Raw genomic sequence first — 71256 nt, 5'->3', positions numbered from 1 at the left:
CAACATGCATCTTTTTTCTTTATCTTTTTTCTTTTTCCCTGCCTGTCTAAAAAAAGCCTCAGTCTTTGTCTTCACCCACTCCCACCAGTGTTCACGTGAATCGTAAAAGTCTTGAAGGGTCTGCCATTGGCTATACTGCTCCCTGTATTGTCCAACTATCTCCCTGTCCTCTAACAGGGAGCAGTTGAGCTTCCACAGACCACTTCCTACAGTCACACCAGAAGAGAGTGTCAGGGTGCATGACAGCATTGCGTGATCAGAAAAGAAAACAGGGGTCAATCTAGCATCAGTTGGTGGGCAGTCCCGTGTAAAAACATAGTCAATGCGAGAGGCTTTGGTGCCATCACCACTAAACCAGGTGAAGCCCTCCTCTCTAGGATGCATGGATTTAAAACAGTCTCGTAGCTTAAAATCCTTGCAGATGTCTTGCAGTAAAACCGATGTCTTATCTACTTTAAAATCTTCCCCTGCTCCCCGTCTATCTGTTCTGGATAAAACACAATTAAAATCCCCTCCTACCACTAAAGGAACCCTACCTAGCATGTGGGACTGCAGTTCTTCTAAAAGGTCATACCTGTCATTTTTGTCGTTAAAACCGTATACGTTGAGTAGGTTAAAATCCTGCCCCATGTATGTCAAGTGTGCTAAAAGTGCCCGTCCGTCTCTCACCACAGTGCTGCCCCTCACCACTACCAAGGGGTTTTTGATTAAAATGGCCACTCCGTCGGATTTATTATGGTTTGAGCCACTCCACATGGATTGACCGAGTGGCCATTTCTCCTCCCATTTCCTGTAATTTGTTAAAAAGGGCAGATTGCACTCCTGTAATAAAAACACATCTGACATAAAGGAATTGAGGTAGGATAAAACAGTCTGGGCTCTAACTCCCGACCTCACACTTCTCACATTGATGGTGGAAATGTTAAGGGTCATGAGTATGATTGTTAAAAACAACAGGTATGACATTTAAGAAATAAATAATTAAAAGACTACTGTTAAAACTCCCAGACTTTCAGTACTGTAAAAGGATCTCATTTCACTATCCCCATGCAATCGGGGGGTGAGGCCTGAGACTCTTTCCTCCGGAAAGCAATGTCGGCACGCTTTTCCAATGGAGTTGACTGTAATGCTATATTAAGAAAAGAGCACTGATTGGGTGAACTGGAAGGGAAGGCTCTGAGCTGCTCCACAGGGGAACTGTGTGAGTCAAGCTCAGCCCTTCCCTTCTTCTCTGAAGCTGCATCAGCCTCAGAGCTGGACAGTTCGGATGCAGTTCTCTTGAGGTTGGGCTGGGTATTGGGGAGGGAGGTGTCACTGGACTCTCCTTCCTCCTGTTCCTCCCCGACTGTAACGAGGCTATTGGTTGAGTCGGTGCCTGTTGAGTCATCCTGTCCAGCTCCACCTGCTGCCTGGCTTCCTCCATCTCCCTCAGCAGCACCTTCTGCTGGGTTGAAGCCAGGCCCCTCCCCTTGTCCCGCCTCACCAGGCTCCTCTCCTCCAACCACAGATTTTGGCGGGAGATTTGAATTCCCCAGCCCCTCCTCTTCAATTAGCACTTCAACAGTTTCATTTCGGCCATTTTCCTTTGGTACTTTTTCTTTTTCAATTTCCGTTTCTTGTTTTCTTTGTGCTTTCAGTTTGTTGGCAAATGACATTGGGCAATCTCTGAAGAGGTGGTTTGTCTCTCCACAGAGATTGCACTTTCTGCCATTGGGACATTCTTCAAAGGAGTGCCCAATTTCTCTGCATTTACCGCAAACAATGTTTTGGCAAGCCTCTGCCAGGTGTCCATGCTCACCACACTTGCGGCAGAGCTTGGGCATGCCCTGGTAGTGGATGTAGCCCCTGTTCTCACCAAGGACTACCATGGATGGGAGATGCCTCAGGCCCTGGTACCCCTGGGGGTCCTGCCATTGTTGAATGGGGACCCTCCAGGCACAGTTCCAGATGCCATCTTCATCCCTCACCTTGGTAGCCTGGCCCTTCACAGTGCAGTATCTACCCAGCCACATACAAATATCTTCAGCATTCACCATTTCATTGAACATCCTGACAATAACCACTTTCAGAGAGTTGTCTGTCAGTTTCTCCACGTTGAATGCTGAAAACTGGGTCTTAACCTTGTCAAAGCGTTGCCAAAAATCTTTTAACACTGCAGCAGTAACAAAACTAACATCAAAACCTTTATTAAAGGGAAGAGAGAGGACACAATTCAGTTGCTGTGGGGAAAACCCAAGGGCCTTTTGGATAAGCTTCCTGGAGAAGTCCAATCTGGACATCTCCAGGAGCTTTCCATCTCTTTCTTTGAACGTGAATCGCACACTGTGGTGCCTCCGCATGCCGGCACGGGCAGCCGACATGGCTGGAGACACCACACTTCAAATATAGATAAAATACAATAAGTTAAATAAATAGACAAAAAAAGGCTGTAAAAAACACCTAAAACCAGACAAGAATAAGACAACTAAAAGTAAAAGTACTAAAAGCTTACTTACTCTGCCTGGTTCTCAAATGTCTCCAACAAACCACTGTGCAAATATGCAAAATTTACAGACAAAAAACACAAATGTGCAAAAAGGCAAGGAACAATGTCTCCCGAAATGCAAAGGACTATTTCCACAGTAAGGAAATAATCCCGCTTGCAGGGAGTGATCACTGTCTTAGCCAAAAGGCCGAGAAGCGATGAGCCCCAGTCGTCTGCTGCCTGAGCCCACCTCCTGGCACGCTTCACACTTGTCGCGGTGTGCCTCTCGCACTGCGCAGTGGAGTGGCTTGTGCTTAGCGGCTCCTCCCAAGCGCTCCCTGGCTCAGCCCCGAGTCCGGTGAAGGACGGCTGTATTGCTTTTCACACATGCACGAGGCTCAGCCAAACGGCAAAGCCTGCCAAAAATATCTTCAACTCATTGGTGTTCCTCTCCACGGAAGTCTTTAGTAAAAGGCGAAAGACTTGTGCGTTATGAAGAGAAACCCGAGTAAGTACGGCTCCGCTCCTCGACAGCAGCCGAGGCAGCTGTGGTCCCAGGCACTGCTCTCATGGTGAGCCTCACCAAAGTCCCTGGCCACGCCCGCCCCCACATTATCCCAGGCTCGACTCGACCGGTTTGTGGAGAGAGAAAAGCCTGCTCGTTGGGCGCAGGCCACCAAACGGCACAAACACGCGGCCGCTTCCAGACTCTCTGTTTCAGTTGAGGACGGCGGAGGGAAAATGCAGGGCACACTCAGCAGGTTTTGGGCAACGGTCACGACGAGGCAGTTTTGCCTCCTTTTCTGACTACGCAAAGCGCAGCTCTCGCTGCGGTTTGTCAGCCTTCTTTCTTGCTGCCCATTCTCTGCCGTGATTTCAACTTGTCAAGGCCTTTTGGTCTGCAACACTGATTGATTTTCCACAAGGCAGGAGAGGGGTGCACCGTTCCCGGCGGCGCTGCAATACCGGGTCGATGCGTGGAGTGAACGGAGCAAGCCCCTGTTTCAGCTCCCGAGGCTAAAAATCCATTTAATATGTTGTCCCCATATAGAGGACATATCAGATATTAAACTGATAAGAACAGATACTACACTTGATCTTAGCCAAAAAGCCGAGAAGCGATGAGCCCCAGTCGTCTGCTGCCTGAGCCCACCTCCTGGCACGCTTCACACTTGTCGCGGTGTGCCTCTCGCACTGCGCAGTGGAGTGGCTTGTGCTTAGCGGCTCCTCCCAAGCGCTCCCTGGCTCAGCCCCGAGTCCGGTGAAGGACGGCTGTATTGCTTTTCACACATGCACGAGGCTCAGCCAAACGGCAAAGCCTGCCAAAAATATCTTCAACTCATTGGTGTTCCTCTCCACGGAAGTCTTTAGTAAAAGGCGAAAGACTTGTGCGTTATGAAGAGAAACCCGAGTAAGTACGGCTCCGCTCCTCGACAGCAGCCGAGGCAGCTGTGGTCCCAGGCACTGCTCTCATGGTGAGCCTCACCAAAGTCCCTGGCCACGCCCGCCCCCACATTATCCCAGGCTCGACTCGACCGGTTTGTGGAGAGAGAAAAGCCTGCTCGTTGGGCGCAGGCCACCAAACGGCACAAACACGCGGCCGCTTCCAGACTCTCTGTTTCAGTTGAGGACGGCGGAGGGAAAATGCAGGGCACACTCAGCAGGTTTTGGGCAACGGTCACGACGAGGCAGTTTTGCCTCCTTTTCTGACTACGCAAAGCGCAGCTCTCGCTGCGGTTTGTCAGCCTTCTTTCTTGCTGCCCATTCTCTGCCGTGATTTCAACTTGTCAAGGCCTTTTGGTCTGCAACACTGATTGATTTTCCACAAGGCAGGAGAGGGGTGCACCGTTCCCGGCGGCGCTGCAATACCGGGTCGATGCGTGGAGTGAACGGAGCAAGCCCCTGTTTCAGCTCCCGAGGCTAAAAATCCATTTAATATGTTGTCCCCATATAGAGGACATATCAGATATTAAACTGATAAGAACAGATACTACACTTGATCTTAGCCAAAAGGCCGAGAAGCGATGAGCCCCAGTCGTCTGCTGCCTGAGCCCACCTCCTGGCACGCTTCACACTTGTCGCGGTGTGCCTCTCGCACTGCGCAGTGGAGTGGCTTGTGCTTAGCGGCTCCTCCCAAGCGCTCCCTGGCTCAGCCCCGAGTCCGGTGAAGGACGGCTGTATTGCTTTTCACACATGCACGAGGCTCAGCCAAACGGCAAAGCCTGCCAAAAATATCTTCAACTCATTGGTGTTCCTCTCCACGGAAGTCTTTAGTAAAAGGCGAAAGACTTGTGCGTTATGAAGAGAAACCCGAGTAAGTACGGCTCCGCTCCTCGACAGCAGCCGAGGCAGCTGTGGTCCCAGGCACTGCTCTCATGGTGAGCCTCACCAAAGTCCCTGGCCACGCCCGCCCCCACATTATCCCAGGCTCGACTCGACCGGTTTGTGGAGAGAGAAAAGCCTGCTCGTTGGGCGCAGGCCACCAAACGGCACAAACACGCGGCCGCTTCCAGACTCTCTGTTTCAGTTGAGGACGGCGGAGGGAAAATGCAGGGCACACTCAGCAGGTTTTGGGCAACGGTCACGACGAGGCAGTTTTGCCTCCTTTTCTGACTACGCAAAGCGCAGCTCTCGCTGCGGGTTGTCAGCCTTCTTTCTTGCTGCCCATTCTCTGCCGTGATTTCAACTTGTCAAGGCCTTTTGGTCTGCAACACTGATTGATTTTCCACAAGGCAGGAGAGGGGTGCACCGTTCCCGGCGGCGCTGCAATACCGGGTCGATGCGTGGAGTGAACGGAGCAAGCCCCTGTTTCAGCTCCCGAGGCTAAAAATCCATTTAATATGTTGTCCCCATATAGAGGACATATCAGATATTAAACTGATAAGAACAGATACTACACTTGATCTTAGCCAAAAGGCCGAGAAGCGATGAGCCCCAGTCGTCTGCTGCCTGAGCCCACCTCCTGGCACGCTTCACACTTGTCGCGGTGTGCCACTTGCACTGCGCAGTGGAGTGGCTTGTGCTTAGCGGCTCCTCCCAAGCGCTCCCTGGCTCAGCCCCGAGTCCGGTGAAGGACGGCTGTATTGCTTTTCACACATGCACGAGGCTCAGCCAAACGGCAAAGCCTGCCAAAAATATCTTCAACTCATTGGTGTTCCTCTCCACGGAAGTCTTTAGTAAAAGGCGAAAGACTTGTGCGTTATGAAGAGAAACCCGAGTAAGTACGGCTCCGCTCCTCGACAGCAGCCGAGGCAGCTGTGGTCCCAGGCACTGCTCTCATGGTGAGCCTCACCAAAGTCCCTGGCCACGCCCGCCCCCACATTATCCCAGGCTCGACTCGACCGGTTTGTGGAGAGAGAAAAGCCTGCTCGTTGGGCGCAGGCCACCAAACGGCACAAACACGCGGCCGCTTCCAGACTCTCTGTTTCAGTTGAGGACGGCGGAGGGAAAATGCAGGGCACACTCAGCAGGTTTTGGGCAACGGTCACGACGAGGCAGTTTTGCCTCCTTTTCTGACTACGCAAAGCGCAGCTCTCGCTGCGGTTTGTCAGCCTTCTTTCTTGCTGCCCATTCTCTGCCGTGATTTCAACTTGTCAAGGCCTTTTGGTCTGCAACACTGATTGATTTTCCACAAGGCAGGAGAGGGGTGCACCGTTCCCGGCGGCGCTGCAATACCGGGTCGATGCGTGGAGTGAACGGAGCAAGCCCCTGTTTCAGCTCCCGAGGCTAAAAATCCATTTAATATGTTGTCCCCATATAGAGGACATATCAGATATTAAACTGATAAGAACAGATACTACACTTGATCTTAGCCAAAAGGCCGAGAAGCGATGAGCCCCAGTCGTCTGCTGCCTGAGCCCACCTCCTGGCACGCTTCACACTTGTCGCGGTGTGCCTCTCGCACTGCGCAGTGGAGTGGCTTGTGCTTAGCGGCTCCTCCCAAGCGCTCCCTGGCTCAGCCCCGAGTCCGGTGAAGGACGGCTGTATTGCTTTTCACACATGCACGAGGCTCAGCCAAACGGCAAAGCCTGCCAAAAATATCTTCAACTCATTGGTGTTCCTCTCCACGGAAGTCTTTAGTAAAAGGCGAAAGACTTGTGCGTTATGAAGAGAAACCCGAGTAAGTACGGCTCCGCTCCTCGACAGCAGCCGAGGCAGCTGTGGTCCCAGGCACTGCTCTCATGGTGAGCCTCACCAAAGTCCCTGGCCACGCCCGCCCCCACATTATCCCAGGCTCGACTCGACCGGTTTGTGGAGAGAGAAAAGCCTGCTCGTTGGGCGCAGGCCACCAAACGGCACAAACACGCGGCCGCTTCCAGACTCTCTGTGTCAGTTGAGGACGGCGGAGGGAAAATGCAGGGCACACTCAGCAGGTTTTGGGCAACGGTCACGACGAGGCAGTTTTGCCTCCTTTTCTGACTACGCAAAGCGCAGCTCTCGCTGCGGTTTGTCAGCCTTCTTTCTTGCTGCCCATTCTCTGCCGTGATTTCAACTTGTCAAGGCCTTTCGGTCTGCAACACTGATTGATTTTCCACAAGGCAGGAGAGGGGTGCACCGTTCCCGGCGGCGCTGCAATACCGGGTCGATGCGTGGAGTGAACGGAGCAAGCCCCTGTTTCAGCTCCCGAGGCTAAAAATCCATTTAATATGTTGTCCCCATATAGAGGACATATCAGATATTAAACTGATAAGAACAGATACTACACTTGATCTTAGCCAAAAGGCCGAGAAGCGATGAGCCCCAGTCGTCTGCTGCCTGAGCCCACCTCCTGGCACGCTTCACACTTGTCGCGGTGTGCCACTTGCACTGCGCAGTGGAGTGGCTTGTGCTTAGCGGCTCCTCCCAAGCGCTCCCTGGCTCAGCCCCGAGTCCGGTGAAGGACGGCTGTATTGCTTTTCACACATGCACGAGGCTCAGCCAAACGGCAAAGCCTGCCAAAAATATCTTCAACTCATTGGTGTTCCTCTCCACGGAAGTCTTTAGTAAAAGGCGAAAGACTTGTGCGTTATGAAGAGAAACCCGAGTAAGTACGGCTCCGCTCCTCGACAGCAGCCGAGGCAGCTGTGGTCCCAGGCACTGCTCTCATGGTGAGCCTCACCAAAGTCCCTGGCCACGCCCGCCCCCACATTATCCCAGGCTCGACTCGACCGGTTTGTGGAGAGAGAAAAGCCTGCTCGTTGGGCGCAGGCCACCAAACGGCACAAACACGCGGCCGCTTCCAGACTCTCTGTTTCAGTTGAGGACGGCGGAGGGAAAATGCAGGGCACACTCAGCAGGTTTTGGGCAACGGTCACGACGAGGCAGTTTTGCCTCCTTTTCTGACTACGCAAAGCGCAGCTCTCGCTGCGGTTTGTCAGCCTTCTTTCTTGCTGCCCATTCTCTGCCGTGATTTCAACTTGTCAAGGCCTTTCGGTCTGCAACACTGATTGATTTTCCACAAGGCAGGAGAGGGGTGCACCGTTCCCGGCGGCGCTGCAATACCGGGTCGATGCGTGGAGTGAACGGAGCAAGCCCCTGTTTCAGCTCCCGAGGCTAAAAATCCATTTAATATGTTGTCCCCATATAGAGGACATATCAGATATTAAACTGATAAGAACAGATACTACACTTGATCTTAGCCAAAAGGCCGAGAAGCGATGAGCCCCAGTCGTCTGCTGCCTGAGCCCACCTCCTGGCACGCTTCACACTTGTCGCGGTGTGCCACTCGCACTGCGCAGTGGAGTGGCTTGTGCTTAGCGGCTCCTCCCAAGCGCTCCCTGGCTCAGCCCCGAGTCCGGTGAAGGACGGCTGTATTGCTTTTCACACATGCACGAGGCTCAGCCAAACGGCAAAGCCTGCCAAAAATATCTTCAACTCATTGGTGTTCCTCTCCACGGAAGTCTTTAGTAAAAGGCGAAAGACTTGTGCGCTATGAAGAGAAACCCGAGTAAGTACGGCTCCGCTCCTCGACAGCAGCCGAGGCAGCTGTGGTCCCAGGCACTGCTCTCATGGTGAGCCTCACCAAAGTCCCTGGCCACGCCCGCCCCCACATTATCCCAGGCTCGACTCGACCGGTTTGTGGAGAGAGAAAAGCCTGCTCGTTGGGCGCAGGCCACCAAACGGCACAAACACGCGGCCGCTTCCAGACTCTCTGTTTCAGTTGAGGACGGCGGAGGGAAAATGCAGGGCACACTCAGCAGGTTTTGGGCAACGGTCACGACGAGGCAGTTTTGCCTCCTTTTCTGACTACGCAAAGCGCAGCTCTCGCTGCGGGTTGTCAGCCTTCTTTCTTGCTGCCCATTCTCTGCCGTGATTTCAACTTGTCAAGGCCTTTTGGTCTGCAACACTGATTGATTTTCCACAAGGCAGGAGAGGGGTGCACCGTTCCCGGCGGCGCTGCAATACCGGGTCGATGCGTGGAGTGAACGGAGCAAGCCCCTGTTTCAGCTCCCGAGGCTAAAAATCCATTTAATATGTTGTCCCCATATAAAGGACATATCAGATATTAAACTGATAAGAACAGATACTACACTTGATCTTAGCCAAAAGGCCGAGAAGCGATGAGCCCCAGTCGTCTGCTGCCTGAGCCCACCTCCTGGCACGCTTCACACTTGTCGCGGTGTGCCACTCGCACTGCGCAGTGGAGTGGCTTGTGCTTAGCGGCTCCTCCCAAGCGCTCCCTGGCTCAGCCCCGAGTCCGGTGAAGGACGGCTGTATTGCTTTTCACACATGCACGAGGCTCAGCCAAACGGCAAAGCCTGCCAAAAATATCTTCAACTCATTGGTGTTCCTCTCCACGGAAGTCTTTAGTAAAAGGCGAAAGACTTGTGCGCTATGAAGAGAAACCCGAGTAAGTACGGCTCCGCTCCTCGACAGCAGCCGAGGCAGCTGTGGTCCCAGGCACTGCTCTCATGGTGAGCCTCACCAAAGTCCCTGGCCACGCCCGCCCCCACATTATCCCAGGCTCGACTCGACCGGTTTGTGGAGAGAGAAAAGCCTGCTCGTTGGGCGCAGGCCACCAAACGGCACAAACACGCGGCCGCTTCCAGACTCTCTGTTTCAGTTGAGGACGGCGGAGGGAAAATGCAGGGCACACTCAGCAGGTTTTGGGCAACGGTCACGACGAGGCAGTTTTGCCTCCTTTTCTGACTACGCAAAGCGCAGCTCTCGCTGCGGGTTGTCAGCCTTCTTTCTTGCTGCCCATTCTCTGCCGTGATTTCAACTTGTCAAGGCCTTTTGGTCTGCAACACTGATTGATTTTCCACAAGGCAGGAGAGGGGTGCACCGTTCCCGGCGGCGCTGCAATACCGGGTCGATGCGTGGAGTGAACGGAGCAAGCCCCTGTTTCAGCTCCCGAGGCTAAAAATCCATTTAATATGTTGTCCCCATATAGAGGACATATCAGATATTAAACTGATAAGAACAGATACTACACTTGATCTTAGCCAAAAGGCCGAGAAGCGATGAGCCCCAGTCGTCTGCTGCCTGAGCCCACCTCCTGGCACGCTTCACACTTGTCGCGGTGTGCCACTCGCACTGCGCAGTGGAGTGGCTTGTGCTTAGCGGCTCCTCCCAAGCGCTCCCTGGCTCAGCCCCGAGTCCGGTGAAGGACGGCTGTATTGCTTTTCACACATGCACGAGGCTCAGCCAAACGGCAAAGCCTGCCAAAAATATCTTCAACTCATTGGTGTTCCTCTCCACGGAAGTCTTTAGTAAAAGGCGAAAGACTTGTGCGCTATGAAGAGAAACCCGAGTAAGTACGGCTCCGCTCCTCGACAGCAGCCGAGGCAGCTGTGGTCCCAGGCACTGCTCTCATGGTGAGCCTCACCAAAGTCCCTGGCCACGCCCGCCCCCACATTATCCCAGGCTCGACTCGACCGGTTTGTGGAGAGAGAAAAGCCTGCTCGTTGGGCGCAGGCCACCAAACGGCACAAACACGCGGCCGCTTCCAGACTCTCTGTGTCAGTTGAGGACGGCGGAGGGAAAATGCAGGGCACACTCAGCAGGTTTTGGGCAACGGTCACGACGAGGCAGTTTTGCCTCCTTTTCTGACTACGCAAAGCGCAGCTCTCGCTGCGGGTTGTCAGCCTTCTTTCTTGCTGCCCATTCTCTGCCGTGATTTCAACTTGTCAAGGCCTTTTGGTCTGCAACACTGATTGATTTTCCACAAGGCAGGAGAGGGGTGCACCGTTCCCGGCGGCGCTGCAATACCGGGTCGATGCGTGGAGTGAACGGAGCAAGCCCCTGTTTCAGCTCCCGAGGCTAAAAATCCATTTAATATGTTGTCCCCATATAGAGGACATATCAGATATTAAACTGATAAGAACAGATACTACACTTGATCTTAGCCAAAAGGCCGAGAAGCGATGAGCCCCAGTCGTCTGCTGCCTGAGCCCACCTCCTGGCACGCTTCACACTTGTCGCGGTGTGCCTCTCGCACTGCGCAGTGGAGTGGCTTGTGCTTAGCGGCTCCTCCCAAGCGCTCCCTGGCTCAGCCCCGAGTCCGGTGAAGGACGGCTGTATTGCTTTTCACACATGCACGAGGCTCAGCCAAACGGCAAAGCCTGCCAAAAATATCTTCAACTCATTGGTGTTCCTCTCCACGGAAGTCTTTAGTAAAAGGCGAAAGACTTGTGCGTTATGAAGAGAAACCCGAGTAAGTACGGCTCCGCTCCTCGACAGCAGCCGAGGCAGCTGTGGTCCCAGGCACTGCTCTCATGGTGAGCCTCACCAAAGTCCCTGGCCACGCCCGCCCCCACATTATCCCAGGCTCGACTCGACCGGTTTGTGGAGAGAGAAAAGCCTGCTCGTTGGGCGCAGGCCACCAAACGGCACAAACACGCGGCCGCTTCCAGACTCTCTGTTTCAGTTGAGGACGGCGGAGGGAAAATGCAGGGCACACTCAGCAGGTTTTGGGCAACGGTCACGACGAGGCAGTTTTGCCTCCTTTTCTGACTACGCAAAGCGCAGCTCTCGCTGCGGTTTGTCAGCCTTCTTTCTTGCTGCCCATTCTCTGCCGTGATTTCAACTTGTCAAGGCCTTTTGGTCTGCAACACTGATTGATTTTCCACAAGGCAGGAGAGGGGTGCACCGTTCCCGGCGGCGCTGCAATACCGGGTCGATGCGTGGAGTGAACGGAGCAAGCCCCTGTTTCAGCTCCCGAGGCTAAAAATCCATTTAATATGTTGTCCCCATATAGAGGACATATCAGATATTAAACTGATAAGAACAGATACTACACTTGATCTTAGCCAAAAGGCCGAGAAGCGATGAGCCCCAGTCGTCTGCTGCCTGAGCCCACCTCCTGGCACGCTTCACACTTGTCGCGGTGTGCCTCTCGCACTGCGCAGTGGAGTGGCTTGTGCTTAGCGGCTCCTCCCAAGCGCTCCCTGGCTCAGCCCCGAGTCCGGTGAAGGACGGCTGTATTGCTTTTCACACATGCACGAGGCTCAGCCAAACGGCAAAGCCTGCCAAAAATATCTTCAACTCATTGGTGTTCCTCTCCACGGAAGTCTTTAGTAAAAGGCGAAAGACTTGTGCGTTATGAAGAGAAACCCGAGTAAGTACGGCTCCGCTCCTCGACAGCAGCCGAGGCAGCTGTGGTCCCAGGCACTGCTCTCATGGTGAGCCTCACCAAAGTCCCTGGCCACGCCCGCCCCCACATTATCCCAGGCTCGACTCGACCGGTTTGTGGAGAGAGAAAAGCCTGCTCGTTGGGCGCAGGCCACCAAACGGCACAAACACGCGGCCGCTTCCAGACTCTCTGTTTCAGTTGAGGACGGCGGAGGGAAAATGCAGGGCACACTCAGCAGGTTTTGGGCAACGGTCACGACGAGGCAGTTTTGCCTCCTTTTCTGACTACGCAAAGCGCAGCTCTCGCTGCGGTTTGTCAGCCTTCTTTCTTGCTGCCCATTCTCTGCCGTGATTTCAACTTGTCAAGGCCTTTTGGTCTGCAACACTGATTGATTTTCCACAAGGCAGGAGAGGGGTGCACCGTTCCCGGCGGCGCTGCAATACCGGGTCGATGCGTGGAGTGAACGGAGCAAGCCCCTGTTTCAGCTCCCGAGGCTAAAAATCCATTTAATATGTTGTCCCCATATAGAGGACATATCAGATATTAAACTGATAAGAACAGATACTACACTTGATCTTAGCCAAAAGGCCGAGAAGCGATGAGCCCCAGTCGTCTGCTGCCTGAGCCCACCTCCTGGCACGCTTCACACTTGTCGCGGTGTGCCTCTCGCACTGCGCAGTGGAGTGGCTTGTGCTTAGCGGCTCCTCCCAAGCGCTCCCTGGCTCAGCCCCGAGTCCGGTGAAGGACGGCTGTATTGCTTTTCACACATGCACGAGGCTCAGCCAAACGGCAAAGCCTGCCAAAAATATCTTCAACTCATTGGTGTTCCTCTCCACGGAAGTCTTTAGTAAAAGGCGAAAGACTTGTGCGTTATGAAGAGAAACCCGAGTAAGTACGGCTCCGCTCCTCGACAGCAGCCGAGGCAGCTGTGGTCCCAGGCACTGCTCTCATGGTGAGCCTCACCAAAGTCCCTGGCCACGCCCGCCCCCACATTATCCCAGGCTCGACTCGACCGGTTTGTGGAGAGAGAAAAGCCTGCTCGTTGGGCGCAGGCCACCAAACGGCACAAACACGCGGCCGCTTCCAGACTCTCTGTTTCAGTTGAGGACGGCGGAGGGAAAATGCAGGGCACACTCAGCAGGTTTTGGGCAACGGTCACGACGAGGCAGTTTTGCCTCCTTTTCTGACTACGCAAAGCGCAGCTCTCGCTGCGGGTTGTCAGCCTTCTTTCTTGCTGCCCATTCTCTGCCGTGATTTCAACTTGTCAAGGCCTTTTGGTCTGCAACACTGATTGATTTTCCACAAGGCAGGAGAGGGGTGCACCGTTCCCGGCGGCGCTGCAATACCGGGTCGATGCGTGGAGTGAACGGAGCAAGCCCCTGTTTCAGCTCCCGAGGCTAAAAATCCATTTAATATGTTGTCCCCATATAGAGGACATATCAGATATTAAACTGATAAGAACAGATACTACACTTGATCTTAGCCAAAAGGCCGAGAAGCGATGAGCCCCAGTCGTCTGCTGCCTGAGCCCACCTCCTGGCACGCTTCACACTTGTCGCGGTGTGCCACTTGCACTGCGCAGTGGAGTGGCTTGTGCTTAGCGGCTCCTCCCAAGCGCTCCCTGGCTCAGCCCCGAGTCCGGTGAAGGACGGCTGTATTGCTTTTCACACATGCACGAGGCTCAGCCAAACGGCAAAGCCTGCCAAAAATATCTTCAACTCATTGGTGTTCCTCTCCACGGAAGTCTTTAGTAAAAGGCGAAAGACTTGTGCGTTATGAAGAGAAACCCGAGTAAGTGCGGCTCCGCTCCTCGACAGCAGCCGAGGCAGCTGTGGTCCCAGGCACTGCTCTCATGGTGAGCCTCACCAAAGTCCCTGGCCACGCCCGCCCCCACATTATCCCAGGCTCGACTCGACCGGTTTGTGGAGAGAGAAAAGCCTGCTCGTTGGGCGCAGGCCACCAAACGGCACAAACACGCGGCCGCTTCCAGACTCTCTGTTTCAGTTGAGGACGGCGGAGGGAAAATGCAGGGCACACTCAGCAGGTTTTGGGCAACGGTCACGACGAGGCAGTTTTGCCTCCTTTTCTGACTACGCAAAGCGCAGCTCTCGCTGCGGTTTGTCAGCCTTCTTTCTTGCTGCCCATTCTCTGCCGTGATTTCAACTTGTCAAGGCCTTTCGGTCTGCAACACTGATTGATTTTCCACAAGGCAGGAGAGGGGTGCACCGTTCCCGGCGGCGCTGCAATACCGGGTCGATGCGTGGAGTGAACGGAGCAAGCCCCTGTTTCAGCTCCCGAGGCTAGAAAATCCATTTAATATGTTGTCCCCATATAGAGGACATATCAGATATTAAACTGATAAGAACAGATACTACACTTGATCTTAGCCAAAAGGCCGAGAAGCGATGAGCCCCAGTCGTCTGCTGCCTGAGCCCACCTCCTGGCACGCTTCACACTTGTCGCGGTGTGCCACTTGCACTGCGCAGTGGAGTGGCTTGTGCTTAGCGGCTCCTCCCAAGCGCTCCCTGGCTCAGCCCCGAGTCCGGTGAAGGACGGCTGTATTGCTTTTCACACATGCACGAGGCTCAGCCAAACGGCAAAGCCTGCCAAAAATATCTTCAACTCATTGGTGTTCCTCTCCACGGAAGTCTTTAGTAAAAGGCGAAAGACTTGTGCGTTATGAAGAGAAACCCGAGTAAGTGCGGCTCCGCTCCTCGACAGCAGCCGAGGCAGCTGTGGTCCCAGGCACTGCTCTCATGGTGAGCCTCACCAAAGTCCCTGGCCACGCCCGCCCCCACATTATCCCAGGCTCGACTCGACCGGTTTGTGGAGAGAGAAAAGCCTGCTCGTTGGGCGCAGGCCACCAAACGGCACAAACACGCGGCCGCTTCCAGACTCTCTGTGTCAGTTGAGGACGGCGGAGGGAAAATGCAGGGCACACTCAGCAGGTTTTGGGCAACGGTCACGACGAGGCAGTTTTGCCTCCTTTTCTGACTACGCAAAGCGCAGCTCTCGCTGCGGTTTGTCAGCCTTCTTTCTTGCTGCCCATTCTCTGCCGTGATTTCAACTTGTCAAGGCCTTTCGGTCTGCAACACTGATTGATTTTCCACAAGGCAGGAGAGGGGTGCACCGTTCCCGGCGGCGCTGAAATACCGGGTCGATGCGTGGAGTGAACGGAGCAAGCCCCTGTTTCAGCTCCCGAGGCTAAAAATCCATTTAATATGTTGTCCCCATATAGAGGACATATCAGATATTAAACTGATAAGATCAGATACTACACTTGATCTTAGCCAAAAGGCCGAGAAGCGATGAGCCCCAGTCGTCTGCTGCCTGAGCCCACCTCCTGGCACGCTTCACACTTGTCGCGGTGTGCCACTTGCACTGCGCAGTGGAGTGGCTTGTGCTTAGCGGCTCCTCCCAAGCGCTCCCTGGCTCAGCCCCGAGTCCGGTGAAGGACGGCTGTATTGCTTTTCACACATGCACGAGGCTCAGCCAAACGGCAAAGCCTGCCAAAAATATCTTCAACTCATTGGTGTTCCTCTCCACGGAAGTCTTTAGTAAAAGGCGAAAGACTTGTGCGTTATGAAGAGAAACCCGAGTAAGTGCGGCTCCGCTCCTCGACAGCAGCCGAGGCAGCTGTGGTCCCAGGCACTGCTCTCATGGTGAGCCTCACCAAAGTCCCTGGCCACGCCCGCCCCCACATTATCCCAGGCTCGACTCGACCGGTTTGTGGAGAGAGAAAAGCCTGCTCGTTGGGCGCAGGCCACCAAACGGCACAAACACGCGGCCGCTTCCAGACTCTCTGTTTCAGTTGAGGACGGCGGAGGGAAAATGCAGGGCACACTCAGCAGGTTTTGGGCAACGGTCACGACGAGGCAGTTTTGCCTCCTTTTCTGACTACGCAAAGCGCAGCTCTCGCTGCGGTTTGTCAGCCTTCTTTCTTGCTGCCCATTCTCTGCCGTGATTGCAACTTGTCAAGGCCTTTCGGTCTGCAACACTGATTGATTTTCCACAAGGCAGGAGAGGGGTGCACCGTTCCCGGCGGCGCTGCAATACCGGGTCGATGCGTGGAGTGAACGGAGCAAGCCCCTGTTTCAGCTCCCGAGGCTAAAAATCCATTTAATATGTTGTCCCCATATAGAGGACATATCAGATATTAAACTGATAAGAACAGATACTACACTTGATCTTAGCCAAAAGGCCGAGAAGCGATGAGCCCCAGTCGTCTGCTGCCTGAGCCCACCTCCTGGCACGCTTCACACTTGTCGCGGTGTGCCACTTGCACTGCGCAGTGGAGTGGCTTGTGCTTAGCGGCTCCTCCCAAGCGCTCCCTGGCTCAGCCCCGAGTCCGGTGAAGGACGGCTGTATTGCTTTTCACACATGCACGAGGCTCAGCCAAACGGCAAAGCCTGCCAAAAATATCTTCAACTCATTGGTGTTCCTCTCCACGGAAGTCTTTAGTAAAAGGCGAAAGACTTGTGCGTTATGAAGAGAAACCCGAGTAAGTGCGCCCCCGCTCCTCGACAGCAGCCGAGGCAGCTGTGGTCCCAGGCACTGCTCTCATGGTGAGCCTCACCAAAGTCCCTGGCCACGCCCGCCCCCACATTATCCCAGGCTCGACTCGACCGGTTTGTGGAGAGAGAAAAGCCTGCTCGTTGGGCGCAGGCCACCAAACGGCACAAACACGCGGCCGCTTCCAGACTCTCTGTTTCAGTTGAGGACGGCGGAGGGAAAATGCAGGGCACACTCAGCAGGTTTTGGGCAACGGTCACGACGAGGCAGTTTTGCCTCCTTTTCTGACTACGCAAAGCGCAGCTCTCGCTGCGGTTTGTCAGCCTTCTTTCTTGCTGCCCATTCTCTGCCGTGATTTCAACTTGTCAAGGCCTTTCGGTCTGCAACACTGATTGATTTTCCACAAGGCAGGAGAGGGGTGCACCGTTCCCGGCGGCGCTGCAATACCGGGTCGATGCGTGGAGTGAACGGAGCAAGCCCCTGTTTCAGCTCCCGAGGCTAAAAATCCATTTAATATGTTGTCCCCATATAGAGGACATATCAGATATTAAACTGATAAGAACAGATACTACACTTGATCTTAGCCAAAAGGCCGAGAAGCGATGAGCCCCAGTCGTCTGCTGCCTGAGCCCACCTCCTGGCACGCTTCACACTTGTCGCGGTGTGCCACTTGCACTGCGCAGTGGAGTGGCTTGTGCTTAGCGGCTCCTCCCAAGCGCTCCCTGGCTCAGCCCCGAGTCCGGTGAAGGACGGCTGTATTGCTTTTCACACATGCACGAGGCTCAGCCAAACGGCAAAGCCTGCCAAAAATATCTTCAACTCATTGGTGTTCCTCTCCACGGAAGTCTTTAGTAAAAGGCGAAAGACTTGTGCGTTATGAAGAGAAACCCGAGTAAGTGCGGCTCCGCTCCTCGACAGCAGCCGAGGCAGCTGTGGTCCCAGGCACTGCTCTCATGGTGAGCCTCACCAAAGTCCCTGGCCACGCCCGCCCCCACATTATCCCAGGCTCGACTCGACCGGTTTGTGGAGAGAGAAAAGCCTGCTCGTTGGGCGCAGGCCACCAAACGGCACAAACACGCGGCCGCTTCCAGACTCTCTGTGTCAGTTGAGGACGGCGGAGGGAAAATGCAGGGCACACTCAGCAGGTTTTGGGCAACGGTCACGACGAGGCAGTTTTGCCTCCTTTTCTGACTACGCAAAGCGCAGCTCTCGCTGCGGTTTGTCAGCCTTCTTTCTTGCTGCCCATTCTCTGCCGTGATTTCAACTTGTCAAGGCCTTTCGGTCTGCAACACTGATTGATTTTCCACAAGGCAGGAGAGGGGTGCACCGTTCCCGGCGGCGCTGAAATACCGGGTCGATGCGTGGAGTGAACGGAGCAAGCCCCTGTTTCAGCTCCCGAGGCTAAAAATCCATTTAATATGTTGTCCCCATATAGAGGACATATCAGATATTAAACTGATAAGAACAGATACTACACTTGATCTTAGCCAAAAGGCCGAGAAGCGATGAGCCCCAGTCGTCTGCTGCCTGAGCCCACCTCCTGGCACGCTTCACACTTGTCGCGGTGTGCCACTTGCACTGCGCAGTGGAGTGGCTTGTGCTTAGCGGCTCCTCCCAAGCGCTCCCTGGCTCAGCCCCGAGTCCGGTGAAGGACGGCTGTATTGCTTTTCACACATGCACGAGGCTCAGCCAAACGGCAAAGCCTGCCAAAAATATCTTCAACTCATTGGTGTTCCTCTCCACGGAAGTCTTTAGTAAAAGGCGAAAGACTTGTGCGTTATGAAGAGAAACCCGAGTAAGTGCGGCTCCGCTCCTCGACAGCAGCCGAGGCAGCTGTGGTCCCAGGCACTGCTCTCATGGTGAGCCTCACCAAAGTCCCTGGCCACGCCCGCCCCCACATTATCCCAGGCTCGACTCGACCGGTTTGTGGAGAGAGAAAAGCCTGCTCGTTGGGCGCAGGCCACCAAACGGCACAAACACGCGGCCGCTTCCAGACTCTCTGTTTCAGTTGAGGACGGCGGAGGGAAAATGCAGGGCACACTCAGCAGGTTTTGGGCAACGGTCACGACGAGGCAGTTTTGCCTCCTTTTCTGACTACGCAAAGCGCAGCTCTCGCTGCGGTTTGTCAGCCTTCTTTCTTGCTGCCCATTCTCTGCCGTGATTTCAACTTGTCAAGGCCTTTCGGTCTGCAACATTGATTGATTTTCCACAAGGCAGGAGAGGGGTGCACCGTTCCCGGCGGCGCTGCAATACCGGGTCGATGCGTGGAGTGAACGGAGCAAGCCCCTGTTTCAGCTCCCGAGGCTAAAAATCCATTTAATATGTTGTCCCCATATAGAGGACATATCAGATATTAAACTGATAAGAACAGATACTACACTTGATCTTAGCCAAAAGGCCGAGAAGCGATGAGCCCCAGTCGTCTGCTGCCTGAGCCCACCTCCTGGCACGCTTCACACTTGTCGCGGTGTGCCACTTGCACTGCGCAGTGGAGTGGCTTGTGCTTAGCGGCTCCTCCCAAGCGCTCCCTGGCTCAGCCCCGAGTCCGGTGAAGGACGGCTGTATTGCTTTTCACACATGCACGAGGCTCAGCCAAACGGCAAAGCCTGCCAAAAATATCTTCAACTCATTGGTGTTCCTCTCCACGGAAGTCTTTAGTAAAAGGCGAAAGACTTGTGCGTTATGAAGAGAAACCCGAGTAAGTACGGCTCCGCTCCTCGACAGCAGCCGAGGCAGCTGTGGTCCCAGGCACTGCTCTCATGGTGAGCCTCACCAAAGTCCCTGGCCACGCCCGCCCCCACATTATCCCAGGCTCGACTCGACCGGTTTGTGGAGAGAGAAAAGCCTGCTCGTTGGGCGCAGGCCACCAAACGGCACAAACACGCGGCCGCTTCCAGACTCTCTGTTTCAGTTGAGGACGGCGGAGGGAAAATGCAGGGCACACTCAGCAGGTTTTGGGCAACGGTCACGACGAGGCAGTTTTGCCTCCTTTTCTGACTACGCAAAGCGCAGCTCTCGCTGCGGGTTGTCAGCCTTCTTTCTTGCTGCCCATTCTCTGCCGTGATTTCAACTTGTCAAGGCCTTTTGGTCTGCAACACTGATTGATTTTCCACAAGGCAGGAGAGGGGTGCACCGTTCCCGGCGGTGCTGCAATACCGGGTCGATGCGTGGAGTGAACGGAGCAAGCCCCTGTTTCAGCTCCCGAGGCTAAAAATCCATTTAATATGTTGTCCCCATATAGAGGACATATCAGATATTAAACTGATAAGAACAGATTTTTTTTTTTTTTTTTTTTTTTTGAAAAAAGTTTATTGATGCAATTTTCTCTATGTTTCACACTTATTCAGATTACAGTCCACAAAACAAATGATGTTTCAGCACTTAAAACCAATTAAAAACAACATGTCATCCGCAACAATACAGTAGTTAAATCTGTTAAACCATCCACCATAAAAACAACCATCAGATCCAATAAAAGGTATTTACAGATATAAAAGACACAATTGTTGCTGTAAAATACATAAGACATGTTAAAACAAAGTGCTCCTTTGTGTTCATTAAAAGTTTGTTCTGTGAATCAGTGTAAGTGTATAGTATATCAGTGTGTCTTTTAAAAAGGGAGGGCATTTAAAAGCTCTCCAGTCTTTGTTGTGCATGAGCGGGGTGAGTCCCTATCATAGGGAACTCATCCCACTCTCCCATCAGACCCCTGGGGACCCGCTGGTGATGCTCAGAGGAGGCCCTCCACCTCTTGCTCCTTCCCACCTGCCACACCCGGAGGGCCAGGCCGCTGCTGCCTTGACCCTTGTTTGTGGCTCCGGCTCCCACCTCCGAATGAGCGCAGAGGCGATTCTTCTTGTGGCTACGACCTAGGCCTGCCGCCTGCAGCGACGGCTGCCTGGACCGTCGCTGCGGCCATTTGGATCGTAGCCACGGGGGGGATCTGCATGTGCTTTCTCGCCAGCAGGTTTCTGGAGGTCCATATGGCGTCTTTGATGGCGGCCAGGGTGAGCCAGAGCTTGGAGAATTCCTTGGTTGTCCTTTTTCTCTGGCTCACCCCGTAGAGCACTAGTTGTGCGTCTAGGACCTCCCCTGCTGGCAAGTACGGGAATTGCTGGGAGCCGGCCATTGCCCACAGGTCAATGGCAGCGCTGCACTCCCAGAACAAGTGCCTCGCCGACTCGGGCGCGCCACAACCCGGTCGGGGGCAGGTGGCGGATGGTGACATGCCCCGGGAGTGCATCACGGACCTGACCGGGAGGACCTCATGAGCTACCATCCAGGACAGATCCCGTAGTCTGTTTGGGAGAGCGGGATGGTTGACGTTGCGCCAAACGTTTGAGGGCTCGCCGATTGCGAGCCCGCGCACCGGACTCACTGGCTCCCGCTCCTGCACAAGAGAGAGGAGAGAGCGGTGGTTGGTTAAAAGTGACAGCTCCTCCTGTTCCAAGTTAAAATCTTTTAAAAACGTACGTATAAAATCATAGGCCATGGGCAATTTAAAAGACACAGGTGCTCTAAGATCAACTGGTAAAAACTTGAGTGTCCTGAGGTAAGACCCCATCCAGAATCGTGCCATGGCAGATGTCTTGTGATCTCTGGATGGGGATGTGGCGTATTTGAGATGCAGTGTGGTGTAATGGCTTCCTAAAAACAAGTGGAGGTCTGGAACATCTTTCCCTCCTTTAGTCTTTGGCATCTTCATCACCTTTCTTCTGACACGCTCCCACTTGGACCCCCACAGAAAGTAAAAAATGGCTCGATCTAGATCTAAAAGCACTCTACGAGGCGGGATAAAAACAGAACTGATTAGTAAGAACAAGGGTAAAATCACAGCTTTTATGATTAAAACCTTGCCTTCCATTGTCAGTCCCCTTAGTCTCCAGTATCCCAGTCTCTTTCTCACTTTCCCTATCACGTCAGGCCAATTACTCCTCCCACCCCCTTCCCCGTCAAATTTTACCCCGAGTATTTTCATGTCAGTCAGGGTTACAGTCAGAGGGAGTCCTGTGGTCTCGGTCACTGTCCATGGTCCGTAAAATTGGGCTTGGGTCTTGTCGCGGTTGAGTCTGGCTCCAGAGGCCCGTCCGTACCAGTCCGTCAAGTCCATGGTCCTGTTTACAGCTAAAAGGTCAGTACATATAACATTGACATCATCCATGTATAAAAGACATTTTGTGACCAAGCCCCCACTCCCTGGAATTGACACCCCGTTGATCCATTTGTCCCTTCTCAAGATCTGTGCCAATGGTTCCACACATATAACGTAAAGGAGGGCAGATAACGGACAACCCTGACGGACACCGCAGCATATATTCACTGCTTTGGTAAGTTGCCCATTTACAAGGATTTTGCTGGTGATTCCCCGGTAGAGCAATCCCACCCACGCTATGACCCTCTCAGGAAACCCCATTTTTTGCAGTACCTGAAATAGGTACTGGTGCGAGACCCGATCGAAGGCTTTTTCAAAGTCTAAATTTAGCAATACAAGCCGAATGTCTCTGTCTCTCGCGTAACAGATGGTGTCTCTGATCAGTACGAGGCTGTCGGTGATCATCCTCCCCGGGATGGCACAGGCTTGATCCGGGTGGATCACCTCCCCTAAAACCAAAGATAAACGTGTGGATAAAAGTTTGCTAAAAAGTTTGCAGTCAAAGTTTAAAAGCGTTATCGGTCGCCAGTTTTTTAAGTCAGTCTGGTCCTCTTTTTTGTGGATTAACGTCACTATCCCTACTCTAAAGCTCTCAGGTAACAGGTCTAGTCGTTCAAAGTCATTAAAAACAGTTAGTAAGTCATGTGCAAGGATGTCCCAAAAGGTCAGATAAAATTCCAGGGGAAGTCCATCTTGTCCTGGGGACTTCCCCTTCTTAAAATTTTTTAAGCATTTACCTAACTCTAAAAGGCTAAAATCCTGGGTTAAAAGCACATTTTCCTCCACCGTCCTATCAATGTATTCTAAAACCTGTTCTGTAATGTCTGTCTCTATGTCTTTTTTTATATATAATTTATTGTAAAAGAGTTCCACTGTTTCAATTAGTTCATTTGTGTTAGCAGTTAAAAACCTGTCTTCTTTTTTTAGCTTTGTTAAAACCCTACTTTTGCTAGCTATCTTCTTAAAAAAGTATCGTGTGCATTTTTCTCCTTCTTCAATTTCTCTCTCTTTACTTCTTAAAATGATACCCCGACTCTTTATTTCGGCTAGTTTCAGTGGTGGACAGTAACGAAGTAAATTTACTTGAGTACTGTACTTAAGTACAGTTTTTGAGTATCTGTACTTTACTTGAGTATTATTTTGGGGGGATACTTTTACTTTCACTCCACTACATTTGAAGGACAAATATTGTACTTTTTACTCCACTACATTTCTATTAATGCTCTCGTTACTCGCTACTTTTGATCTTACGTCAGCTGATGATTTTTTTTTGTGTGCAAAATTCAGAGAAAATAAACTGTTTCTGCTGATTCGCGTATGGTTTGTCTTAGTCGTATTGCCGTACCTGTACTACGTCATGAGCACCCGTGGCCTTATCTCAAACCCATGTTTGAGATTTTTGTCACAAAAACTGATTCGTTTCAGTTTAAATGTTGGTTGTGCTTACCGCGGACCAATTATATCACGGACTACAAAGACTCGTCTTCCAACCTGAAAAAGCACGTCGCGGTATGTAAAGTAGCTACTAACGTTAGCTAGCTTAATGTTTGTGAAAGAGAGAGAGTGTGTGTGTGTGTGTGTGTGTGTGTGTGCGCGCGCGCGCGCGCGTGTCTGTGTGTGTGTGTGTGTGTGAGAGAGAGTGGGTGTGCACGCGTTAGTGAGGTGCGGCTGTCTTTGATGTGGGTTATCCGGCTCATTTTTAGCTGTGATGTATGATATAAGTAAAGTAAACTAGCCAATAAGTTGTTTATCTGTAAATGTCAATATAAGTTCTTGTAGTGCCTGCATCTACATCTTTTTTTATGTAGAGAAAGCATGGATGTCAGATGCAAAAATATACTGAACTGACCACAGCTGTCTGCAATATATTTCATTTGTTGGTGAATGCAGCTGAGTCTGTGTTCTGAGGCTTCTTGCCTTTATTTGCTTATTTTTGAGCTATAAACACGTCTGTAGCAGAATCGCATCAGTGTATTGTATAATGACATTAAGCTACTTTCCTTTCCTGTATTTCCTGAGATATTTTTTAAATACTTTTACTTAAGTAATTTTTTAAACAAATACTTTAGTACTTTTACTTAAGTAATATTTTGACTAAGCTACTTTTACTTGTATTGGAGTAATATTTGACAAGGAGTATCTGTACTTTTACTCAAGTAGTGAAGTTGTGTACTCTGTCCACCTCTGGCTAGTTTTGACATTTGCTTTTTGACTTCTAAAATGTCTTCATTAAAATCAAATCCCTGGTTCACAAGTTTAAAATATCTCTGTAGTCTTTTCTGCAGTCCCAACATGCATCTTTTTTCTTTATCTTTTTTCTTTTTCCCTGCCTGTCTAAAAAAAGCCTCAGTCTTTGTCTTCACCCACTCCCACCAGTGTGCACGTGAATCGTAACAGTCTTGAAGGGTCTGCCATTGGCTATACTGCTCCCTGTATTGTCCAACTATCTCCCTGTCCTCTAACAGGGAGCAGTTGAGCTTCCACAGACCACTTCCTACAGTCACACCAGAAGAGAGTGTCAGGGTGCATGACAGCATTGCGTGATCAGAAAAGAAAACAGGGGTCAATCTAGCATCAGTTGGTGGGCAGTCCCGTGTAAAAACAATAAGATATATCTGATAAGAACAGATACTACACTTGATCTTAGCCAAAAGGCCGAGAAGCGATGAGCCCCAGTCGTCTGCTGCCTGAGCCCACCTCCTGGCACGCTTCACACTTGTCGCGGTGTGCCACTTGCACTGCGCAGTGGAGTGGCTTGTGCTTAGCGGCTCCTCCCAAGCGCTCCCTGGCTCAGCCCCGAGTCCGGTGAAGGACGGCTGTATTGCTTTTCACACATGCACGAGGCTCAGCCAAACGGCAAAGCCTGCCAAAAATATCTTCAACTCATTGGTGTTCCTCTCCACGGAAGTCTTTAGTAAAAGGCGAAAGACTTGTGCGTTATGAAGAGAAACCCGAGTAAGTACGGCTCCGCTCCTCGACAGCAGCCAAGGCAGCTGTGGTCCCAGGCACTGCTCTCATGGTGAGCCTCACCAAAGTCCCTGGCCACGCCCGCCCCCACATTATCCCAGGCTCGACTCGACCGGTTTGTGGAGAGAGAAAAGCCTGCTCGTTGGGCGCAGGCCACCAAACGGCACAAACACGCGGCCGCTTCCAGACTCTCTGTTTCAGTTGAGGACGGCGGAGGGAAAATGCAGGGCACACTCAGCAGGTTTTGGGGAACGGTCACGACGAGGCAGTTTTGCCTCCAACACACTGCGACGCAGCAGACAGCGGCGTTCTGCAACACGGCCACTTTCAGGAGGGATTGAAATGGTAACACAGGGAGCCCAAAGCAGCATTCAGAGGTCGAAGGCTGGCTCTCCGACCGGCTCGGCGGCAAGCGCGGGAGACGAGCACTCACTTTCTTTTTCTTCCACATTGTCATCAGGGGAGAGCGCGAACGCAGTCCCCCACTACCACAAATTATGCAGTCGAGATTCCCACATTTGGGGAATTCGCAGGGGTCAGCACAGCCGGAGTGCAATGGCCGAGCCTCGCCCTGGGTGAACCACCTTCTTGATCACGGTATCTCCCCTGCCAGGTAAGTATGAGTTGGAACAGTCTGACACAGGATGGCCTTTCCCAGGCTCAGCCCCCTGGCTGACGGTGCCTCTGGGGGGGATAATAGCAGAGTTAGGTGCCTTGGGCAATTTGCTCATCCTCATTGGGCACTAAAAGTTGCTGCAATTTCAAAAACACTGGTGCAACTTGACACGGGTGACTGGTCCACACATTTTGCCTGTTTGGCGTCCTTGTTCCAGCGATCCATCGCTCGGCAAAATGGAAAAATAACACTCTGTCAACGGCCACTTGGCATGATGGCTCCGCCCAGTCTGAATGCAGCCAGAGAGGATGTGCCGCACAAAAGCCTGCCAGTAGGCATTCCAGCAATGGACGCGTCCGGACCACATTTCTCATGCAATGTCTCGGTGAGGAGGAGGAGGAGGAGGAGGAGACGCAATAAGGTTTGTGCCGTCTCCAGCAGGCCACGCCCACTCTGCCCTTTTACCGGGAAAACGGGTGACCTGCAGGCAACACACTGCGACGCAGCAGACAGCGGCGTACTGCAACACTGCCACTTTCAGGAGGGATTGAAATGGTAACACAGGGAGCCCAAAGCAGCATTCAGAGGTCGAAGGCTGGCTCTCCGACCGGCTCGGCGGCAAGCGCGGGAGACGAGCACTCACTTTCTTTTTCTTCCACATTGTCATCAGGGGAGAGCGCGAACGCAGTCCCCCACTACCACAAATTATGCAGTCGAGATTCCCACATTTGGGGAATTCGCAGGGGTCAGCACAGCCGGAGTGCAATGGCCGAGCCTCGCCCTGGGTGAACCAATTTTTTCAATTTTTAGACGTTTTATTTAGTTCATTACACGGGGTAAACATCAATCAATACTCGGGCTGCTTACACATTGCCCATAAAAAGCAATAATAAAGAAAGAAACAAACAAACAAAAAAAAGGCTAGACTGTACAGAAATGTGACCACATACAAACATCTGGGGCCTCATGTATCAATGTTGCGTACGCACAAAAAAGTGGCGTACGTCATTTTCCACGCCAACGTTCAGATGTATCAAAAGTGAAATGACCGTGGAAATGTGCGGTGCCCCACGCCAGCTTCATGGCTGGCGTACGCACGTTTCTACAGCTATTGTTCCTTTGGCGACACTCTGAGGTGATGCTGTGAAACTGTTAATTATGTTTAAACAATTTGTCCTCAGAGTAATGTGCACATCAGAGACACGGACAATTAACACACACGTTTTCAATCATATGGATCATAAATGATAAAAGCATGCGCAAAGTGATGAAAAAATGCCATTAACAACGGCAGCCTTGGCCTTATTAGAAGACATCGCAAATGGTAATATCAGACATGAGAGGGTGTTTAGAGAACGGGAAGATCTGTTGGCAAATGACGACAACTGGCTCATGAGTCGTTTTAGGTTGCCGAGGCCAGTGTTACTGGAGCTGTGCGCAGAGCTGCGGCCGGCCCTAGAACGAAGCACAGCCAGGAGCCAGGGGTTGTCCGTGCCCACACAGGTGTGGGATCATAAGAATGTCATCCCGGTACATCAAATTCCCATACAATGCTGTTGAACAGGCCAACATTAAAGCGCAATTTGCAGCAAAAGCCGGTTTCCCTGCACACATGTTGCTATAAAAGCGCCATCAAAGGAATAAGTTGTTTTTGTCAACAGGAAACATTTTCATTCAATTAATGTTCAAATATGTGATGCGCAAATGCAGCTCACCAACATCGTGGCAAGGTGGCCTGGTTCAACATGACTCGTTCATTCTTACCAATAGCATGGTTGGTAACAGGCTGGAGGCTGGCACGGTGCGCGATGGGTGGCTTCTCGGTGACTAAATCCGTTTAATTGCGCCCCGAATGTAAACCAGCACAATGCCTTTGGGCACGTGCATTCAAATATGTGCATTTGTTTTTCCCTGGTGAAAATAGAGCGGCAGAGCTATCTAACAAGCCCTTTATTGTCTCCTTGTGTTCAGTATTTGTGTCATTAAACGTGTGCGTAAAGTTGGAAATGTCACACTGCAGTAGCCACGACGCACTTCTGCAGTCATGAATATAAGTGTGATCCGTCTCGTCAATCCTTGTAATGAAGTTGTTTTGTCCTTCTGTTTGTTTCCCACTAACGGTGGCACTTATATTATAAAATAAATATATAAATATATATTATTCCTTTTGAAAAAAGTAATAGTGATTCAATCAAGCGGTGCATGAACAAAGGAAACGAAATCTATTTCACATGCTATTGGGCAGAAATCCTCCGCTTCACCTCCACCGCCACGTCGGACCATTTTTTATTTTTAATTTCAGTGAGTGTGCGCTGCTCCGACCCCACAGCGTTCATTGCCTCACACATACGCTCCCACTCACATTTCTTTTTCTTTTTTTTTTTCTTTTTTGGTATTTATCCCTGGCGAGAGGCGACCAAATAATACAGATCTTCGCATCTCGACTTTTTTTAATAGCGTTTCGAGCTCAGACTCGGTGAAGTTGCGCTTCTTCCCTTTACTCATGGTGTAAATCTGATGGTGCAGAGAGGGGAATCCCCGCCTATTTAAATTGATTTGCATATTTAAATGAGGGCGTGGACAGGGAGGAGTTTCTTACGTCTACATGTGCGCTCAATTCCACGTTGATTGGGATGTACAAAGGAAAAGTGCTTGGATCGACGCGTACGCACACTTTGATACATCTGATTTTTTTTGTGCGTACGACAGTTTCTGGATTCTAGCGTACGCCATGTTTCAGTAGGAAATCCACGCAAGTCTTAGTACATGAGGCCCCAGGTCTGGATTAAAACTTCCTAGAAGTTTTATTACATAAAGTCACTTCTCACCCGAAAAACAGATCATAAAGAACCAAACAGTGGAGTCTTGGGAACTCTCCACATCAAAAGTTTTGTTTTTTTGTCTGTTGTCGACTTGTCTGTCAACACGTAGTCATTGAAGATGTTTAAAATGATTCTAACAACAATGTCTCTAGGGATACAATACCTTTTTATTACATATACATTTCTGGCTTTCCATAAGCTTTCTTTGACACAGTTGATGACAACCCACCATTTTTTCACTGTAGATGTTTGATTTCTTTTCAGACAACCATAAGCTACATCCTCATAACATAGAGGAATTTTATACAATGCTTGTAGCCATGGCGACAAAAGTGACCAGACACCTCTAGCGGTGGGGCATGACCAAAAAAGATGTTCTACGGTTTCATTGTCCCCACATGAAGGCCTAGGGCACTTAGCATTTTGGGTACAATTTCTCCTCTCTAGAAAAGCTCTTGTGGGCAAACACTGGTGGGCAACCTCCCAGGCCAGATCTTTGTGGTTATTTGTAAGGATGGAGTTGTTTACATTAGACCATACAATTTTGCAATCCTCTTCAGTTAGTTTTCCCACCGGGGTCAATCTCGAGTGGAGTGGGGACAGAACCTGCTCTACTTTTGTTCTATTGAGCTTGTCGAGTGGGATTTGCGATACACCATTTGTTAGGCATGAAACAACTGTGTTGTAAATTTTCGGCCAAGTTTGTGCATATGGGATGGTTTGTGGTGGTCTTTTGTCCCATGCTCTAAGCACACCACGCCCCACCCAAAACATGGCAAAATGTGCCCAATGTGGGCCTATCTCCGGTTTTAGACAAGCTTTGATGATGGGGGTCACAAACATAGACCTGAGTTTAGTTTCAATGTCTGGGACACCTTTCCCCCCCTTCTCTAATGGCCTGTACATTATGTCACGTTTTAGTTTCTCATGTTGCCCTCTCCATATAAACTGAAAACAGATTTTCCTAAGTGTCATCATAAATTTATGTGGAACAGGAAAAGTTGTTGCCAAGTAAGTCAGGGAGGCAAGGATTTCCGCATTTATAACCAGGACCTTCCCAGTCATTGAAAGGTCTCTGTCTTGCCATTGGAGGAGCTTACCTCTAATTTTTGCCAGTTTTGACTCCCAGTTAGTGTTCTCCATGTCCTTCCCTATTTTTATACCAAGGATTTTAATTGTGTCTTTTTTCTGTATGAGGCCTAAGTTTTCAATTGGCTCCCTCCAATTGCAGTAAAGTATTTCACATTTCTCTTTATTTACTTTTGTTCCTGATGCAGCAGCAAAGTTGTCACAAAACAACAATGTATCTCTTACTGACTTATTGTCTGTGAGGAGAAGAGTAAGGTCATCCATGTATAAACTGAGCTTTGCCTCCTTACCTGCTGCCCCTGGCATTGGGAGGCCTGTAATATTTTTTGCCTGCCTTAAAGCACATGCAAGGGGCTCGATTGCTAAGATGAACAAAGTAGGGGAGAGTGGGCAGCCTTGTCTTACACCTGATTTTACTTGCAACGGGGCTGTGCACATTCCATTTACCAAAACTGTACTAGTAATGTCAGCATACAGCAGCTCTACCCATCCTCTAAACTTATCCCCAAAATTGAGGTGGGACAGGACAGTCTTAAAGTACCGGTGACTAATGCTATCAAAGGCCTTCTCCAAATCCAACCCCAGGATGCAGAGTGGGAGTTGGCGGTCTTGGGCAAACAGGTAAGAATCTCTGACTAGGGCTAGACTGTCGGACATGGTCCGCCCTACGACCCCACATGTTTGGTCTATGCCGATCAGCTGGTGGACTACTGGTTGCATTCGGAAAAAAAGGGCCTTTGATAGTATTTTGACATCAACTCCGAGCAAGGTCAAAGGTCTCCAGTTCTTTAAATCCCTCTTGTCTCCCTTTTTAAAAAGAAGAGAGATAGAGCCTGTTCTGAGCGATGAGGGTAAAAAGCCTCTCGAGAGACTCTCTTTGAACACTTGCAACAAGGGGTCTTTGAGTTGGTCCCAAAATGTGTTGTAAAACTCTTTTGGCAAACCGTCCAGACCAGGAGATTTATTACTCTGCATGCTTTGCATAGCTTTTGTTAACTCATTGATCGTCAAGTCTCTCTCAAAGAATTCCTTGTCTGTATTATTTAATTTTGTGGTTAGGTGTGATAGAAAAAAATTCACTGACTGTTCAGATATGGCTTTGTCTTCATAAAGGTTGCTATAAAAAGCCTTGACAATATCAAGTATATCTTGAGGATCATTCTCCACTTTACCATCTCTATCTAGCACGCCTTCAATACAGTGTCTAGACTTGGCCAGTTTATTAAAAAAATATCGGGTACACTTTTCATTTTCTTCTAGGTGTTTAACCCTACTCCTTGTGAGCATCCCTCTACTCTTTTCATTATGCAGCTTGTTCATATCTTTTTTCAGTTTTGTTATGTCCTCAAACACCTCAAAACCAGAGAGTAAAAGGAGATAGTAGCGTTGCAATCTAGCTTGCAGTCTCTTTTGGAGGGCTCGTTTCTTTACAGCTGCTTTTTTACCTTCAGCCATAAAGAAATTTCTTGTTTTACTTTTAACGTCCTCCCACCAATCTCCCAAAGAATTGAACAAAGGCTGCAGGGTAAACCATTGGTTGAGTTTCTCCCTATATCTTTTCACCACTTCTACGTTTTCTAGTAGGCTTGTGTTAAGTTTCCAGGTGCCTGGACCAGGCCTGTATGAGCTATGGATTTCTAGCGAGCAGTCAAGTTTATGATGGTCTGAGAAGGGGACTGCTTCCGTTGTACAGCCAAGCGGTATAACTCCTGGTGTGGTGAACAAGAAATCGATTCGGGAGAAGGTTCGACCATTAGTCCAAGTATACCCTGGAGTAGAGGGATTTCTCACTCTGTATGCATCCACAAGTTTACAGTCTTTAATGATGTTTAGGAGTAAGTGAGAACTAGCATCTAGTTTCACTGAAGAATCAGATCTCCTATCTTCTATAGCCAAAATACAGTTGAAATCACCACCAATGATAACTTCCCTCCCACAGTGAGCTAGGGCTTGAATGGCCTGCAACATCATTATGCGGTCTTGAGTTTCAGTGGGGCAATAGACATTTATGATTCTAAATTTAGCTCCTTTTCCCTCTACATCTACTAGTAACACTCTGCCATCTATCACCCTTTCAACCCTCTGAATGTTGAAAAGTTGGTTGTTAAAGAGTATTGCCACTCCGGAGGCTCTGTTTTTATTGTCTCCCGACCACACTGACTGCCCATATTCCCATCTGTCTTCAAACAGTTTGTAATTGTCTTTGTATCCAATACAACACTCTTGAAGGAGGAATATGTCACCCCCACTTCTGTGTAAAAAACTGAAAACTGACTGGCACTTTATGGGGTCATTGAGGCCTCTAGTGTTAATGGTGACAATTTTGAGGGATGACATCACAGTTTTGACAGAAGAGAAGTCAGAGGTCGGCTAAAGTTCAAGCCATTTGGAGGGATTTACCCTTTTTCTTTTTCTTTTTTTGGGTGCGTCGATTGCCTTCTGATTCCTCTACACCGCTGTTCATTTGGGTCGTGATGGAGAAAGCAGACAAGCACTGGGGGTCCAGGAAAGGGGAAGAGATGGACAAGGGGTCAGGCCATACCTCTTGGTCCGGGCTGTTAGTGGAGGAATCACCTGATTGATCTTTGGGCCGCTTTCGGGATAGTGAACACTCCAGGGGAAGGTCGGGGGGCAGAGAGAAAGAGGGGGGCGCTTCCCCTTCACCACCTGTCAAACGGTTGGCCATCAGAGGAGCCACGGCTGTGCTCACAGGAGATGGCAAGTCTGCAAGCATAAGGTCTAGGAAGTCTCTGCAGTCCTCTGATGAAACAGGAGCCGTCTCTATCGAGGTCTGTACTCGTTGCACACCTGGGAGGATGTTTTGGGACTGCTGCATCTCATGGCATTCTAGGGTTGGCTGATCTGGTTGTTCATGGGGGGCAGTTGCCATGGTCTCCTGCCTTTTGTTGGTACGATCCTGTGGAGCTGGGTGGTCTACAGTGCCAGAGGACCCCTTTTCACAGACCTTAGTAGTGATTGGTGTAGTCTCCTCCCCACCAGACTTTGGGTGGTCCATTGGGGGGATGGATCCTTGCTGCTCTTCATCACCAGTAGCTTCAGGCTGATCCTGAAACACAGGACCTGGCTGGTTGTGATCGTCAGTTCTCCGTTCAATCACATTTGTGTCCAGTTCCTGGGAACCTGGCCGTTCCTCTGTTTCCTCTATTGGTGGAGTTTCATGATGATCGGATGAAGGATTGTTAAGCCTGGCTCGGTTAGCATATGACTGAGGGCATCCTCTGAATGTGTGGGTGGTTGAGTCACAAAGATTGCACCTCATTGGCTGGTTACAGTCTTTGGTGTTGTGAGCGGTACTCTTGCAGTTTCTGCAGATGATGGCATTACAATTAGCTGCCAGGTGGGATAACGAGCCACATTTCCTGCAGGTTTTTGGCTGTCCAGCATAGAAAACATGGCCCCTAATTGGTCCCAGCTGGATGGTGGAAGGCAGGTGGTGCAGTCTCCCAGAATCACCCTCTCTCTTCAGCTGCACATAGAAACGCCTAGCCCCAGTTCTTATGCCGTCTTCATCTCTCAGCTCCATGCTTCGCAGAACAGAGCAATGGAAAGACAACCATGTGCTGATGTCTTCAGTTGTTACTTTCTCCGAAAACATCATGACAGTAACAGTTTTAGGTTCTCTCTCAGAAAGAGGGATGAGAAGCACTTTGTCAAGTCTTGGATTGTTGTCCTTTTTCTGGTGGAAACGTTCAAGGCACTGTTCAAACAAGGCAAAAGTAGAAAAGATCACCTCAAATGATTTCCTTCCAGGCAGGGCAAAGACGTAGTCGAGTTGTGCAGGCATGAAACCGAGCTCTTTCTGGACGACGTTCCGGCTAAACTGCAACCGATCCATTTCCAAATCTTCCTGAAGCTCAAAACGAACTGCATTCCTGCGGGAACCAGCTGAAGCCATTTCGTACACAAAGTCAATGAATGCTTCTACAGCATAAAGCAATGGCCAATGCGACCAGCCAAGGATGATTCCAGAAGCCAAGCACAGCAGAGTGAACCACCTTCTTGATCATGGTATCTCCCCTGCCAGGTAAGTATGAGTTGGAACAGTCTGACACAGGATGGCCTTTCCCAGGCTCAGCCCCCTGGCTGACGGTGCCTCTGGGGGGGATAATAGCAGAGTTAGGTGCCTTGGGCAATTTGCTCATCCTCATTGGGCACTAAAAGTTGCTGCAATTTCAAAAACACTGGTGCAACTTGACACGGGTGACTGGTCCACACATTTTGCCTGTTTGGCGTCCTTGTTCCTGCGATCCATCGCTCGGCAAAATGGAAAAATAACACTCTGTCAACGGCCACTTGGCATGATGGCTCCGCCCAGTCTGAATGCAGCCAGAGAGGATGTGCCGCACAAAAGCCTGCCAGTAGGCATTCCAGCAATGGACGCGTCCGGACCACATTTCTCATGCAATGTCTCGGTGAGGAGGAGGAGGAGGAGGAGGAGACGCAATAAGGTTTGTGCCGTCTCCAGCAGGCCACGCCCACTCTGCCCTTTTACCGGGAAAACGGGTGACCTGCAGGCAACACACTGCGACGCAGCAGACAGCGGCGTACTGCAACACTGCCACTTTCAGGGGGGATTGAAATGGTAACACAGCGAGCCCAAAGCAGCATTCAGAGGTCGAAGGCTGGCTCTCCGACCGGCTCGGCGGCAAGCGCGGGAGACAAGCACTCACTTTCTTTTTCTTCCACATTGTCATCAGGGGAGAGCGCGAACGCAGTCCCCCACTACCACAAATTATGCAGTTGAGATTCCCACATTTGGGGAATTCGCAATGGCCGAGCCTCGCCCTGGGTGATCCACCTTCTTGATCATGGTATCTCCCCTGCCAGGTAAGTATGAGTTGGAACAGTCTGACACAGGATGGCCTTTCCCAGGCTCAGCCCCCTGGCTGACGGTGCCTCTGGGGGGGATAATAGCAGAGTTAGGTGCCTTGGGCAATTTGCTCATCCTCATTGGGCACTAAAAGTTGCTGCAATTTCAAAAACACTGGTGCAACTTGACACGGGTGACTGGTCCACACATTTTGCCTGTTTGGCGTCCTTGTTCCAGCGATCCATCGCTCGGCAAAATGGAAAAATAACACTCTGTCAACGGCCACTTGGCATGATGGCTCCGCCCAGTCTGAATGCAGCCAGAGAGGATGTGCCGCACAAAAGCCTGCCAGTAGGCATTCCAGCAATGGACGCGTCCGGACCACATTTCTCATGCAATGTCTCGGTGAGGAGGAGGAGGAGGAGACGCAATAAGGTTTGTGCCGTCTCCAGCAGGCCACGCCCACTCTGCCCTTTTACCGGGAAAACGGGTGACCTGCAGGCAACACACTGCGACGCAGCAGACAGCGGCGTACTGCAACACTGCCACTTTCAGGAGGGATTGAAATGGTAACACAGCGAGCCCAAAGCAGCATTCAGAGGTCGAAGGCTGGCTCTCCGACCGGCTCGGCGGCAAGCGCGGGAGACGAGCACTCACTTTCTTTTTCTTCCACATTGTCATCAGGGGAGAGCGCGAACGCAGTCCCCCACTACCACAAATTATGCAGTTGAGATTCCCACATTTGGGGAATTCGCAGGGGACAGCACAGCCGGAGTGCAATGGCCGAGCCTCGCCCTGGGTGATCCACCTTCTTGATCATGGTATCTCCCCTGCCAGGTAAGTATGAGTTGGAACAGTCTGACACAGGATGGCCTTTCCCAGGCTCAGCCCCCTGGCTGACGGTGCCTCTGGGGGGGATAATAGCAGAGTTAGGTGCCTTGGGCAATTTGCTCATCCTCATTGGGCACTAAAAGTTGCTGCAATTTCAAAAACACTGGTGCAACTTGACACGGGTGACTGGTCCACACATTTTGCCTGTTTGGCGTCCTTGTTCCAGCGATCCATCGCTCGGCAAAATGGAAAAATAACACTCTGTCAACGGCCACTTGGCATGATGGCTCCGCCCAGTCTGAATGCAGCCAGAGAGGATGTGCCGCACAAAAGCCTGCCAGTAGGCATTCCAGCAATGGACGCGTCCGGACCACATTTCTCATGCAATGTCTCGGTGAGGAGGAGGAGGAGGAGACGCAATAAGGTTTGTGCCGTCTCCAGCAGGCCACGCCCACTCTGCCCTTTTACCGGGAAAACGGGTGACCTGCAGGCAACACACTGCGACGCAGCAGACAGCGGCGTACTGCAACACTGCCACTTTCAGGAGGGATTGAAATGGTAACACAGGGAGCCCAAAGCAGCATTCAGAGGTCGAAGGCTGGCTCTCCGACCGGCTCGGCGGCAAGCGCGGGAGACGAGCACTCACTTTCTTTTTCTTCCACATTGTCATCAGGGGAGAGCGCGCGAACGCAGTCCCCCACTACCACAAATTATGCAGTCGAGATTCCCACATTTGGGGAATTCGCAGGGGTCAGCACAGCCGGAGTGCAATGGCCGAGCCTCGCCCTGGGTGAACCACCTTCTTGATCATGGTATCTCCCCTGCCAGGTAAGTATGAGTTGGAACAGTCTGACACAGGATGGCCTTTCCCAGGCTCAGCCCCCTGGCTGACGGTGCCTCTGGGGGGGATAATAGCAGAGTTAGGTGCCTTGGGCAATTTGCTCATCCTCATTGGGCACTAAAAGTTGCTGCAATTTCAAAAACACTGGTGCAACTTGACACGGGTGACTGGTCCACACATTTTGCCTGTTTGGCGTCCTTGTTCCAGCGATCCATCGCTCGGCAAAATGGAAAAATAACACTCTGTCAACGGCCACTTGGCATGATGGCTCCGCCCAGTCTGAATGCAGCCAGAGAGGATGTGCCGCACAAAAGCCTGCCAGTAGGCATTCCAGCAATGGACGCGTCCGGACCACATTTCTCATGCAATGTCTCGGTGAGGAGGAGGAGGAGGAGGAGACGCAATAAGGTTTGTGCCGTCTCCAGCAGGCCACGCCCACTCTGCCCTTTTACCGGGAAAACGGGTGACCTGCAGGCAACACACTGCGACGCAGCAGACAGCGGCGTACTGCAACACTGCCACTTTCAGGAGGGATTGAAATGGTAACACAGGGAGCCCAAAGCAGCATTCGGGGGTCGAAGGCTGGCTCTCCGACCGGCTCGGCGGCAAGCGCGGGAGACGAGCACTCACTTTCTTTTTCTTCCACATTGTCATCAGGGGAGAGCGCGAACGCAGTCCCCCACTACCACAAATTATGCAGTCGAGATTCCCACATTTGGGGAATTCGCAGGGGTCAGCACAGCCGGAGTGCAATGGCCGAGCCTCGCCCTGGGTGAACCACCTTCTTGATCATGGTATCTCCCCTGCCAGGTAAGTATGAGTTGGAACAGTCTGACACAGGATGGCCTTTCCCAGGCTCAGCCCCCTGGCTGACGGTGCCTCTGGGGGGGATAATAGCAGAGTTAGGTGCCTTGGGCAATTTGCTCATCCTCATTGGGCACTAAAAGTTGCTGCAATTTCAAAAACACTGGTGCAACTTGACACGGGTGACTGGTCCACACATTTTGCCTGTTTGGCGTCCTTGTTCCAGCGATCCATCGCTCGGCAAAATGGAAAAATAACACTCTGTCAACGGCCACTTGGCATGATGGCTCCGCCCAGTCTGAATGCAGCCAGAGAGGATGTGCCGCACAAAAGCCTGCCAGTAGGCATTCCAGCAATGGACGCGTCCGGACCACATTTCTCATGCAATGTCTCGGTGAGGAGGAGGAGGAGGAGACGCGATAAGAAGAATGAGAATGTGTTTAGAGTTCTGCTGAAAAGTCTAAGTGAGATCTGCAAATTGTGTTTTACCATGTGAAATGGTTTAAGGTATTGACAACAGACTGCACAATTAGCTAAGTGAGTTCAGGCAACTGCGAACTTTGTTCAGCCAATGGGTTTTAGTGTTTTAACAATTGAGAAAAACTGTAAAGTGGATGAACAGAGTCAGTCATTGTGCTCTGACGCGGTGCAGCAGCGCCCACTGCCGGCGCGGCGGTGAATCACACCAGATGACCCATGTCTCAGTCGTCTCAGACAAAATGAGAAACGCTTCACGAATTTGCGTGTCATCCTTGCGCTCACGGTGGGAGTTTCTTCGGGTCTCCCTGGGTTCTCCTTAGGTTCTTCCTAGCTGAGCCCGCCTTACACCGTGATTGGCTGGTTCTCCCTAGCTTCCCTTTGCCATTGGACGGTTCTCCCTAAGAGTCCTCCTCTGATTGGCTGGGATCTCCCTCACGATTCCTGCAGTGATTGGTCGGTTGGGCCCGCTATTAATTCCAATATCGAGACCGAGCTCAGTCGCTATCATCGCTGCCGGAGAGGTTCGATAGAGTGGACAACATTAGGAGACAACAATTACAACGGTATGATGCTAAAGTTTGTTTCTGAATGAGTTTTTGTACGCATTGTTGTTAGCGACGAGCTATTGAAAATGACTTTGTACGAGACGCTTCATGTTCAATCTTGAGTAACTTTTTAATTAGAGTTGCAGTAGGCTAATTCACGGCGCATTTTTCAAATTGCAACGGTGTACTGTAGCTAGCGACCAGCGAGCCATTGATTAAAATGTGGAGTTACAGTAACTCACGGCGCATTTTTCAAATTGCAATGGTGTAATGTAGCTAGCAACGAGAGCCATTGATTAAAATGTGGAGTTACAGTAATTCACGGCGCACTGTACTGTACTGTATTTTTCCCCCATTGATTTCATTCATTCAAGTCACGGTGCATTTTTCAAATTTGAAATGCGTCGACATCTACAATGTGTATTAACATGTAACTAGTGTTACAGTCTGCTTTCTATTCCATTTTGAGTGTATTTTTTAGTTATATTTACAGTAAATCAAGGTGCATTTTCATTAACATTTAACCAGTGTTGCACTCCAGTGTAGATGAGGCAGATGTGCTGTCATTGTTTTCAGAATCACTTGATAGCCACATTGTACATTTGTATTCATGTTTACAGTTTTCTGTGTTATCACTTGGCTTCTCGGGTCTAACTTCTGGCTGTTTTTGGTCTACAGATGGACTATATACCAGACTTTCGTCTGCAGGCCGGCTCGGATGAGCTGATATTGAAGGCTTCTCCCGAGGCTGAAGCTTTTATCCGCCAGCACCAGGGAGTCAAGTCGTACCGGGCGAAGGGCGCAGCCGCCGTGCTGAATGAGGCGACTGCCTTAGTCGTGCTGAATGAGGCGACTGCCTTAGTCGTGGCAGCTGAGGGAGACACCAGTGACGCCAAACTGATTCTCAGCCAGCATGGCATCCAGTTTGGGAAGTACAGGGGGCAGACTTTCCACTGGCTGCTTAGCCATGATATGGGGTATACAACCATGATCATGGCTAGCCACCAGAATGAGCGTGAGTCGGGTGACACCACCACCACACCCATCATGGTTAACAAAGATGCCCTGTCCCGGTACGTCAGGCTGTTCCCAAATGTTCGGTCTGCGATCCAGCAGAGGAGGATGGCTGATGGCTCCCTCTCGGCCTCCACTGCTGGTGAGCAGCATGGCAGGCTGGTGGGTTTTGGGGAGCACGCCAAGTACACGTATCAGGAGTTTTATGAGTCGGCAGACCCGATTGTGCAGAGGTGAGTCAGAGACTGAGTCTTAACTAAACACTGGTGTAAGGTTAATGCTGTTTCCTCATTTACTCTAACCTTGCCTCATCCATCCACAGTTACAGGATGTGGTTGAGGAAGGCCCAGGTGCAGTCGGTGGGCTCAAAAATGGACCACCTGAAAAAATATGTGCTGAGGAGGGACCAGATAAAGAGAGCATCTTCAGGCCCACCTTCCTCCACAGCCACCCCCTCCTCTACTGCACCACCCCCCAGGGCAGCCGCGTCTTCCGCTTTGCCTTCACCGAGGAAGCGGATTAAAGTCATCACCAGTACGTAGCCTTTCTTACAAGCTGACCGACATTGCTTTGTGTGCAGATGTTATGATATAGACAGAGAAGCCAGAGTTTATTTGGAATAATTTGTGATGTTTTCTGTGTGCGCGCTTGTGTGTGTGTGTTCAGGTCTCTCTTCAGAGGAGGATGATGACCTGGAGCTGGTGGCAGCTGCTGTGGAAGTGGAGCAGGCCATTTGTTCAGGTAATTACATCACTATAACCTTCGCAACAACTTTGAATGTAATGTAATAAATGAATAATGCACAATGCCAGGTGAAAACATTTTCATTTGTCCACCTGTCACATGTCTTTTGTCTTTTTTGTATCTTAGCATCAGCAGCATCAGCAGCAGCACCCCCAACAGCAGCATCAGCATCAGCATCAGCACCCCCAGCATCAGCACCAGCAGCAGCATCAGCACCCCCAGCATCAGCACCAGCAGCAGCATCAGCACCCCCAGCATCAGCACCAGCAGCATCAGCACCAGCAGCACTTGCCCCAGTACCAGCTCCAAAACAGAGACCTGCAACTGGGCCGCGGCCTGCTGAGGTTAGTAATCTGTTAAAATATTAAATGTTCCAGTTATTGCCAAAGAGGAGTTATAATGTCGTGAAATGTATGTACGTATGTGTAAATATTATATACACATACATACACACATATATATATATACATATATATATATATAACTTCTTTTAAATCACTTCTTAAACCCATTTTTATAGACTTGCCCTTATGTGATGTCATCCTTTCACTCTTATTCCTACCTTTTCAGTTTATAATATTAAATTAGTCGTTGTATTTATTTTATTTATTACATGTCTCAATTTTAGTTATTTTATTTATTGTTATCATTATTTCTGTTCTTAAATTATTGGTTTCTAAAGCTATAAATGCTATTTATTTCATTTGACCTCTTACGCTGTGTCTGTTAATTATTATTATTATTGTTGTTATTATTGTTATATTAATCTCTGTGTCTTGGTGTATGTGTGTAATTTCAGGTTTTGCTTCCAGAGGGCTGGAAGTACACACTGCCGCAGGTGCAGCAAGCCTGGGTGAGCCATGCCCTCTTCACAATTGATAATATGGGTAGAATGGTGCTGAAAACGGAGCTGCAGCTGTGGTACTTCCCTCCTGGACCCAGGCGGGTATATTACCAGCCGCCTGCGTCGCCAGACGCATTTTTCCAGCGGCCATTCTTCTTGTGGGTACCGTACAAGATGTGGCAGTGCCACATCAAGTGCCCGGTGTGTACCCACAAGATGACGGGGTGCGGCCTATATAAGACCGTCCGCAAGGTGCTGGACTGCGACGGCTGGTATTACATGGGCACTGAGTACCTGGAGTGCCGTCGCTGTGGAAAGAAGCTGGCCAGTTGGGGGGGCAGCATTCGTTCCCAGCTGGAGGAGGAGTACAGGAGGCAGTTTCCTGCTGTGCTGACCTACAAGTAAATCACAATCTATACATGTTGCCCACACTGAAACAAACAAATGAATTACACATGGGTTTTTACAATATTATATATATATATATATTAAATATTATCCCATCTGTTCTGTAGGTTGTCTTGTGACAAGAAGGTGCTGGGTCAGATGAGGGGAAGGACGCTGGGCAACAGTGCCGCCCGCCTGCGCTCCTACCTGGTGGAGCAGCACACGGCGGCCTGGATCGATCGCTGCATGTGCTTCATGGCCACTTACAAGCGGTTCATCATGCCAGGAGTGAGCGCGCCGCCTCCCCCAGCCCTCCCTCAGATAGACCCCGTCCCCACCCGGCAGTGGATCCTCTGGGCCTACGCCACCGACAGCTTCTCTCGCTTGGAGGAGATGAGGGCAAAGCTGACGTCTGTCTTCGGCTCAATCCTGAAGATGGACTCCACTAAAAAGGTAGACTGTTCAGATCATCTCCACATCATTTTGTGCAACATAATGCAAGACCATGTAATTACTATGTACACAGCTGTTATGGGCGGTGATATGACGCGCATTGTTCTAACCATTAGCAGTCCTTATAGTGTATGTACTTTGCCGTTCTGTAGATCACCAGGAAGCTGGCAGGCCACGGGGCCGGGACGGCCCAGTGGGTGACCAGCGTCGGCAATGAGTAGGGGCAGGTGCTCATCTCAGTGCTCACTGCTGCAGAGGGCCATGGGCTGGAGGAGATGGCCAGCGGGCTGGTCAGGCGCTACCGGCAAGCAAGTCAGAAGCCGCCCACGGTCCTGTACGTGGACCGGGACTGCTGCTCCACCACGGGAGGCACACCGGCGGCCACCGCACTCTTTCCTGAGTGGACACAAGTCCTGGTCAGGCTGGACGTGTGGCACTTCATGCGGAGGCTGGCCGCGACAGTGACCACCGACAGCCACCCCCTCTACGGCCACTTCATGCGGCGCCTTTCGGCCGCCATCTTCACCTGGGACCCGGAGGACGTGGCCCTGCTGAAGAGGGCGAAGGAGGCCGTGGGGCCTGCCGCCTGGAGCAGGGTCACACTCAGGGAGATGGCTCGGCACTGCCGCCGTCGCACACGCAAGGCAGCTGACATCGAGCGCCTCATAGAGGAGGCCCTGCGGCACTTTGGGGCAGTTACTGACACCATGGGCATCTTCCTGCTGGACCGGCACAGGGTGGAGGGGATCTGGAGCGTGCAGCGCCAGCACTTGGGGTGCATCCAGGACCCCGAAGGCGTGCAGCTGTACACCAGGATGGGCCAGGTGACGGTGGGAGGGGTCAGCCTGCCCGTGTACCGCTGCGCCCGTGGCACGACTTCCCTGGAGTCGTTCCACCTCCATTTAAACAGGTTCATCCCCGGTAAGTGTCCAAAACCAGAAATACAAATGTAAACGACACCGAGTGTCTGCAGGTTTGTGCTTAACTTCTACGTCCTCTTTCTAGGCACCAGCGCCAGCGCCTTGAACTTCCAGCTCTACCTGCTGGAAGGGCTGACGAGGTGGAATGAGGATCGCGGGCGCGCCATCGTGGCGGGAGGGGGCAGGCAGCAGCAGCGGAGCTACAGCAGCCGTGACCAGGACACGGTCAACCAGCTGGCCGAGGCCCTGTACGGGATGCGGCTGTTTGACAGCTACACCCGGCCCAGAGAGTACACAGGTAACTGAGAAAAGGAGACGGACGCACAGGTGCAAACATTTATTTGTTATTATATTATCAGTGTATCTCATACCTTTTGTGCTCTGTGCCGCAACGCAGGGGAGTTGATCGGGGTCAACTACCTGTTTGCCCAGACCGGACGAGTCCTGCAGGAAATGCCGGACGACCCTGAGGTCCTGGAAGAGGCGGAGGAGGAGGAGGAGGAGGAGCCAGAGGCAGAGGGCGAGGAGGACGGGGAGGATGAGGGAAACTTTCAGGAATACATGTATGACATGAATTTCTTGGAAGACCCCCCCACACCAGAGGCCGCCGCTCCCCAGCAGGCCGACCCCCTTCCGGAGGCCGAGCAGGTAAACGATCGTCTGACCTTTTGTCGCCAGCTCTGTGGCAGCCAGCCTCAAAGTGGCGTGATGACTGACTTTTTTCATTTGACTTCTGTAGGAGTGCGAGGGCCCCGACGACTCCCCGGGCTACCAGCACGTCCTCAACCTGGCCCAGTCTCTGGCCAAACTGCGGCTGGTCGGGCGCGTCCATCAGGCGATGGAGGTGGAGATCCTGGGCTTGTGGAATAAACTCCCAGAGAGTGACAGGGGCCCTGTGCAGTATCCACAGCGGTACAGGGACCATCTCTCTCAGGGGAGATTTAAAAAGCCCAAGTCTGGCACCACTCACGCTCCCACTGATGTGACAGTTGGATTAGAGAGCATGAAGCGGTAAGTGACACGCAGCCGAGCCGATGAGATGAAGTATTGCTCAAATGGCTTGATGCTTACCTATAGCGAAATCACACTGAGTCAAGGGACTTAACTGACTCTGCTTCCCGCGTGACATTTTGTTTCCGCAGGTGTCTTCACAGTCAGGGCAGCGGCCCGGCGCAGAGGCCCGATGCCAGCAGACTGGTGGAGGCGATCTGCATTATTCTTTGCAGCGCCCATCCTCAGAACCGAACCACGAGAGGTGTCCGGATCAACCGCTGGTCCCTGGTTCTGCGGAGCTACATCACCATCAGGGACAGCGTGCTGAGCAACCCCACCCTCCGGACAAAGCTGCAGCTGTTCGAGCTGAACCACCGGACACTCACGCAGTGGTGAGTAGCTGTCGTCTGGGAGATGTGCTAATCCAATCCAATGTTATAGTCGCATTGTAGATGCCAAGCTGTCGTAAGGCTTCGATAAGGAACGCGTTTGCCCAAAAGCGACTTGATTTATATGAAAAATGTGATGACGTGACACGCTTTAATAACCGCAAACCTGTTTGGACCCTGCCTCTAGGTTCAACTGGAGGAAGGCAAAGCTGGAGGGTCACGTCCTCCAGGCCGCTGTGCCAGACGCCAGTGTCCTCGCGGTGGCACCGGAGCCCACGCTGCCAGCCAGGGAGAGGCCACAGCTGCTCCCTTTGATGACCTCTCCCCTCGTGGCACCAGGGCCGACACTCCCATCAATGGAGAGACCGCAGCACCTCCCCGGTGCATCTGTCCAACCGGGCCCCTCACAAGCCCTTGACACCATTGACCTTGCTGGCCCTGCTCGTCCCGGTGCATCTGCCGCCGCAGCCACCACTGCGACTGTCACCGTGGCTTCGGGTGACAATGCAGCCGCTGCAGCCGCTGCTGCTGCCGCCTGTCCCAGGTTACCAAAGACCACTGCTTGGAAGCGACGAAGGCTGCAACAGCAGAGGCAGGATGCGGAGACCAAGGGTGAAGAATATAAGACAAAAGCCCCCTTCTCCTGCATCTGCAGCCTCTGCAAGCAGCCCAAAACCAAACATTTTGGACACAGTCGCTTCCACAGCAAAAAGCACCAAACAATGTTTCACTTTTGCCGGGCAACGGCAGGCGGCAAAAGTGTGGAGCAGTGGCTGGAGGAGAAGAGGCGAGAGGAGGGGGAGCAGTGATGATCTGACAGCTCCTGTCAGACACTGACACTGACAGTTGTTTACTTCCTGGCCTCCTGTTTTTTTTTTTCGTTTGTAGTTATAGTTTTTCTGCCTTGTTCAATTTAAACTGTTCAAACAACTCATTAGGTGATGTGATCCGTTTATAAAAATATAAAGTTTTAAAAAAAAAGCACAGTTCACACACAAGGCTACTCAAAGTGCTTTACAGGGGCATCAAATGATGGATCTTCTTTTATTTTATACTTTGAAAGGATTCACCTGAAAATAGCTTGCCAGCCTCACAGGGCATTTAAACTTAGAGTAGGAGACAACTTCATTTACACAACTATTCTCGTTTGTAATCTTTCTATTTCCAGGGCTGGTTAACTTCTACTCATATGCTAAACCACCTCAATGCACCTTCGATCAGGTAGTGTGGGAGACAACTGGTCATTTGCACATGTATGCCTGCTCTGACGTCTGCCTCACAGCAGGGTCTGTTGAGTTCTACTCATATGCTGATCACCTTAATGGGCCTTGGTGTCGAAACACTGGTTATTCCTATTCACATGCTTATGTCTGTCTGACACTTTTTCTTGTCTTTGTGGGACATTGCAAAAACAGACCCAGCAGGCAACAGTCATTACCAAACATGCCTGTTGTGATTCCTGCAATGACACACTTGTGCTGTAGCTCCTCATTTCATGCACACACTTGTAAGCTAGCTCTTTCTGTTTTACATAACTTGTACTGCATTTAATTCTGCAGCTCACATGTTAATGATGATGTGTGTATATGCAGAGAATATACAATTTTCTACAACTAGAACGCCGACTACGTTTGGATGTATGTATGTACATGTTAATACATACCCACTTGTTTATCTTATTTACCGTTATTATTATTATTATTAGTGCTTTTGGTATTATTATCAACTACCTACATGTGCCTTCTTGTTCTGTTGTTCCTTGTTTGTAAAATTAAAAGTGCAATAAATGGATGTTTATAATAATACTACTATAATACTAGTGCTTTTCAGGGTACACAAAGACACCTGGTTATATATGTTTCTTTTTTACATTGTGTACATGTTTATTTACTGTGCACATAACAATAAACACTTTGAATTTGAAAAAAATGTGAGGTCTGTAGAGTCTCTGATGTGGGGGGGATTTCCAGAGGGTACATACATGTAGTCTACTGAGTGTAATAGCGTTTTCTGCTCTATTTTTTGTTCCCTGAAAGCTATCACTTTGTGGCTTAGTGGGTTTGTGACGCATGCAAGTTAAAGATGAGGAGAGGAGTGGTTCAGTTTGGTCCCTACGACCATTTATTGTAACTAGTTTGAGAAGAGAAGAAAATATAATAATCAAGGTAAAGCTCAATTTGAGTGTCCACAGGAACAAGTATTCATTTCCCATGCAGTGTGATGTGTGTTTGTGTGGAAACATGATATCCAGCCTCTCCATCAGCTTTCATTTTTCATGCATTACTGTGTTGTTGACCTTGTGATGGCTCTGATGTACAAGTTTGCCGCCTGCTATATATTTAAAAAACTTCAAATTACAGTATAATGATTGTAGGGAATTGTAATACCAATGGGGAGGACAGGGAGAAAGAAAACTCACACACTAGTAGCTAGACATTTTATTTTTCTAAATGATACTGATATTTGGTAACATTTTATCTTAAACAATTGCTGTTTGGATCAGCCTACCCTGATGACAGGTGGAACTGAGGGGACAAGGGGGTGGGCTTGGGGCAGGACATGCCTCCTCTGTGGACTACAAATGTCAGAGGTGGCTTGGCATCATCTTCTCTTTACTCTGCAAAGATGGCCAGCACCGACGATATAAGGTAAACAACTCTTGAATGGCACTCTTTTTATTTATTTTTCTTATTTTTTAGAAAAAAGCTCACAGCCACAGCCTGGCTCTTGGGTCAGAGTTTGGAACAAAAGGAACAAGGGACTCTGTCACATCACTAACTTTGTTTTTGTCCTGCAGATGCAAACCCAGAGAGAGAGTGACCGAGGGGGTGACTGAGGAGCCCAGAGAGGAACAAGGTGGGTGAATGTCATGTTTCATATCTCAGCAGGTCATTGTGTGTGTGGCTTCAGTATTTTCAAAGACATTCTGTGTATAGTAGGAATAATTGGTGGCTTTCTTATCAATTGCAGTCATCCTTGATGAGGCAGACATGCCATGGACGACAGAGTCTCCACAGTGCAGCACCTGGTCTCCTCCCAGCCTGAGTGAGTTCCAGGCGGCCACCTCAATACCATCCACCTCTGGGGCAGCCACCAAGAACTGCCCACACTGTGGGAACCCCATGGATTGCACCCACATGGCTTACAAGGGGCTCATATATTGCGAGTCACGGGAGGGGTCATTCCTGGAAGGAGGCAAGACCCTCGAGGAATGGCTCCTGTGCAGGGGGGTGTCGAGGACGACCTCCTGGCGCCTTCACAAGAGATTCTGGGAAATGCGCCACGGGAAATTGCCGTCAAAGACAGCAAGGTTCTGCCCAAAGTGCGGCGAGAGGCGCACTAGGGAAACGGGGCACTGCGTTTCGCGATCGGCAAAGGAGAGTTTCTGCTCCAAAAGCGACCCCCAAGGGCGCACTGTGGAGCAGTGGCTCACCGAGAAGAGGGGTGGGGTGACGGAGGAGCAGAGGAAAGCTAAGGCGCGCGAGGTGCGTAATGCCAGCGCCAAAGCCAAGCGAGCGAAAAGACAAAAGTTCGGCTACAGGCTATGCCAAAAGTGCGGCGAGAGGCGCACAAAGGAGATGGGACACTGCATTTCGGGCCTGGCCAAGGAGAGTTTCTGCGAGAAAAGCGACCCACAGGGACGCACCGTGGAGCAGTGGCTCACAGAGAAGAGGGGGGGGGATGACGGTGGAGCAGCGGAAGGAGCAGCTGAAGGCCAAGACGCTGCAGGCGCGCAAAGAAAGAGTAAAACAAAAAACCCAGAACTTCTGGAAGGAGCTACGAAAGGAGCTGTTGGAGGCCAAGGCGCTGGATGCGCGTAACCGTGCCAGATAGAGTGAAAGAAAAAACGCTCCAAGCTGCCTCCAAAATACACTGACCCCCAAATAAAGTGCCCCCGAAGAAGCCCGGCAAAGTCCAAAAGCGCACTTGAAGGATGCCCATAATCTTTTATTTGTGCGGTGTGACGTTTTCTATTTTGTATATTTATTCAACCTGTGTGCCGTGTTTTTAATTTTTTTATTGCTGTGTGTTGTTGCACTTTGATAATAAACGTTTGATGTTTTCCAAGTCCTACTTTGTCATTGGCTTTTTCCTTTCGGATGTATTTGAAGATGGAGTTATGGACAAGTTTGTGGCCTTGTAAAGAAATTGAATAACGATTACTATATCAAACACAAAGGACGTTTTCCTTGGTTATTCGCTCAAGTACACGTCAAAACAAACAATTCACAACCAGTAGTGAACAAAGGAGAAGGACTAACTAGTCACTACAATTAATGAAACCTGGCTCCTACAGAAGTTTTCTTCGATAGATGTAATTATCTGTTGACGCGCTCTGCTGCTGCAGTCTCGGAAGACACATGGCTAATTTGCATATAGGGCCACGCCTCAGATCCTACCGGCCGTTCTCCCTAGCTTGCTGGTTTCTCCCGAGGGGCTGCGGCGAGGAATTTTACCCAGCCTTTGCGCAGGGGCCATGCTAATCTTCTCTGTATCGTTCCAATTTTAGTATATGTGCAACTGGAGTTACACAACAGTACAGTGGGGACAGTCTGGTTTATATATGGGTCCGGACCCGGGCCCCTCCGAGTCATGGTGCGCCCTCTGACAGTCCTTTAACACGTGGCCCCTCCTCCTACAGGGGGTGGGGACAGGTAAAGGTACAACATTTTCAAACTTAAACTTTGTCAAATGGTTCCGACTCACTTCATGAAAGAAGACAACATTTTATTGTAAATATGTCAAATTCAGTTGTCACCAGACTCCATTAGAAAAATCATCAATTTACTGACTTGTTGAGTTGTTGGGGGGCTCACAGAGAGACAGACCAGCTGCCATGTGGGGTCAGTCCTTTGTGTGTGGAAGGAAGGAAGGAAGGAAGGAAGGAAGGAAGATGATGGTGAGCCTCACCAAAGTCCCTGGCCACGCCCGCCCCCACATTATCCCAGGCTCGACTCGACCGGTTTGTGGAGAGAGAAAAGCCTGCTCGTTGGGCGCAGGCCACCAAACGGCACAAACACGCGGCCGCTTCCAGACTCTCTGTTTCAGTTGAGGACGGCGGAGGGAAAATGCAGGGCACACTCAGCAGGTTTTGGGCAACAGTCACGACGAGGCAGTTTTGCCTCCTTTTCTGACTACGCAAAGCGCAGCTCTCGCTGCGGTTTGTCAGCCTTCTTTCTTGCTGCCCATTCTCTGCCGTGATTTCAACTTGTCAAGGCCTTTTGGTCTGCAACACTGATTGATTTTCCACAAGGCAGGAGAGGGGTGCACCGTTCCCGGCGGCGCTACAATACCGGGTCGATGCTTGGAGTGAACGGAGCAAGCCCCTGTTTCAGCTCCCGAGGCTAAAAATCCATTTAATATGTTGTCCCCATATAGAGAACATATCAGATATTAAACTGATAAGAACAGATACTACACTTGATCTTAGCCAAAAGGCCGAGAAGCGATGAGCCCCAGTCGTCTGCTGCCTGAGCCCACCTCCTGGCACGCTTCACACTTGTCGCGGTGTGCCACTTGCACTGCGCAGTGGAGTGGCTTGTGCTTAGCGGCTCCTCCCAAGCGCTCCCTGGCTTAGCCCCGAGTCCGGTGAAGGACGGCTGTATTGATTTTCACACGTGCATGAGGCTCAGCCAAACAGCAAAGCCTGCCAAAAATATCTTCAACTCATTGGTGTTCCTCTCCACGGAAGTCTTTTCCTCTCCACGGAAGTCTTTCTCTCTCCACAAACCGGTCGAGTCGAGCCTGGAACAATGTGGGGGCGGGCGTGGCCAGGGACTTTGGTGAGGCTCACCATGAGAACAGTGCCTGGGACCACAGCTGCCTTGGCTGCTGTCAAGGAGTGGAGCTGTACTTATTTGGGTTTCTCTTCATAACGCACAGGTCTTTCGCCTTTTACTAAAGACTTCCGTGGAGAGGAACACCAATGAGTTGAAGTGACACCTCCCTCCCCAATACCCAGCCGAACCTCAAGAGAACTGCATCCGAACTGTCCAGCGCTGAGGCTGATGCAGCTTCAGAGAAGAAGGGAAGGGCTGAGCTTGACGCATACAGTTCCCCTGTGGAGCAGCTCAGAGCCTTCCCTTCCAGTTCACCCAATCAGTGCTCATTTCTTAATATAGCATTGGTCAACTCCACTGGAAAAGCGTGCCGACATTGCTTTTCGGAGGAAAGAGTCTCAGGCCTCACCCCCCGATTGCATGGGGATAGTGAAATGAGATCCTTTTACAGTACTGAAAGTCTGGGAGTTTTAACAGTAGTCTTTTAATTACTTATTTCTTAAATGTCATACCTGTTGTTTTTAACAATCATACTCATGACCCTTAACATTTCCACCATCAATGTGAGAAGTGTGAGGTCGGGAGTTAGAGCCCAGACTGTTTTATCCTACCTCAATTCTTTTATGTCAGATGTGTTTTTATTACAGGGGTGCAATCTGCCCTTTTTAACAAATTACAGGAAATGGGAGGAGAAATGGCCACTTGGTCAATCCATGTGGAGTGGCTCAAACCACAATAAATCTGACGGAGTGGCCATTTTAATCAAAAACCCCTTGGTAGTGGTGAGGGGCAGCACTGTGGTGAGAGACGGACGGGCACTTTTAGCACACTTGACATACATGGGGCAGGATTTTAACCTACTCAACGTATACGGTTTTAACGACAAAAACGACAGGTTTGACCTTTTAGAAGAACTGCAGTCCCACATGCTAGGTAGGGTTCCGTTAGTGGTAGGAGGGGATTTTAATTGTGTTTTATCCAGAACAGATAGACGGGGAAGATTAGACGGGGAAGATTTTAAAGTAGATAAGACATCAGTTTTACTGCAAGACATCTGCAAGGATTTTAAGCTACGAGACTGTTTTAAATCCATGCATCCTAGAGAGGAGGGCTTCACCTGGTTTAGTGGTGATGGCACCAAAGCCTCTCGCATTGACTATGTTTTTACACGGGACTGCCCACCAACTGATGCTAGATTGACCCCTGTTTTCTTTTCTGATCACGCAATGCTGTCATGCACCCTGACACTCTCTTCTGGTGTGACTGTAGGAAGTGGTCTGTGGAAGCTCAACTGCTCCCTGTTAGAGGACAGGGAGATAGTTGGACAATACAGGGAGCAGTATAGCCAATGGCAGACCCTTCAAGACTTTTACGATTCACGTGCACACTGGTGGGAGTGGGTGAAGACAAAGACTGAGGCTTTTTTTAGACAGGCAGGGAAAAAGAAAAAAGATAAAGAAAAAAGATGCATGTTGGGACTGCAGAAAAGACTACAGAGATATTTTAAACTTGTGAACCAGGGATTTGATTTTAATGAAGACATTTTAGAAGTCAAAAAGCAAATGTCAAAACTAGCCGAAATAAAGAGTTGGGGTATCATTTTAAGAAGTAAAGAGAGAGAAATTGAAGAAGGAGAAAAATGCACACGATACTTTTTTAGGAAGATAGCTAGCAGAAGACGGGTTTTTTAACTGCTAACACAAATTAACTAACTAATTGAAACAGTGGAACTCTTTTATAATAAATTATATATATATAAAAGACATAGAGACAGACATTACAGAACAGGTTTTAGAATACATTGATAGGACGGTGGAGGAAAATGTGCTTTTAACCCAGGATTTTAGCATTTTAGAGTTAGATAAATGTTTAAAAAAATTTAAGAAGGGGAAGTCCCCAGGACAAGATGGACTTCCCCTGGAATTTTATCTGACCTTTCGGGACATCCTTGCACATGACTTACTAACTGTTTTTAATGACTTTGAACGACTAGACCTGTTACCTGAGAGCTTTAGAGGAGGGATAGTGACGTTAATCCACAAAAAAGAGGACCAGACTGACTTAAAAAACTGGCGACCGATAACGCTTTTAAACTTTGACTGCAAACTTTTTAGCAAACTTTTATCCTCACGTTTATCTTTGGTTTTAGGGGAGGTGATCCACCCGGATCAAGCCTGTGCCATCCCGGGGAGGAAGATCACCGATAGCCTCGTACTGATCAGAGACACCATCTGTTACGCGAGAGACAGAGACATTCGGCTTGTATTGCTAAATTTAGACTTTGAAAAAGCCTTCGATCGGGTCTCGCACCAGTACCTATTTCAGGTACTGCAAAAAATGGGGTTTCCTGAGAGGGTCATAGCGTGGGTGGGATTGCTCTACCGGGGAATCACCAGCAAAATCCTTGTAAATGGGTAACTTACCAAAGCAGTGAATATATGCTGCGGTGTCCGTCAGGGTTGTCCGTTATCTGCCCTCCTTTACGTTATATGTGTGGAACCATTGGCACAGATCTTGAGAAGGGACAAATGGATCAACGGGGTGTCAATTCCAGGGAGTGGGGGCTTGGTCACAAAATGTCTTTTATACATGGATGATGTCAATGTTATATGTACTGACCTTTTAGCTGTAAACGGGACCATGGACTTGACGGACTGGTACGGACGGGCCTCTGGAGCCAGACTTAACCACGACAAGACCCAAGCCCAATTTTACGGACCATGGACAGTGACCGAGACCACAGGACTCCGACTGACTGTAACCCTGACTGACATGAAAATACTCGGGGTAAAATTTGATGGGGAAGGGGGTGGGAGGAGTAATTGGCCTGACGTGATTGGGAAAGTGAGAAAGAGACTGGGATACTGGAGACTAAGGGGACTGACAATGGAAGGCAAGGTTTTAATCATAAAAGCTGTGATTTTACCCTTGTTTTTACTAATCAGTTCTGTTTTTATCCCGCCTTGTAGAGTGCTTTTAGATCTAGATCGAGCCTTTTTTTACTTTCTGTGGGGGTCCAAGTGGGAGCGAGTCAGAAGAAAAGTGATGAAGATGCCAAAGACTAAAGGAGGGAAAGATGTTCCAGACCTCCACTTGTTTTTAGGAAGCCATTACACCACACTGCATCTCAAATACGCCACATCCCCATCCAGAGATCACAAGACATCTGCCATGGCACGATTCTGGATGGGGTCTTACCTCAGGACACTCAAGTTTTTACCTGTTGATCTTAGAGCACCTGTGTCTTTTAAATTGCCCCAGGCCTATGATTTTATACGTATGTTTTAAAAAGATTTTAACTTGGAACAGGAGGAGCTGTCACTTTTAATCAACCACCGCTCTCTTCTCTCTCTTGTGCAGGAGCGGGAGCCAGTGAGTCCGGTGCGTGGGCTCGCAATCGGCGAGCCCTGAAACGTTTGGCGCAACGTCAACCATCCCGCTCTTCCAAACAGACTACAGGATCTGTCCTGGATGGTAGCTCATGAGGTCCTCCCGGTCAGGTCCGTGATGCACTCCCGGGGCATGTCACCATCCGCCACCTGCCCCCGACCGGGTTGTGGCGCGCCCGAGTCGGCGAGGCACTTGTTCTGGGAGTGCAGCGCTGCCATTGGCCTGTGGGCAATGGCCGGCTCCCAGCAATTCCCGTACTTGCCAGCAGGGGAGGTCCTAGACGCACAACGAGTGCTCTACGGGGTGAGTCAGAGAAAAAGGACAACCAAGGAATTCTCCAAGCTCTGGCTCACCCTGGCCGCCATCAAAGACGCCATATGGATCTCCAGAAACCTGCTGGCAAGAAAGCACATGCAGGTCCCCCCCGTGGCTACGATCCAAATGGCCGCAGCGACGGTCCAGGCAGCCGTCGCTGCAGGCGGCAGGCCTAGGTCGTAGCCACAAGAAGAATCGCCTTTGCGCTCATTCGGAGGTGGGAGTCGGAGCCACAAACAAAGGTCAAGGCAGCAGCGGCCTGGCCCTCCGGGTATGGCAGGTGGGAAGGAGCAAGAGGTGGAGGGCCTCCTCTGAACGTCACCAGCGGGTCCCCAGGGGTCTGATGGGAGAGTGGGATGAGTTCCCAATGATAGGGACTCACCCCGCTCGTGCACAAAAAAGACTGGAGAGCTTTAAAATGCCCTCCCTTTTTAAAAGACACACTGATATACTATACACTTACACTGATTCACAGAACGAACTTTTAATGAACACAAACGAGCACTTTGTTTTAACATGTCTTATGTATTTCACAGCAACAATTGTGTCTTTTATATCTGTAAATACCTTTTATTGGATCTGATGGTTGTTTTTATGGTGGATGGTCTTGCAGATTTAACTACTGTATTGTTGCGGATGACATGTTGTTTTTAATTGTTTCTAAGTGCTGAAACACCAATTGTTTTGTGGACTGTAATCTGAATAAGTGTGAAACATAGAGAAAATTGTGTCAATAAACTTTTTTCAAGAGAAAAATCTGTTCTTATCAGTTTAATATCTGATATGTCCTCTATATGGGGACAACATATTAAATGGATTTTTAGCCTTGGGAGCTGAAACAGGGGCTTGCTCCGTTCACTCCACGCATCGACCCGGTATTGCAGCGCCGCCAGGAACGGTGCACCCCTCTCCTGCCTTGTGGAAAATCAATCAGTGTTGCAGACCAAAGGCCTTGACAACTTGAAATCACGGCAGAGAATGGGCAGCAAGAAGAAGGCTGACAAACCGCAGCGAGAGCTGCGCTTTGCATAGTCAGAAAAGGAGGCAAAACTGCCTCGTCGTGACCGGTGCCCAATACCTGCTGAGTGTGCCCTGCATTGTGGCCGAGTGTTTGTGACGTTTGGTGGCCTGCGCCCAACGAGCAGGCTTTACTCTCTCCACAAACCGGTCGAGTCGAGCCTGGGATAATGTGGGGACGGGCGTGGCCAGGGACTTTGGTGAGGCTCACCATGAGAACAGTGCCTGGGACCACAGCTGCCTTGGCTGCTGTCAAGGAGAGAAGCTGTAGTTACTGGGGGTTTCTCTTCATAATGCACAAGTCTTTCGCCTTTTACTAAAGACTTCCGTGGAGAGGAACACCAATGAGTTGAAGATATTTTTGGCAGGCTTTGCCGTTTGGCTGAGCCTCGTGCATGTGTGAAAATCAATACAGCCGTCCTTCACCGGACTCGGGGCTAAGCCAGGGAGCGCTTGGGAGGAGCCGCTAAGGACAAGCCATTCCACTGCGCAGTGCAAATGGCACACCGCGACAAGTGTGAAGCGTGCCAGGAGGTGGGCTCAGGCAGCAGACGACTGGGGCTCATCGCTTCTCGGCCTTTTGGCTAAGACAGCGATCACACCCTGCAAGCGGGATTATTTTCTTACAGTGGAAATAGTCCTTGGCGATTCGGGAGATATTGTTCTTTGCTGTTTTGCACATTTGTGTTTTTTGTGTTTGTTATTTTTGCATATTTGCACAATGGTTTGGAAACATCTGAAAACCAGGCAGAGTAAGTAAGCTTTTAATACTTTTACTTTTGGTTGTCTTATTTTTGTCTGGTTTTAGGTGTTTTTTACAGCCTTTTTTTAGTCGTTATTTATTTAACTTATTGTATTTTATTTATATTTGAAGTGTGGTGTCTCCAGCCATGTCGGCTGGCCGTGCCGGCATGCGGAGGCACCACAGTGTGCGTTTTACTTTTTTAGAAAAAGCTGGACAGCTCCTGGAGATGTCCAGATTGGACTTCTCCAGGAAGCTTATCCAAAATACCCTTGGCTTTTCCCCACAACAATTGAACTGTGTACTCTCTCTTCCCTTCAACAAAGGTTTTGACATTAGTTGTGTTACCGCTGCAGTGCTACAAGAATTTTGGCAACGCTTTGACAAGGTTAAGACCCAGTTTTCTGCATTCAACGTGGAGAAACTGACTGACAACTCTCTGAAAGTGGTTATTGTCAGGATGTTCAATGAAATGGTGAATGCTGAAGATATTTGTACGTGGCTGGATAGATACTGCACTGTGAAGGGCCAGGCTACCAAGGTGAGGGATGAAGACGGCATCTGGAACTGTGCCTGGAGGGTCCCCATTCAACAATGGCAGGACCCCGAGGGGTACCAGGGCCTGAGGCATCTCCCATCCATGGTAGTCCTTGTTGAGAACAGGGGCTACATCCACTACCAGGGCATGCCCAAGCTCTGCTGCAAGTGTGGTGAGCATGGACACCTGGCAGAGGCTTGCCAAAACATTGTTTGCGGTAAGTGCAGAGAAATTGGGCACTCCTTTGAGGAATGTCCCAATGGCAGAAAGTGCAATATCTGTGGAGAGACAAACCACCTCTTCAGAGATTGCCCAATGTCATTTGCCAGCAAACTGAAAGCACAAAGAAAACAAGAAACGGAAATTGAAAAAGAAAAAGTACCAAAGGAAAATGGCCGAAATGTAACTGTTGAAGTGCTAATTGAAGAGGAGGGGCTGGGAAATTCAAATCTCCTACCTGATGCAGCCTCAGAGAAGAAGGGAAGGGCTGAGCTTAACTCATACAGTTCCCCTGTGGAGCAGTTTGGAGCCTTCCCTTCCAGTTCACCCAATCAGTGCTCATTTCTTAATATAGCATTACAGTCAACTCCATTGGGAAAGCGTGCCGACATTGCTTTCCGGAGGAAAGAGTCTCAGGCCTCTGGAACCAACCACGACAGACAGAGGAGCCCACACCACGGCTCTGGGGATGGCCGCGGTGCAGTGCCACCCCGTCCGTCCAGGCCAGGACAGCCCCCAGGGCAGCACCCCCATAGGTGGATCAAACTAATCCCAGCGTCGAGGGCCCCTTGTGAAAAAACACTGGAGCTAGAAGATAAAAAGCGAGCAGGATAAAATCAACACTAAAAGAAGTTAAAAGTAGTTAAGAATATTAAGAAAGAGAATAAAATAAAAAAGCTAAGGTACCATTCTTAAAACTGTATCATAAAAGTTCATAAAAAACAGCCTAAGATCTGAGTAAAACAGCATAAATGACAAGTTAAAAGGAGTTTAGAAGAAGGATAAAAAGAGATCAATTAAAAGCTAAGTTAAAAAGGTGTGTCTTGAGCCTGCTTTTAAAAACATCAACAGTCTCTGCAGCCCTGAGGCCCTCCGGCAGGCCATTCCACAGACGTGGGCCGTAGTAATAAAAGGATGCCTCACCGTGGGTTTTTGTCCCAACACTTGGGATGACTAAAAGGTTGACCAACATTTTTGAGGACCTCAGTGTCCGAGAGGGATGGTAATGTAAAAGCAAATCAGAAAGATAACGCCCAAGACTGTTCAGACACTTAAAAACTAATAAAAGAACCTTAAAATCGATTGGGAAACGCACAGGGAGCCAATGCAGCGATTTTAAAACAGGTGTAATGTGCTCCTGCCTTCTGGTCGCTGTGAGGACACGTGCGGCTGAATTTTTTAAGGAACCTGGAGTTTGGAAGTGCATTTTATTGGAAGACCAGAAAGCAGGGCGTTACAGTAATCTATACGACATGAGATAAAAGCATGCATCAGCACCTCCGTGTTTGACCGAGAGAGAAACGGGCGGATTCTGGCTATGTTCTTGAGATGATAAAACCCTATCTTTGTAATATTTTTAATATGAGGAATAAAATCGAGCTCAGAATCAAAAATGACGCCCAGGTTCTTGACACATTGTGAAGGTTTAAAGTCTTGTAGTTTTGGTAAACGTTTCTCTCTCTTGGCTTCAGGACCAATAATTAAAACTTCTGTTTTGTCCTGGTTGAGCTGCAGGAAATTCTCTGCCATCCATGATTTTAAATCTAAAATGCAGTTTAGAAGAATATCAACTGGGCTCGAGTCTTCAGGAGACACGGCGATATAAAGCTGTGTGTCATCAGCATAACTATGAAAATTTACGCCGTATCTCCTGATGACATCGCCAAGCGGAAGCATATATAGATTAAAAAGTCTAAAATTGATCCTTGGGGCACCCCACAGTTTATTTCATAGGTTTTTGAGGAACATGCATCCATACTTACAAAAAAATGTTGGTCATTAAGGTAGGAGTTGAACCAGTTTAAAACAGTGCCAGAGAGGCCCACCAGGTTTTTAAGTCTGTTTATCAAGGTGTGGTGATCAACTGTATCGAAGGCAGCGCTAAGATCCAGTAGCACCAGGACTGAAAGTTTCTGAGAGTCCATGCTACACCTGATGTCATTAACAATTTTCAACAGGGCTGTCTCGGTGCTGTGGTTCGTCCTAAAACCTGACTGAAACCGGTGCGTCAGTGCCCAGCCAAGTTCCATCTTATTGTTTACTATAAGGTCTGTAATATATATAATATAAGGTCGTTAATAATAAAAGTCTTGTTTAAAAGAGAGCACACATTCAGAAGTGCCATGTTGATGGTCTGTGCTGGCTTGGGGTCCTTGGATGATGATGTGATGGATGTCTGTGGTTTGATATGAACCAGATTTTTACTGTTCGTACCGCCAGTCCGGTTCTGATGGAGTCTATTGGAGATGATGGGGGAATGGGGAAAGAGTTACATGGCGGATGGCAAACAGAAGATGCGGCGGTGTGGAGGTCTGTGGTGGGAAGTGATGGTGGATGAGAAGAAGTGAGCTGCTGGCGCCTGTAGGGGGGGCTGTTGTGTGAGGGAGCACGGGGGGGGGAACCATAGAAGAAGGATGATGGGGACAGGAAGGTGATGAGGGGGTTTAGCAGGTAAACAGTCATGCACGTGTAGTTGTTTGGACGGCGTGCTGAATATTAGCCGCAAGCATCTGGTTACCTAAGGAGCTCGGGTGGACATCCCTGCTAAAAAGGGTTGGGCGTTTCCAAAACAAATTAAAATTGTCAATAAAACCAAAGTTGTGGATCCTGCATGCGGACTGAAGCCAGGTGCTGAGGGCAAGGACTCTGCTGAAGCGCTCGGATCCATGGATATGCGCCGGGAGGGGCCCGCTAATGAAGACGGCCCTGTTACTCATTTTTAAAAGACTAAAAAAGGCTGTTGAAGTCCTTTTTAGTCATTTCGGACTGGTGACGGGCCATGTCATTTGATCCTACATGGATCAACCCGCGGGTGTGTAGGAGCGGCCGAGCCAAGGGAGAGGAAAGGGGACCCTGGATGCTCCGGGCGGTGTCGACCGCCGGAGTCAGGAGCGCCCTCGTCCCTGAGAGGAGGATCATGAGCCTGGCCACCGAGGAGACCCCCGGAGCGCCTCAGGACTGCCTCCTTCAGAAGCCTCCGACGCGAGACAGAAGTCGTGGTCCGGGATGACAGCTGTTGATCCGGGGCTCTGGTGGAACGACGCCGCGCACCACCGGGAAGCAGTGGAGACGTCAGTCCGGCTGAGTGGAGAGCCGCAGCTGCCTCGCCGTCCGGTGGTGTAGAGGGAGCCGTGGAGCCCATGGGAGACAGGTCACCGGAGCGGGGAGGTGCAGGGACTGCACCGATCGGTGGCACGGAGGGAGCCACAGCAGCCACTGGAGCCTGGTCCGAGCTCCAGCGTTGACCATTGCCCGGGTCCTCACCAACTTGTGACAGAGCCTTGAAGCGATTGGAGAGCCGGAGGGGAGGCGAGCCGGCCCTGAGTGATGTCCTCTTACGGCCGTGAGCAACCACCTCAGCCCATGATCGCTGGAGGTGGGGAGTGGAGCAGGAGGACGGCCGTGGGCCGGAGGGATCCCAGGGCACGGTGTCTTGGAGGGCTGCTGAGAGTGAGTTGATCCGTAGCGACTGTTAATGGGCAACATCGATGAACTGGGACAGCATGGCCTCTTTGCTCTTCAGTTCATCGGAGAGCCAGTGGATGTCCTCCAACAGGTTAGCAATCCTCTTATGTGCTTTCTCGAGTTGAGAGTCATTTCCAGGGGCACGGAGGTAGCCATAGCATGTAGCTTTAGCTGTGTAGCTTAGCTCGCAACAAACTTAGAGCTTAGCTCGCTACAAACTTTTAAGTTAGAGAAGGTGTGTTCAGTAACAACAGTTACTGTTGTTGGCCGCTGTTGGCCGCTGTGTGTTCACACAGCTACAGTGGAAGTGCACGTCCGATCCGTCAGATGCTGGGTTCAGATGCTGATGTCAAGCTGCTGTGTAGTCTGGTGGTACGGCAGACTGCCAAGACAAAGACAAAGACTAAGGTGAAGACAAAGACTAAGGCTTTTTTTAGACAGGCAGGGAGACAGAAAAAAGATAAGGAAAAAAGATGCATGTTGGGACTGCAGACAAGACTACAAAGGTATTTTAAACATGTGAAACAAGGCTTTGATTTTAATGAAGACATTTTAGAAATCAAAAAGCAAATGTCAAAACTGGCCGAAATAAAGAGTATCATTTTAAGAAGCAAAGAGAGAGAAATAGAAGAAGGGATGCAATACTTTTTTAAGAAGATAGCTAGCAGAAGTGGGGTTTTAACAAAGCTAAAAAAAGAAGACGGGTTTTAAACTGCAAACACAAACGAACTAATTGAAACAGTGGAACTCTTTTACAATAAATTATATGAAAAAAAAGACAGAGACAGACATTACAGAACAGGTTTTAGAATAGGACGGTGGAGGAAAATGTGCTTTTAACCCAGGATTTTAGCCTTTTAGAGTTTGGTAAATGTTTAAAAAATGTTAAGAAGGGGAAGTCCCCAGGACAAGATGGACTTCCCCTGGAATTTTATCTGACCTTTTGGGATATCCTTGCACATGACCTATTAACTGTTTTTAATGACTTTGAACGACTAGACCTGTTACCTGAGAGCTTTAGAGTAGGGATAGTGACGTTAATTCATAAAAAAAGAGGACCAGACTGACCGGAAAAACTGGAGACCAATAACGTTTGTAAACTTTGACTGCAAACTTTTTAGCAAACTTTTATCAACACGTTTATCTTTGGTTTTAGGGGAGGTGATCCACCCTGATCAAGCCTGTGCCATCCCGGGGAGAAAGATCACCGACAGCCTCATACTGATCAGAGACACCATCTGTTACGCGAGAGACAGAGACATTTGGCTTGTATTGCTAAATTTAGACTCTGAAAAAGCCTTCGATCGGGTCTTGCACCAGTACCTATTTCAGGTACTGCAAAAAATGTGGTTTCCTGAGAGGGTCATAGCATGGGTGGGATTGCTCTACTGGGGAATTGCAAAATCCTTGTAAATGGGCAACTTACCAAAGCAGTGAATATATGCTGCGGTGTCTGTCAGGGTTGTCCGTTATCTGCCCTCCTTTACGTTATATGTGTGGAACCATTGGCACAGGTCTTGAGAAGGGACAAATGGATCAACGGGGTGTCAATTTCAGGGAGTGGGGGCATGGTCACAAAATGTCTTTTATACATGGATGATGTCAATGTTATATGTACAGACCTTGTAAACAGGACCATGGACTTGACGGACTGGTACGGACGGGCCTCTGGAGCCAGACTTAACCGCGACAAGACCCAAGCCCAATTTTATGGACCATGGACAGTGACCGAGAGCACAGGACTCCCTCTGACTGTGACCCTGACTGACATGAAAATACTCGGGGTAAAATTTGATGGGGAAGGGGGTGGGAGGAGCAATTGGCCTGACGCGATAGGGAAAGCTAGAAAGAGACTGGGATACTGGAGACTAAGGGGACTGACAATGGAAGGCAAATTTTTAATCATAAAAGCTGTGATTTTACCCTTGTTTTTACTAATCAGTTCTGTTTTTATCCCGCCTCGTAGAGTGCTTTTAGATCTAGATTGAGCCATTTTTTACTTTCTGTGGGGGTCCAAGTGGGAGCGAGTCAGAAGAAAAGTGATGAAGAAGCCAAAAACAAAAGGAGGGAAAGATGTTCCAGACCTCCACTTGTATTTAGGAAGCCATTACACCACACTGCACCTCAAATACGCCACATCCCCATCCAGAGATCACAAGACATCTGCCATGGCAAGATTCTGGATGGGGTCTTACCTCAGGACACTCAAGTTATTACCTGTTGATCTCAGAACACCTGTGTCTTTTAAACTGCCCACCGCCTATGATTTTATACGCAAGTTTTTAAAAGATTTTAACTTGGAACAGGAGGAGCTGTCACTTTTAACCAACCACCGCTCTCTTCTCTCTCTTGTGCAGGAGTGGGAACCAGTGAGTCCGGTACGTGGGCTCGCAATTGGCGAGCCCTCAAGTGTTTGGCACAATGTCAACCATCCCGCTCTCCCAAACAGACTACGGGATCTGTCCTGGATGGTAGCTCATGAGGTCCTCCCGGTCAGGTCCGTGATGCACTCCCGCGGCATGTCACCATCCGCCACCTGCCCCCGACCGGGTTGTGGCGCGCCCGAGTCAGCGAGGGACTTGTTCTGGGAGTGCAGCGCTGCCATTGACCTGTGGGCAATGGCCAGCTCCCAGCAATTCCTGTACTTGCCAGCAGGGGAGGTCCTAGGCACACAACTAGTGCTCTACGGGGTGAGCCAGAGGAAAAGGACAACCAAGGAATTCTCCAAGCTCTGGCTCACCCTGGCCGCCATATGGACCTCCAGAAACCTGCCGGTGAGAAAGCGCATGCAGATCCCCCCCGTGGCTACGATCCAAATGGCCGCAGCGACGGTCCAGGCAGCCGTCGCTGCAGGCGGCAGGCCTAGGTCATAGCCACAAGAAGAATCACCTCTGTGCTCATTCGGAGGTGGGAGCCGGAGCCACAAACAAAAGGTCAAGGCAGCAGCGGCCTGGCCCTCCGGGTGTGGCAGGTGGGAAGGAGCAAGAGGTGGAGGGCCTCCTCACCTTTTACAAGATACACTGATTCACATAATGGACTTTTAATGACACAAACGAGCACTTTGTTTTAACATGTCTTATGTATGTTATAGCAACAATTGTGTTTTTATATCTGTAATCACCTTTTTATTCGATTTTATGGTGAATGGTTTTACAGATTTAACAAATGTATTGTTGCTGATGACATGTTGATTTTAATTGTTTTTAAGTGCTGGACTGGGACATGAAGAAAGTGTAAAACAGAACTGTATCAATAAAATCTTTTCAAAAGAAAAAAATCTGACTGGGGCTCATCGCTTCTCGGCCTTTTGGCTAAGACAGTGATCACTCCCTGCAAGCTGGATTATTTCTTGATCGTGTAAATAGTCCTTGGCGATTTGGGAGATATTGTTCTTTGCTGTTTTGCACATTTGTGTTTTTTGTGTTTGTCATTTTTGCATATTTGCACATTGTTTTGTTTGAGCCATCTGAAAACCGGGCAGGTAAGTAAGCTTTTAGTACTTTTACTTTTGGTGGTCTTATTCTTGTCTGGTTTTAGGTGTTACTACAGCCTTTTGTTTTTAGCCTTATTTATTTAACTTATTGTTGTTGGGACCAGCCACATGGTTCAAACGTCGGATTGGCCCGCGTGCAGCTCAATGCTTTGATGCGGCTTCCTTGCACTATAAAAGCCTGATAAACAAAGGAAAGTGCAACGACTCTTAGGTCCGGTAGGTGGCGCCTGCTTGTCACAGCCCCCAGGTTGGAAACTCCCATCTCCCATTGTCTGCGTGCGCACCTGAACGAGCACATCCGCCGACACCGGAGGAGATAAATACAGCGGCAGACCCTTTTCGACTTCAGAGTTGTTTTTGAGTTGTTTAGAGTTTTCACGAAGTTTTACGTGGTTTTTGGAGTCTTAGTAGCCCCAGAGTTACGAGTTGCGGGAAGGATCGGCTTCCATATGCAACTACTACTCAGGAGGGGGCCTACAGATGTCTGGACTAATTTTTCCCGTCTAGGCCGCAGTCTTTCATCTTGCCGGATGAGCCAAAACTGCGCCGTGTTCAACGAACATGCTCGGGATCCTGAAAAGATGCTGTGCAACCAGCCTCTCTTTACCTGCCTGCAGAAGGAGGATACTTTAATTTTTCCTCAAGAAAACGGCCGCTTCTGCCCGTTTTCTTATTGCCCATCGACCACGCTGTCTTAACAGCCAACGCAGAAACTGCAACCCGCCTTTAATCCACGCCGAGGAAGCGAGCTGGATTAAGGAAGACACGACTACAAGTGAGGCTTAACTAGTGTCTGGGCAGATACTATAAGTTAGCGTGTATTGTATGCTTGTGAGCTACATTACTGTTTGTGAGTTTTGTGGACCGCCGTGTCCCTCTTTTTATTGCTGTTTGTTTTACGTGATAAAACATGTTTGCTTTCACTTTTCGCTCATTACGAGCTGATTTGAGCCCCTCCACGCCGTGGAGCGGGAGTGTTAGCCTAGCCGCCGCTAAGGGCGTTGGCCCTTTGTCTTTGTGTCTCTCTCTCTCTCTCTTTAACTAACCCACATGTACATGTACACACATTAGGGGTTACACATGCACACACATAATCTTATGAGCGACCAGTTGGAGACTTATGGTTGATGACCTCGCTATAACATAAGATATGTGTGTCTCGTGATATCTCCCTTTTATGACTTAAGAGACAGAAGCCTCGTGGTAGCACGTCCACCTTTTGTGGGACCGTAGGTCACTTTCCCTACAAATTCATCTCGTGTGCAATCAAAGTGCACAGGAGTCCAACGGTGGTGTAACCATTGCCGTTGTTCAAATCTCGCGCGTTCGTTCAATTGACTAGCTTTAGGTGACTTATTCACGTGCACCATTTTTGGAATTCCAGACATATGATTCAGCAAAATCTATTGTCCCTTTGAATTCGTATCCACGCGTGACTTCTCCAAGTCACGTGTCAGCCATTTTTGTAGTCAAATGAACGTGAGTTCCCCATTTCCTGTTCGGCCATTTTTGTAGTCCTTTCAACGGAACACTCCGTGACGTCACCCTCCAAGGGAGCGTGACCGTCATTTTGGCTCTCCGCCATTTTGTTTCTTTGACTACAACCGCCATCTTGGCTCCTCTTTCTTTGTCTCTGACACACACACACACACACACACACACACGCACGCTTGTTTGTTATTTGGGCTTGAGTTTGTCTTAGTTTAGTTTTCTAGTTTAGCTGCTTTGGTTGAGTAATTGATTTGTGTTTATTGAAAGTATTATTGATTTGATCAATTTGCTAACAATAATAAAGTCTATTATATTGTACATAGCAGTTTTCTGTGATTATTTTGTGCATATGTTTTGTAACATTTATTGGTTGTGATGGTCAGTGCTCGGATTCATTTCCTTCACTGTTCCTTTAATTGTAAATATTTTACAAATATTTACATTTAAAGTGAACCCTTCTTTTGAGACTAATTTTGGTCTGGTTATTGGTCCCTGATTTCAGGGTGGTGCCCCGTTTTTAACGATTTGAAGATTTATTTTATTAATTTTTATTTTATTAATTTTAATAATTATTTTCAATAATTATTAATTCCTGATAACCACACCTGCCCTACCATCCATTCCCAACATTGTATTTTACTTTACTTTTTTTCACTTACTATTTGAAGTGTGGTGTGCGGTCTACTTTCTTAGAAAAAGATGGAAAGCTCATGGAGATGTCCAGATTGGACTTCTCCAGGAAGCTTATCCAAAAGACCCTTGGCTTTTCCCCACAACAATTGAACTGTGTACTCTCTCTTCCCTTCAACAAAGGTTTTGACATTAGTTTTGTTACCGCTGCAGTGCCACAAGAATTTTGGCAACGCTTTGACATGGTTAAGACCCAGTTTTCTGCATTCAACGTGGAGAAACTGACTGACAACTCTCTGAAAGTGGTTATTGTCAGGATGTTCAATGAAATGGTGAATGCTGAAGACATTTGTATGTGGCTGGGTAGATACTGCACTGTGAAGGGCCAGGCTACCAAGGTGAGGGATGAAGACGGCATCTGGAACTGTGCCTGGAGGGTCCCCATTCAACAATGGCAGGACCCCCAAGGGTACCAGGGCCTGAGGCATCTCCCATCCATGGTAGTCCTTGGTGAGAACAGGGGCTACATCCACTACCAGGGCATGCCCAAGCTCTGCCGCAAGTGTGGTGAGCATGGACACCTGGCAGAGGCTTGCCAAAACATTGTTTGCGGTAAATGCAGAGAAATTGGGCACTCCTTTGAGGAATGTCCCAATGGCAGAAAGTGCAATATCTGTGGAGAGACACACCACCTCTTCAGAGATTGCCCAATGTCATTTGCCAACAAACTGAAAGCACAAAGAAAACAAGAAACGGAAATTGAAAAAGAAAAAGTACCAAAGGAAAATGGCCGAAATGTAACTGTTGAAGTGCTAATTGAAGAGGAGGGGCTGGGAAATTCAAATCTCCCACCTGATGCAGCCTCAGAGAAGAAGGGAAGGGCTGAGCTTAACTCATACAGTTCCCCTGTGGAGCAGTTTGGAGCCTTCCCTTCCAGTTCACCCAATCAGTGCTCATTTCTTAATATAGCATTACAGTCAACTCCATTGGAAAAGCGTGCCGACATTGCTTTCCGGAGGAAAGAGTCTCAGGCCTCACCCCCCGATTGCATTGGGATAGTGAAATGAGATCCTTTTACAGTACTGAAAGTCTGGGAGTTTTAACAGTAGTCGTTTAATTATTTATTCCTTAAATGTCATACCTGTTGTTTTTACCAATCATACTCATGACCCTCAACATTTCCACCATTAATGTGAGAAGTGTGAGGTCGGGAGTTAGAGCCCAGACTGTTTTATCCTACCTTAATTCTTTTATGTCAGATGTGTTTTTATTACAGGAGTGCAATCTGCCCTTTTTAACAAATTACGGGAAATGGGAGGAGAAATGGCCACTCGGTCAATCCATGTGGAGTGGATCAAACCACAACAAGTCCGACGGAGTGGCCACAGCTAGGCACTTGTTCTGGGAGTGCAGCGCTGCCACTGACCTGTGGGCAATGGCTGGTTCCCAGCAATTCCCGTACTTGCCAGCAGGGGAGGTCCAAGATGCACAACTAGTGCTCTACGGGGTGAGCCGGAGGAAAAGGATGACCAAGGAATTCTTCAAGCTCTGGCTCACCCTGGCCGCCATGAAAAACGCCATATGGACCTCCAGAAACCTGCTGGCGAGAAATTGCACGCAGATCCCCCCAATGGTTACGATCCGAATGGCTGGCAGCAATGCCTGCCTGGACTGTCGCTGCGGGTGGCAGGCCTAGGCTGTAGCCACAAGAAGAATTGCCTCTACGCTCATTTGGAAGTGGGAGCCGGAGCCACACACAACAATCAAGGCAGCAGCAGCGTGATCCTCCGGGTGTGGCGGGTGGGAAGGAGCAAGAGGTTGAGGGCCTTCTCTGAGCATCACCAGCGGGTCCCCAGGGGTCTGATGGGAGAATGGGATGAGTTCCCCTGATAGGGACTCACCCCGCTCCTGCAAAGGAAAGACTGAAGACTTGAGCGTCAAGACTTGACACTAATGGACTTACACTGATTCACTGAATGGACTTTTTTATCTGTAAATACCTTTTAATGGATCTGATGGTGGTTTTTATGGTGACTGGTTTTACAGATGTAACTGATGTATTGTTGCTGATGACATGTTGATTTTAATTGTTTTTAAGTGCTTTAAAATCATAATGCATTGTGGACTGTTCTATAAAATATAGATGAAAAAGTGTAAAATATAGAGAAATTGTGTCAATAAACTCTTCAAAAGAAAAATATGTTCTCATTTTAATATTTGATATGTCCTCTATATGGGGACAAGATATTAAATGGATTTTTAGCCTCAGGAGCCATACTTACCTGGCAGGGGAGGTACCGTGATCAAGAAGGTGGTTCACCACCTGACTCTATTGCTGTCGTGCAGTGTATGGGACGCAATAAAGCAGCACTTTGTGAGGGTTTCCTATGTGATGTGATAGTTGTTGTTGGGACCCACAGATGAAGTCATTCATTGTGGATTTCAAAATGCACTGAACTGAACTCAGTGTCCCAGAATTCCCCTTTCTTCACACCTAGGTGCAAAATTCAGCTTTGAGCTACTATTGGTCAGGGTGACAGACCCCCCTCTGATCAGAGAGTCAAAACTCCAGCGCCTTCCTTTGTTCTCTCTCTTCTCCTCAAGCCTCTCTTCTCCTCCAACTTCTTGTCCTCAAGGGCTCCTCTCCATCTCCCCCCCATGGGGCTGCCTGGCCTCAAGATCTCTTCTTCTGGGCCTAACAGCTGCGGAGAGCTGCAAGCTTCATTTGCAGCAGGCCCAAAGAACTTCTCACTGCAGCGATGGTAGAGGGTCTGTATTCTACGCTGGTCAGCCCAAAAATTGCCGGAAATGCGGCAGCCTAGAACACCTGGCTGCTGCATGCACCATGGACATTGCAGGAACTGCAAAGCCATAGACCACACAACAGCACAATGTCCAACCCCGGTGAAATGCAACCTCTGCTTCTCAGCCAACCATCACTTTAAAGACTGCCCTCAAATGTATTCCAACCATGTGAAACTATCCACACTCAGATCAACTGTATCTTTAAGCCAGGAACACATGGGTGAAAGCCCTGTTGACAATCAGGTGCCCATTCCACACGCAAACCAAGTGCAGCAGCCACCAAGCACTGCCCTCCAAAAGCTAAGTGAAGAGCCGGTGCTGGACCTGGAAGAGGAAGTACAAGAAGGGGCACAAGTGTTGGACTGGAGCGCTGAGCTATCTGAGGTTGATGACAAAGTGTCCAACTCCTCTGCCTCCACAATAGGCCTCCCTGCCTTGCTTCAAGCCGACCACCCCGCCAAACCTGACTCCAGCTCAAAGATGGAGATGACACTGATGACACTGATGACACTACAGGAGACAGGGAACCACCTGGATAACCTGCTGGTGAGCATCCCCCTGTCACGCAGCTACTGGGAAACAAGAGCCAATGGCAGATCTGGTCTTCCAGGAGGTAGAGGGTTCAACATCCCTGCTACCAAGCATCAGTATCCAAACAGGACCAGACTCATCTGCCTCCTCATCAGTTAACAGCCAACACCTGATGTCGACATCTGCATTCAATCTTGCAGCAGTGTCAGATTTCAACTCCCAAACTTCCATAGAACAGGCTAAAGAAGGCCCCAAATCCACACGAGCCTCTTTGCTTCTTCCCATCACCAACCCCTTGATACCAGACACATTGGGCTCTCTTTCAAGAAAACGCCCAAATGAGTCCCCCATATCAGGTGAATCTTCCCCCTCGACCTCTTCTACACTGTAGACTTTGATGTAAATTTACAGTTAAATCTTAACAGTATTATGCTGTATTAATGCCTAACAGTATCATACTGTAAACTGCAAGACAATCTGGGAAAAATTACAGCACTTTAACAGAGTACCATTATTTACAGGAATTTACTGTAATTTTACTGTAAAGAGCTGAGCATCTTGGGAAGGTGAAAAACGTGTGGGAGCTCATTTAAAAATCAACTGACGTGACAGGAGCTTTTTATTTTCTGGCAAAAGTTGTTTTTGCAGCTTGCATTTCATTTTTCAACTTTGAAGCGCATCTGCCAGCAAGTCTCTGTCGCCACAAAGACACGGCCACAATTCAACCTGCATTTATAAGGCATCTCCATCAAGTAAGTCACCATTTTTATTCTGCCTTAAACTGTAAAAATGTTATGCTATGGCATAACATTATCACATTATCAAGTAAATACATAATTGGGAGGCTTACTCCAGTAGAATTCGATTCTAGTTAGCTAAAATACGTGCATGTAAGCATTTTATCTCACTGACAAACTATATTGACAAATGTAGAGAAGTAGTACATAAAAACTAGTGCTTTGTGTTTTCCACATTGGCAAAAAGAGCCACAGTGTACATTTTTTTCCCCTGAGAACCTTCTAGAATCTTTTGTTGATTGTGCCAAACTGTTGCAGAGTTAGCTAATGTAAAGGTTTTTTTTAATTAATTAAGTTACAGTTGTCACCAAGTTAGGTTTCTTGACCAAACAATATCTTACCTGCAAAAGAAGAAAAAGAAAATAAATTACAAATTTATTAAGCATTTTTATTTATGACAAATTGTCTCTCACCTAAATGCTTGCTTTTCATTTCATCATCCAAAATGTTTCATTGCGAACTATGTGGTCATAACTGAAACAAAATTTGCATTCGTGAGGCATATGAAAATTCCTAAGAATGTCCGAAACTTGACCTTCAAATGTGCTCTACCTGATTGCAACCGCATATTTAGAAAAATAAGTGTTTTCAAAACACGTGTACAGAGATCACCCGGCTAAAGGCCTCAGATGAAAGTGGATTTTCATGTCAATGCACTGTTAATGGCACAATGTCTTGTCATGTGGATTTTTGCACTGCAAGGTGTGGCAGTATTTCCAATTTACTGTGTCACTTAAAGTAACACATTAGGGAGAGCAGTCCATTTCAGTCAGTTCATTTCTTGTCCATTTAGAAACTGTGACAAAACATTCCTTGTGGTGGCTACGTATTCATCCCATGTATCAAGAACTCACAGGAACAGGTTCACAGGCAGAGTATTTCGGAGGAACAAGCAGAGAACTTGCGTACTGTACAAGAGAATGTTCTGGATGATGTTGATATAGAGGAAGAGCAATCAGACGATTTTCCTGAGGGTGCTGATGAATCCCTCTTCTTAAACAGTTTGGCTTTGTTTTGCCTTAAACTGTTTTTTTAAAAGATGTCTGCCACACCAGCCATTGTGCAGTTGACTGTCCCACTGCCTGACACCCCACATTTGATTTTGGCTGGTAAGTATGTGATTTTCGATGTGAATAAAACATGTACAGCTACACTCTTTGTTTACAAATTAAATTACTTGACTGGAACTTTAAGTCAGATTCATTTTTTACATACCAGGTAAAAAGGCAAATGCACCATACACATTAATTTAGTTCATTATGGTTTGATTCAGCATTTAGAGTTTAAAAAGCAGAGATCTAAATTATGTATAATTGCCAACAATACAAAATAATGGAAACAGCAAAAATATACTTATTATCAAATGTTTGTTGTATTTATGGTTTTGACTGTTATATATATCCTATAGTTTTACAGCAGGGGTCATCAACTATATTTGTCGGAGGGCCAGAATTTTTCCGGATAGACATTTTTGACACATTCAAATTAAATGATATAAAAATCACATTTTGGCCTAAAACATTATTGTTTCATGTTTATTGTTTAGATATTTTTATTTTATTACAAAACTGAAGGCATGTTTAGCCTTTACCAGTCAGGCTCCTATCATCTATACCACAGTCAACCACCAGCACTAGTCTAGCCTACTCAACGTTTTATTTGATGTGCTGAGCATTATTTGTGACTTGTGTTTTGTTCTGTTACCACGGTATTTACCATGCTCTTTTAAGTTATGCCAGTTGGTTTGTCATGCAAGGGCATGTGGAAAAAATGTCAAAGAAGAACAGTATGTAAAACAATAAATGTTAAACAGTGCAGCGAGTTTGTCCTCCTTTTGGAACGTAAACAGACAGAGTCATAAAAGGTGGGGATTTCTGATGTCAGGCTTAGGGGTTATACAAAAATGGAGGACCCAAATGCAGACACACAGGAGGCAGGATAAGGGGGAAACAAAGGCGAGCTTTTAATAACAAGCTGATTACAAACAAAATGAGGAATACAAAGCAACTAAAAATGCATCACGAGGACAAAAACAAAGTAGCAACTAAAAGCTAAAACAAAGTATAAACAAATTACAGTATAATGCTGTAAAACAATACAGTACTTTGCTGGCAAAGCTGCTGCCAGTAAATTAATGTAAATTTACACTGAAAAGTTTTACAGTGTGTGATCCCTCTTTCCAACTGGCCCGTTTCTTCCCCAACGTCAAACCCCTTTCTAGAGCAAGATGTTGTAGTTGCCTTTCATTCTACTACACAGATCAAAGACATGTCAAGAAAGGTAGAAAGAGTTGTGAAACCAAAGATAAAGAAGATAAGAAAAAGTAGATGTCCCATATTTGTCACTGAACTAACCCTCTAGACCCCTCTGAACTGCACTTCCATGGCTCCTCCATAGCATCCATCAATATGTCAATGTCCAGATTGGACATCTCCAGGAAGCTAATCCAAAAGGCCCTTGGCTTTTCCCCACAGTAAATGAATTGTGTCTTGTCTCTTCCCTTCAACAAAGGTTTTGACATTAGTTTTGTTACTGCTGCAGTGTTACAAGAATTTTGGCAACGCTTTGAAAAGGTTAAGACCCAGTTTTCAGCATTCAATTTGGAGAAACTGACTGACAACTCCCTGAAAGTGGTTATTGTAGATATTGCACTGTGAAGGGCCAGGCTACCAAGGTGAGGGATGAAGATGGCATCTGGAACTGTGCCTGGAGGATGCCAATTCAACCAGGGCATGAGGCATCTCCCATCCATGGTAGTTCTTGGTGAGAACAGGGGCTACATTCACTAACAG

The 71256-nt window shown here is 49.2% G+C and overlaps 3 protein-coding genes across 3 annotated transcripts; all 3 read left to right on the top strand.

Moving 5' to 3' along the window:
* Window positions 1-37438: 37438 nt before the first annotated feature.
* On the top strand, window positions 37439-41170 carry LOC311252980 (uncharacterized protein; the record flags this gene model as incomplete). Its single annotated transcript, XM_084346643.1, has 8 exons — window positions 37439-37525; window positions 38186-38754; window positions 38844-39055; window positions 39188-39262; window positions 39392-39609; window positions 40065-40510; window positions 40625-40949; window positions 41102-41170. Exons 2-8 carry the CDS (start codon window positions 38186-38188, stop codon window positions 41168-41170), a joined length of 1914 nt encoding a protein of 637 aa, XP_084202769.1. The 5' UTR covers window positions 37439-37525.
* On the top strand, window positions 40754-44060 carry LOC311252979 (uncharacterized protein; the record flags this gene model as incomplete). Its single annotated transcript, XM_084346642.1, has 7 exons — window positions 40754-40949; window positions 41102-41870; window positions 41955-42167; window positions 42267-42517; window positions 42609-42880; window positions 43012-43254; window positions 43439-44060. The coding sequence occupies exons 2-7, from the start codon at window positions 41225-41227 to the stop codon at window positions 44058-44060; spliced, it is 2247 nt and encodes a 748-aa protein (XP_084202768.1). The 5' UTR covers window positions 40754-40949; window positions 41102-41224.
* Window positions 44061-45851: 1791 nt separating this feature from the next.
* Window positions 45852-47072, top strand: LOC311252978 (uncharacterized protein; the record flags this gene model as incomplete). Its single annotated transcript, XM_084346641.1, has 3 exons — window positions 45852-45899; window positions 46049-46107; window positions 46222-47072. The coding sequence occupies exons 1-3, from the start codon at window positions 45877-45879 to the stop codon at window positions 47070-47072; spliced, it is 933 nt and encodes a 310-aa protein (XP_084202767.1). The 5' UTR covers window positions 45852-45876.
* Between the last annotated feature and the right edge of the window lie 24184 nt (window positions 47073-71256).

This window comes from Pagrus pagrus (genome assembly GCF_965226575.1).
Source record: "Pagrus pagrus genome assembly, chromosome: 24".
Lineage (NCBI taxonomy): Eukaryota > Metazoa > Chordata > Actinopteri > Spariformes > Sparidae > Pagrus > Pagrus pagrus.
The sequence above is the reverse complement of the archived record's forward strand: the minus strand, read 5'-3'. Positions and strand labels throughout refer to the sequence as shown.